Source organism: Macrosteles quadrilineatus, unplaced genomic scaffold, assembly GCF_028750875.1.
Source record: "Macrosteles quadrilineatus isolate MER2022 unplaced genomic scaffold, UCM_ALF_1.0 Scaffold_1__1_contigs__length_201487025, whole genome shotgun sequence".
NCBI lineage: Eukaryota > Metazoa > Arthropoda > Insecta > Hemiptera > Cicadellidae > Macrosteles > Macrosteles quadrilineatus.
Window position 1 is genome coordinate 93,057,385 of NW_026542594.1, and position 72,089 is coordinate 93,129,473.

Here is a 72,089-nt window from a genome sequence, read left to right on the forward strand (position 1 = left end):
ATACTCATGGTACTCTCGATATTCTTGATACTCTTGATACTCATGATACTCTTGATACTCATGATACTAATGATACTCATGATACTCTTGATACTCTTGATACTCATGATACACATGATACTCATAATACACTTGATACTCTTGATACTCATGATACTAATGATACTCTTGATACTCATGATACTCATGATACTCATGATACTCTTGATACTCTTGATACTCATAATACTAATGATACTCATGATACTCTTGATATTTATGATACTCATGATACTCTTGATACTCTTGATACTCTTGATACTCATGATACTTTCGATACTCTTGATACTCTTGATACTCCTGATACTCATGATACTTTTGATACTCTTGATACTCATGATACTCCTGATACTCTTGATACTCATGATACTCTTGATACTCTCGATACTCATGATACTCTCGATACTCTTGATACTCATGATACTCATGATACTCATGATACTAATGATACTCTTGATACTCTTGATACTCCTGATACTCTTGATACTCATGATACTCTTGATACTCTCGATACTCATGATACTCTCGATACTCTTGATACTCATGATACACATGATACTCATGATACACTTGATACTCATGATACTCATGTTACTAATGATACTATTGATACTCATGATACTCATGATACTCTTGATACTCATAATACTAATGATACTCATGATACTCTTGATACTCATGATACTCATGATACTCTTGATACTCATGATACTAATGATACTCATGATACTCTTGATACTCTTGATACTCTTGATACTCATGATACTCATGATACTCATGATACTCTTGATGCTCATGATACTCATGATACTCATGATACTCTTGATACTCTTGATACTCTTGATTACTCATGATACTCTTGATACTCTTGATACTAATGATACTCCTGATACTCATGATACTCATGATACTCTTGATACTCTTGATACTCTTGATTACTCATGATACTCTTGATACTCTTGATACTAATGATACTCCTGATACTCATGATACTTTTGATACTCTTGATACTCTTGATACTCATGATACTCATGATACTCTTGATACTCTCGATACTCTTGATACTCATGATACTCTCGATACTCATGATACTCTCGATACTCTTGATACTCTTGATACTCATGATACTCTTGATACTCTTGATACTCATGATACTCATGATACTCTTGATACTCATGATACTCATGATACTCTCGATACTCTTGATACTCTCGATACTCATGATACTCTCGATGATCTTGATACTCATGATACTCATGATACTCATGATACTCTTGATACTCATGATACTCTTGATACTCTTTATACTCTTGATACTCATGATACTCTTGAAACTCATGATACTCTTAATACTCATGATACTCTTGATACCCTCGACCCTCTTGATACTCATGATACTCATGATACTAATGATACTCTTGATACTCTTGATACTCCTGATACTCTTGATACTCATGATTGTCTTGATACTCTCGATACTCATGATACTCTCGATACTTTTGATACTCAATATACTAATGTTACTCTTGATACTCATGATACTCTTAATACTCTTAAATCTCTTGATACTCATGATACTTTTGATACTCATGATACTCATGATACTCATGATACTCTTGATACTCTTGATACTCATGATACTCTCGATACTCTTGATACTCTTGATACTCATGATACTCTTGATGCTCATGATACTCATGATACTCTTGATACTCATGATACTCATGATACTCTTGATACTCATGATACTCATGATACTCTCGATACTCTCGATACTCTTGATACTCTCGATACTCATGATACTCTCGATACTCTTGATACTCATGATACTCATGATACTAATGATACTCTTGATACTCTTGATACTCATGATACTCATGATACTCATGACACTAATGATACTCATGATACTCTTGATACTCTTGATACTCATGATACACATGATACTCATGATACACTTGATACTCTTGATACTCTCGATACTCATGGTACTCTCGATATTCTTGATACTCTTGATACTCATGATACTCTTGATACTCATGATACTAATGATACTCATGATACTCTTGATACTCTTGATACTCATGATACACATGATACTCATAATACACTTGATACTCTTGATACTCATGATACTAATGATACTCTTGATACTCATGATACTCTTGATATTTATGATACTCATGATACTCTTGATACTCTTGATACTCATGATACTTTCGATACTCTTGATACTCTTGATACTCCTGATACTCATGATACTTTTGATACTCTTGATACTCATGATACTCTTGATACTCTTGATACTCATGATACTCCTGATACTCTTGATACTCATGATACTCTTGATACTCTCGATACTCATGATACTCTCGATACTCTTGATACTCATGATACTCATGATACTCATGATACTAATGATACTCTTGATACTCTTGATACTCCTGATACTCTTGATACTCATGATACTCTTGATACTCTCGATACTCATGATACTCTCGATACTCTTGATACTCATGATACACATGATACTCATGATACACTTGATACTCATGATACTCATGATACTAATGATACTATTGATACTCTTGATACTCTTGATACTCTTGATACTCATGATACTCATGATACTCATGATACTCTTGATGCTCATGATACTCATGATACTCATGATACTCTTGATACTCTTGATACTCTTGATTACTCATGATACTCTTGATACTCTTGATACTAATGATACTCCTGATACTCATGATACTCATGATACTTTTGATACTCTTGATACTCTTGATACTCATGATACTCATGATACTCTTGATACTCTCGATACTCTTGATACTCTTGATACTCTAATACTCTTGATACTCATGATACTAATGATACTCATGATACTCTTGATACTCTTGATACTCATGATACTCTTGATACTCATGATACTCTTGATACTCATGATACTCTTAATACTCATGATACTCTTGATACTTTCGATACTCATGATACTCTCGATACTCTTGATACTCGTGATACTCAAGATACTTATGATACAAATGATACTCATGATACTCATGATACTCATGATACACTTGATACTCTTCATACTCTTGATACTCATGATACTTATGATACTCTTGATACTCTTGATACTCTTGATACTCTAATACTCTTGATACTCCTGATACTCTTGATACTCATGATACTTATGATACTCTTGATACTCATGATACTCATGATACTCTTGATACTCTTGATACTCTTAATACTCTTGATACTCATGATACTTTCGATACTCTTGATACTCTTGATACTCCTGATACTCATGATACTCATGATACTTTTGATACTCTTGATACTCATGATACTCTTGATACTCTAATACTCTTGATACTCATGATACTCATGATACTCATGATACTCTTGATACTCTTGATACTCATGATACTCTTGATACTCATGATACTCTTAATACTCATGATACTCTTGATACTTTCGATACTCATGATACTCTCGATACTCTTGATACTCGTGATACTCAAGATACTTATGATACAAATGATACTCATGATACTCATGATACTCATGATACACTTAATACTCTTCATACTCTTGATACTCATGATACTCATGATACTCTTGATACTCTCGATACTCTTGATACTCATGATACTCTTGATACTCATGATACTCATGATACTCCTGATACTCATGATACTCATGATACTTTTGATACTCTTGATACTCATGATACTCTTTATACTCTAATACTCTTGATACTATTGATACTCATGATACTCATGATACTCATGATACTCTTGATGCTCATGATACTCATGATACTCATGATACTCTTGATACTCTTGATACTCTTGATTACTCATGATACTCTTGATACTCTTGATACTAATGATACTCCTGATACTCATGATACTCATGATACTTTTGATACTCTCGATACTCTTGATACTCTCAATACTCATGATACTCTCGATACTCTTGATACTCATGATACTCTTGATACTCATGATACTCATGATACTCTTGATACTCTTGATACTCTTGATACTCTTAATACTCTTGATACTCATGATACTTTCGATACTCTTGATACTCTTGATACTCCTGATACTCATGATACTCATGATACTTTTGATACTCTTGATACTCATGGTACTCTTGATACTCTCGATACTCTTGATACTCTCGATACTCATGATACTCTCGATACTCTTGATACTCATGATACTCATGATACTAATGATACTCTTGATACTCTTGATACTCATGATACTCATGATACTCATGACACTAATGATACTCATGATACTCTTGATACTCTTGATACTCATGATACACATGATACTCATGATACACTTGATACTCTTGATACTCTCGATACTCATGGTACTCTCGATATTCTTGATACTCTTGATACTCATGATACTCTTGATACTCATGATACTAATGATACTCATGATACTCTTGATACTCTTGATACTCATGATACACATGATACTCATAATACACTTGATACTCTTGATACTCATGATACTAATGATACTCTTGATACTCATGATACTCTTGATATTTATGATACTCATGATACTCTTGATACTCTTGATACTCATGATACTTTCGATACTCTTGATACTCTTGATACTCCTGATACTCATGATACTTTTGATACTCTTGATACTCATGATACTCTTGATACTCTTGATACTCATGATACTCCTGATACTCTTGATACTCATGATACTCTTGATACTCTCGATACTCATGATACTCTCGATACTCTTGATACTCATGATACTCATGATACTAATGATACTCTTGATACTCTTGATACTCCTGATACTCTTGATACTCATGATACTCTTGATACTCTCGATACTCATGATACTCTCGATACTCTTGATACTCATGATACACATGATACTCATGATACACTTGATACTCATGATACTCATGATACTAATGATACTATTGATACTCTTGATACTCTTGATACTCTTGATACTCATGATACTCATGATACTCATGATACTCTTGATGCTCATGATACTCATGATACTCATGATACTCTTGATACTCTTGATACTCTTGATTACTCATGATACTCTTGATACTCTTGATACTAATGATACTCCTGATACTCATGATACTCATGATACTTTTGATACTCTTGATACTCTTGATACTCATGATACTCATGATACTCTTGATACTCTCGATACTCTTGATACTCTAATACTCTTGATACTCATGATACTAATGATACTCATGATACTCTTGATACTCTTGATACTCATGATACTCTTGATACTCATGATACTCTTGATACTCATGATACTCTTAATACTCATGATACTCTTGATACTTTCGATACTCATGATACTCTCGATACTCTTGATACTCGTGATACTCAAGATACTTATGATACAAATGATACTCATGATACTCATGATACTCATGATACACTTGATACTCTTCATACTCTTGATACTCATGATACTTATGATACTCTTGATACTCTTGATACTCTTGATACTCTAATACTCTTGATACTCCTGATACTCTTGATACTCATGATACTTATGATACTCTTGATACTCATGATACTCATGATACTCTTGATACTCTTGATACTCTTAATACTCTTGATACTCATGATACTTTCGATACTCTTGATACTCTTGATACTCCTGATACTCATGATACTCATGATACTTTTGATACTCTTGATACTCATGATACTCTTGATACTCTAATACTCTTGATACTCATGATACTCATGATACTCATGATACTCTTGATACTCTTGATACTCATGATACTCTTGATACTCATGATACTCTTAATACTCATGATACTCTTGATACTTTCGATACTCATGATACTCTCGATACTCTTGATACTCGTGATACTCAAGATACTTATGATACAAATGATACTCATGATACTCATGATACTCATGATACTCATGATACACTTAATACTCTTTATACTCTTGATACTCATGATACTCATGATACTCTTGATACTCTCGATACTCTTGATACTCATGATACTCTTGATACTCATGATACTCATGATACTCCTGATACTCATGATACTCATGATACTTTTGATACTCTTGATACTCATGATACTCTTTATACTCTAATACTCTTGATACTATTGATACTCATGATACTCATGATACTCATGATACTCTTGATGCTCATGATACTCATGATACTCATGATACTCTTGATACTCTTGATACTCTTGATTACTCATGATACTCTTGATACTCTTGATACTAATGATACTCCTGATACTCATGATACTCATGATACTTTTGATACTCTCGATACTCTTGATACTCTCAATACTCATGATACTCTCGATACTCTTGATACTCATGATACTCTTGATACTCATGATACTCATGATACTCTTGATACTCTTGATACTCTTGATACTCTTAATACTCTTGATACTCATGATACTTTCGATACTCTTGATACTCTTGATACTCCTGATACTCATGATACTCATGATACTTTTGATACTCTTGATACTCATGGTACTCTTGATACTCTAATACTCTTGATACTCATGATACTAATGATACTCATGATACTCTTGATACTCTTGATACTCATGATACTCTTGATACTCATGATACTCTTGATACTCATGATACTCTTAATACTCATGATACTCTTGATACTTTCGATACTCATGATACTCTCGATACTCTTGATACTCGTGATACTCAAGATACTTATGATACAAATGATACTCATGATACTCATGATACTCTTGATACTCTTGATACTCTTGATTACTCATGATACTCTTGATACTCTTGATACTAATGATACTCCTGATACACATGATACTCATGATACTTTTGATACTCTTGATACTCTTGATACTCATGATACTCATGATACTCTTGATACTCTCGATACTCTTGATCCTCATGATACTCTCGATACTCTTGATACTCTTGATACTCCTGATACTCTTGATACTCATGATACTCTTGATACTCTTGATACTCATGATACTCATGATACTCTTGATACTCATGATACTCATGATACTCTTGATACTCTTGATACTCATGATACTCTTGATACTCTAATACTCTTGATACTCATGATACTAATGATACTCATGATACTCTTGATACTCTTGATACTCATGATACTCTTGATACTCATGATACTCTTGATACTCATGATACTCTTAATACTCATGATACTTTCGATACTCATGATACTCTCGATACTCTTGATACTCGTGATACTCTCGATACTCTTGATACTCTTGATACTCCTGATACTCTTGATACTCATGATACTCTTGATACTCTTGATACTCATGATACTCATGATACTCTTGATACTCATGATACTCATGATACTCTTGATACTCTTGATACTCATGATACTCTTGATACTCTAATACTCTTGATACTCATGATACTAATGATACTCATGATACTCTTGATACTCTTGATACTCATGATACTCTTGATACTCATGATACTCTTGATACTCATGATACTCATAATACTCTTGATACTTTCGATACTCATGATACTCTCGATACTCTTGATACTCGTGATACTCAAGATACTTATGATACAAATGATACTCATGATACTCATGATACTCATGATACACTTAATACTCTTCATACTCTTGATACTCATGATACTCATGATACTCTTGATACTCTCGATACTCTTGATACTCATGATACTCTTGATACTCATGATACTCATGATACTCCTGATACTCATGATACTCATGATACTTTTGATACTCTTGATACTTATGATACTCTTGATACTCTAATACTCTTGATACTATTGATACTCATGATACTCATGATACTCATGATACTCTTGATGCTCATGATACTCATGATACTCATGATACTCTTGATACTCTCGATACTCTTGATTACTCTAATACTCTTGATACTATTGATACTCATGATACTCATGATACTCATGATACTCTTGATGCTCATGATACTCATGATACTCTTGATACTCATGATACTCATGATACTCTTGATACTCTTGATACTCATGATACTCTTGATACTCTAATACTCTTGATACTCATGATACTCATGATACTCATGATACTCTTGATACTCTTTATACTCTTGATACTCATGATACTCTTGAAACTCATGATACTCTTAATACTCATGATACTCTTGATACCCTCGATACTCTTGATACTCATAATACTCATGATACTCATGATACTAATGATACTCTTGATACTCTTGATACTCCTGATACTCTTGATACTCATGATTGTCTTGATACTCTCGATACTCATGATACTCTCGATACTTTTGATACTCAATATACTAATGTTACTCTTGATACTCATGATACTCTTAATACTCTTAAATCTCTTGATACTCATGATACTTTTGATACTCATGATACTCATGATACTCATGATACTCTTGATACTCTTGATACTCATGATACTCTCGATACTCTTGATACTCTTGATACTCCTGATAATCTTGATACTCATGATACTCTTGATGCTCATGATACTCATGATACTCTTGATACTCATGATACTCATGATACTCTTGATACTCATGATACTTATGATACTCATGATACTCTCGATACTCTTGATACTCTCGATACTCATGATACTCTCGATACTCTTGATACTCATGATACTCTTTATACTCATGATACTCATGATACTCATGATACTCTCGATACTCTTGATACTCTCGATACTCATGATACTCTCGATACTCTTGATACTCATGATACTCTTGATACTCATGATACTCATGATACTCTTGATACTCTTGATACTCTTGATACTCTTGATACTCTTAATACTCTTGATACTCATGATACTCATGATGCTCATGATACACTTGATACTCTTCATACTCTTGATACTCATGATACTTATGATACTCTTGATACTCTTGATACTCTTGATACTCTAATACTCTTGATACTCATGATACTCTTGATACTCATGATAGTCATGATACTCATGATACTCTTGATGCTCATGATACTCATGATACTCTTGATACTCATGATACTCATGATACTCTTGATACTCATGATACTTATGATACTCATGATACTCTCGATACTCTTGATACTCTTGATTACTCATGATACTCTTGATACTCTTAATACTAATGATACTCCTGATACTCATGATACTCATGATACTTTTGATACTCTCGATACTCTTGATACTCTCAATACTCATGATACTCTCGATACTCTTGATACTCATGATACTCTTGATACTCATGATACTCATGATACTCTTGATACTCTTGATACTCTTGATACTCTTAATACTCTTGATACTCATGATACTTTCGATACTCTTGATACTCTTGATACTCCTGATACTCATGATACTCATGATACTTTTGATACTCTTGATACTCATGGTACTCTTGATACTCTAATACTCTTGATACTCATGATACTAATGATACTCATGATACTCTTGATACTCTTGATACTCATGATACTCTTGATACTCATGATACTCTTGATACTCATGATACTCTTAATACTCATGATACTCTTGATACTTTCGATACTCATGATACTCTCGATACTCTTGATACTCGTGATACTCAAGATACTTATGATACAAATGATACTCATGATACTCATGATACTCTTGATACTCTTGATACTCTTGATTACTCATGATACTCTTGATACTCTTGATACTAATGATACTCCTGATACACATGATACTCATGATACTTTTGATACTCTTGATACTCTTGATACTCATGATACTCATGATACTCTTGATACTCTCGATACTCTTGATCCTCATGATACTCTCGATACTCTTGATACTCTTGATACTCCTGATACTCTTGATACTCATGATACTCTTGATACTCTTGATACTCATGATACTCATGATACTCTTGATACTCATGATACTCATGATACTCTTGATACTCTTGATACTCATGATACTCTTGATACTCTAATACTCTTGATACTCATGATACTAATGATACTCATGATACTCTTGATACTCTTGATACTCATGATACTCTTGATACTCATGATACTCTTGATACTCATGATACTCTTAATACTCATGATACTCTTGATACTTTCGATACTCATGATACTCTCGATACTCTTGATACTCGTGATACTCAAGATACTTATGATACAAATGATACTCATGATACTCATGATACTCATGATACACTTAATACTCTTCATACTCTTGATACTCATGATACTCATGATACTCTTGATACTCTCGATACTCTTGATACGCATGATACTCTTGATACTCATGATACTCATGATACTCCTGATACTCATGATACTCATGATACTTTTGATACTCTTGATACTTATGATACTCTTGATACTCTAATACTCTTGATACTATTGATACTCATGATACTCATGATACTCATGATACTCTTGATGCTCATGATACTCATGATACTCATGATACTCTTGATACTCTCGATACTCTTGATTACTCATGATACTCTTGATACTCTTGATACTAATGATACTCCTGATACTCATGATACTCATGATACTCATGATACTCTTGATACTCATGATACTCATGATACTCTTGATACTCTTGATACTCATGATACTCTTGATACTCTAATACTCTTGATACTCATGATACTCATGATACTCATGATACTCTTGATACTCTTTATACTCTTGATACTCATGATACTCTTGAAACTCATGATACTCTTAATACTCATGATACTCTTGATACCCTCGATACTCTTGATACTCATAATACTCATGATACTCATGATACTAATGATACTCTTGATACTCTTGATACTCCTGATACTCTTGATACTCATGATTGTCTTGATACTCTCGATACTCATGATACTCTCGATACTTTTGATACTCAATATACTAATGTTACTCTTGATACTCATGATACTCTTAATACTCTTAAATCTCTTGATACTCATGATACTTTTGATACTCATGATACTCATGATACTCATGATACTCTTGATACTCTTGATACTCATGATACTCTCGATACTCTTGATACTCTTGATACTCCTGATAATCTTGATACTCATGATACTCTTGATGCTCATGATACTCATGATACTCTTGATACTCATGATACTCATGATACTCTTGATACTCATGATACTTATGATACTCATGATACTCTCGATACTCTTGATACTCTCGATACTCATGATACTCTCGATACTCTTGATACTCATGATACTCTTTATACTCATGATACTCATGATACTCATGATACTCTCGATACTCTTGATACTCATGATACTTATGATACTCTTGATACTCTTGATACTCTTGATACTCTAATACTCTTGATACTCATGATACTCTTGATACTCATGATACTCATGATACTCATGATACTCTTGATGCTCATGATACTCATGATACTCTTGATACTCATGATACTCATGATACTCTTGATACTCATGATACTTATGATACTCATGATACTCTCGATACTCTTGATACTCTTGATTACTCATGATACTCTTGATACTCTTGATACTAATGATACTCCTGATACTCATGATACTCATAATACTTTTGATACTCTCGATACTCTTGATACTCTCAATACTCATGATACTCTCGATACTCTTGATACTCATGATACTCTTGATACTCATGATACTCATGATACTCTTGATACTCTTGATACTCTTGATACTCTTAATACTCTTGATACTCATGATACTTTCGATACTCTTGATACTCTTGATACTCCTGATACTCATGATACTCATGATACTTTTGATACTCTTGATACTCATGGTACTCTTGATACTCTAATACTCTTGATACTCATGATACTAATGATACTCATGATACTCTTGATACTCTTGATACTCATGATACTCTTGATACTCATGATACTCTTGATACTCATGATACTCTTAATACTCATGATACTCTTGATACTTTCGATACTCATGATACTCTCGATACTCTTGATACTCGTGATACTCAAGATACTTATGATACAAATGATACTCATGATACTCATGATACTCTTGATACTCTTGATACTCTTGATTACTCATGATACTCTTGATACTCTTGATACTAATGATACTCCTGATACACATGATACTCATGATACTTTTGATACTCTTGATACTCTTGATACTCATGATACTCATGATACTCTTGATACTCTCGATACTCTTGATCCTCATGATACTCTCGATACTCTTGATACTCTTGATACTCCTGATACTCTTGATACTCATGATACTCTTGATACTCTTGATACTCATGATACTCATGATACTCTTGATACTCATGATACTCATGATACTCTTGATACTCTTGATACTCATGATACTCTTGATACTCTAATACTCTTGATACTCATGATACTAATGATACTCATGATACTCTTGATACTCTTGATACTCATGATACTCTTGATACTCATGATACTCTTGATACTCATGATACTCTTAATACTCATGATACTCTTGATACTTTCGATACTCATGATACTCTCGATACTCTTGATACTCGTGATACTCAAGATACTTATGATACAAATGATACTCATGATACTCATGATACTCATGATACACTTAATACTCTTCATACTCTTGATACTCATGATACTCATGATACTCTTGATACTCTCGATACTCTTGATACTCATGATACTCTTGATACTCATGATACTCATGATACTCCTGATACTCATGATACTCATGATACTTTTGATACTCTTGATACTTATGATACTCTTGATACTCTAATACTCTTGATACTATTGATACTCATGATACTCATGATACTCATGATACTCTTGATGCTCATGATACTCATGATACTCATGATACTCTTGATACTCTCGATACTCTTGATTACTCATGATACTCTTGATACTCTTGATACTAATGATACTCTAATACTCTTGATACTCATGATACTCATGATACTCATGATACTCTTGATACTCTTTATACTCTTGATACTCATGATACTCTTGAAACTCATGATACTCTTAATACTCATGATACTCTTGATACCCTCGATACTCTTGATACTCATAATACTCATGATACTCATGATACTAATGATACTCTTGATACTCTTGATACTCCTGATACTCTTGATACTCATGATTGTCTTGATACTCTCGATACTCATGATACTCTCGATACTTTTGATACTCAATATACTAATGTTACTCTTGATACTCATGATACTCTTAATACTCTTAAATCTCTTGATACTCATGATACTTTTGATACTCATGATACTCATGATACTCATGATACTCTTGATACTCTTGATACTCATGATACTCTCGATACTCTTGATACTCTTGATACTCCTGATAATCTTGATACTCATGATACTCTTGATGCTCATGATACTCATGATACTCTTGATACTCATGATACTCATGATACTCTTGATACTCATGATACTTATGATACTCATGATACTCTCGATACTCTTGATACTCTCGATACTCATGATACTCTCGATACTCTTGATACTCATGATACTCTTTATACTCATGATACTCATGATACTCATGATACTCTCGATACTCTTGATACTCTCGATACTCATGATACTCTCGATACTCTTGATACTCATGATACTCTTGATACTCATGATACTCATAGTATCATGAGTATCATGAGTATCATGAGCATCAAGAGTATCATGAGTATCATGAGTATCATGAGTATCAATAGTATCAAGAGTATTAGAGTATAAAGAGTATCATGAGTATCAAGAGTATCAAAAGTATCATGAGTATCATGAGTATCAGGAGTATCATGAGTATCATGAGTATCAAGAGTATCATGAGTATCAAGAGTATCGAGAGTATCAAGAGTATCATGAGTATCATGAGTATCAAGAGTATGAAGAGTATTAAGTGTATCATGAGTATCATGAGTATCATGAGTATCATTTGTATCATAAGTATCTTGAGTATCACGAGTATCAAGAGTATCGAGAGTATCATGAGTATCGAAAGTATCAAGAGTATCATGAGTATTAAGAGTATCATGAGTATCAAGAGTATCATGAGTATCAAGAGTATCAAGAGTATCATGAGTATCATGAGTATCATGAGTATCAAGAGTATTAGAGTATCAAGAGTATCATGAGTATCAAGAGTATCAAAAGTATCATGAGTATCATGAGTATCAGGAGTATCAAGAGTATCAAGAGTATCGAAAGTATCATGAGTATCAAGAGTATTAAGAGTATCAAGAGTATCAAGAGTATCATGAGTATCATGAGTATCAAGAGTATCATGAGTATCAAGAGTATTAGAGTATCAAGAGTATCATGAGTATCAAGAGTATCAAGAGTATCAAGTGTATCATGAGTATCATGAGTATCATGAGTATCAAGAGTATCAAGAGTATCATTTGTATCATAAGTATCATGAGTATCACGAGTATCAAGAGTATCGAGAGTATCATGAGTATCGAAAGTATCAAGAGTATCATGAGTATCAAGAGTATCATGAGTATCATGAGTATCGAGAGTATCAAGAGTATCATGAGTATCATGAGTATCAAGAGTATCAAGAGTATCAAAAGTATCATGAGTATCATGAGTATCAGGAGTATCATTAGTATCAAGAGTATCAAGAGTATCATGAGTAATCAAGAGTATCAAGAGTATCAAGAGTATCATGAGTATCATGAGTATCATGAGCATCAAGAGTATCATGAGTATCATGAGTATCATGAGTATCAAGAGTATCAAGAGTATCAAGAGTATCATGAGTATCATTAGTATCATGAGTATCAAGAGTATCATGAGTATCATGAGTATCAAGAGTATCATGAGTATCATTAGTATTATGAGTATCAAGAGTATCATGAGTATCATGATACTCAAGATACTCATGATACTCTTGATACTCTTGATACTCTTGATACTCATGATACTCATGATACTCATGATACTCTTGATGCTCATGATACTCATGATACTCATGATACTCTTGATACTCTTGATACTAATGATACTCCTGATACTCATGATACTCATGATACTTTTGATACTCTTGATTACTCATGATACTCTTGATACTCTTGATACTAATGATACTCCTGATACTCATGATACTCATGATACTTTTGATACTCTTGATATTCTTGATACTCATGATACTCATGATACTCTTGATACTCTCGATACTCTTGATCCTCATGATACTCTCGATACTCTTGATACTCTTGATACTCCTGATACTCTTGATACTCATGATACTCTTGATACTCTTGATACTCATGATACTCATGATACTCTTGATACTCATGATACTCATGATACTCTTGATACTCTTGATACTCATGATACTCTTGATACTCTAATACTCTTGATACTCATGATACTCATGATACTCATGATACTCTTGATACTCTTTATACTCTTGATACTCATGATACTCTTGAAACTCATGATACTCTTAATACTCATGATACTCTTGATACCCTCGATACTCTTGATACTCATAATACTCATGATACTCATGATACTAATGATACTCTTGATACTCTTGATACTCCTGATACTCTTGATACTCATGATTGTCTTGATACTCTCGATACTCATGATACTCTCGATACTTTTGATACTCAATATACTAATGTAACTCTTGATACTCATGATACTCTTAATACTCTTAAATCTCTTGATACTCATGATACTTTTGATACTCATGATACTCATGATACTCATGATACTCTTGATACTCTTGATACTCATGATACTCTCGATACTCTTGATACTCTTGATACTCCTGATAATCTTGATACTCATGATACTCTTGATGCTCATGATACTCATGATACTCTTGATACTCATGATACTCATGATACTCTTGATACTCATGATACTCATGATACTCATGATACTCTCGATACTCTTGATACTCTCGATACTCATGATACTCTCGATACTCTTGATACTCATGATACTCTTGATACTCATGATACTCATGATACTCTTGATACTCTTGATACTCTTGATACTCTTGATACTCTTAATACTCTTGATACTCATGATACTCATGATGCTCATGATACACTTGATACTCTTCATACTCTTGATACTCATGATACTTATGATACTCTTGATACTCTTGATACTCTTGATACTCTAATACTCTTGATACTCTAATACTCTTGATACTCATGATACTCTTGATACTCATGATACTCATGATACTCATGATACTCATGATACTCTTGATACTCTTGATACTCTTGATACTCATGATACTCATGATACTCATGATACTCTTGATGCTCATGATACTCATGATACTCATGATACTCTTGATACTCTTGATACTCTTGATTACTCATGATACTCTTGATACTCTTGATACTAATGATACTCCTGATACTCATGATACTCATGATACTTTTGATACTCTTGATACTCTTGATACTCTTGATACTCATGATACTCATGATACTCTTGATACTCTCGATACTCTTGATCCTCATGATACTCTCGATACTCTTGATACTCTTGATACTCCTGATACTCTTGATACTCATGATACTCTCGATACTCTTGATACTCATGATACTCATGATACTCTTGATACTCATGATACTCTTGATACTTTCGATACTCATGATACTCTCGATACTCTTGATACTCGTGATACTCAAGATACTTATGATACAAATGATACTCATGATACTCACGATACTCTTGATACTCGTGATACTCAAGATACTTATGATACAAATGATACTCATGATACTCATGATACTCATGATACACTTAATACTCTTCATACTCTTGATACTCATGATACTCATGATACTCTTGATACTCTCGATACTCTTGATACTCATGATACTCTTGATACTCATGATACTCATGATACTCCTGATACTCATGATACTCATGATACTTTTGATACTCTTGATACTTATGATACTCTTGATACTCTAATACTCTTGATACTATTGATACTCATGATACTCATGATACTCATGATACTCTTGATGCTCATGATACTCATGATACTCATGATACTCTTGATACTCTCGATACTCTTGATTACTCATGATACTCTTGATACTCTTGATACTAATGATACTCCTGATACTCATGATACTCATGATACTCATGATACTCTTGATACTCATGATACTCATGATACTCTTGATACTCTTGATACTCATGATACTCTTGATACTCTAATACTCTTGATACTCATGATACTCATGATACTCATGATACTCTTGATACTCTTTATACTCTTGATACTCATGATACTCTTGAAACTCATGATACTCTTAATACTCATGATACTCTTGATACCCTCGATACTCTTGATACTCATAATACTCATGATACTCATGATACTAATGATACTCTTGATACTCTTGATACTCCTGATACTCTTGATACTCATGATTGTCTTGATACTCTCGATACTCATGATACTCTCGATACTTTTGATACTCAATATACTAATGTTACTCTTGATACTCATGATACTCTTAATACTCTTAAATCTCTTGATACATATGATACTTTTGATACTCATGATACTCATGATACTCATGATACTCTTGATACTCTTGATACTCATGATACTCTCGATACTCTTGATACTCTTGATACTCCTGATAATCTTGATACTCATGATACTCTTGATGCTCATGATACTCATGATACTCTTGATACTCATGATACTCATGATACTCTTGATACTCATGATACTTATGATACTCATGATACTCTCGATACTCTTGATACTCTCGATACTCATGATACTCTCGATACTCTTGATACTCATGATACTCTTTATACTCATGATACTCATGATACTCATGATACTCTCGATACTCTTGATACTCTCGATACTCATGATACTCTCGATACTCTTGATACTCATGATACTCTTGATACTCATGATACTCATGATACTCTTGATACTCTTGATACTCTTGATACTCTTGATACTCTTAATACTCTTGATACTCATGATACTCATGATGCTCATGATACACTTGATACTCTTCATACTCTTGATACTCATGATACTTATGATACTCTTGATACTCTTGATACTCTTGATACTCTAATACTCTTGATACTCATGATACTCTTGATACTCATGATACTCATGATACTCATGATACTCATGATACTCTTGATACTCTTGATACTCTTGATACTCATGATACTCATGATACTCATGATACTCTTGATGCTCATGATACTCATGATACTCATGATACTCTTGATACTCTTGATACTCTTGATTACTCATGATACTCTTGATACTCTTGATACTAATGATACTCCTGATACTCATGATACTCATGATACTTTTGATACTCTTGATACTCTTGATACTCATGATACTCATGATACTCTTGATACTCTCGATACTCTTGATACTCTTGATACTCTAATACTCTTGATACTCATGATACTAATGATACTCATGATACTCTTGATACTCTTGATACTCATGATACTCTTGATACTCATGATACTCTTGATACTCATGATACTCTTAATACTCATGATACTCTTGATACTTTCGATACTCATGATACTCTCGATACTCTTGATACTCGTGATACTCAAGATACTTATGATACAAATGATACTCATGATACTCATGATACTCATGATACACTTGATACTCTTCATACTCTTGATACTCATGATACTTATGATACTCTTGATACTCTTGATACTCTTGATACTCTAATACTCTTGATACTCCTGATACTCTTGATACTCATGATACTTATGATACTCAAGATACTCATGATACTCTTGATACTCTTGATACTCTTGATACTCATGATACTCATGATACTCATGATACTCTTGATGCTCATGATACTCATGATACTCATGATACTCTTGATACTCTTGATACTCTTGATTACTCATGATACTCTTGATACTCTTGATACTAATGATACTCCTGATACTCATGATACTCATGATACTTTTGATACTCTTGATATTCTTGATACTCATGATACTCATGATACTCTTGATACTCTCGATACTCTTGATCCTCATGATACTCTCGATACTCTTGATACTCTTGATACTCCTGATACTCTTGATACTCATGATACTCTTGATACTCTTGATACTCATGATACTCATGATACTCTTGATACTCATGATACTCATGATACTCTTGATACTCTTGATACTCATGATACTCTTGATACTCTAATACTCTTGATACTCATGATACTCATGATACTCATGATACTCTTGATACTCTTTATACTCTTGATACTCATGATACTCTTGAAACTCATGATACTCTTAATACTCATGATACTCTTGATACCCTCGATACTCTTGATACTCATAATACTCATGATACTCATGATACTAATGATACTCTTGATACTCTTGATACTCCTGATACTCTTGATACTCATGATTGTCTTGATACTCTCGATACTCATGATACTCTCGATACTTTTGATACTCAATATACTAATGTAACTCTTGATACTCATGATACTCTTAATACTCTTAAATCTCTTGATACTCATGATACTTTTGATACTCATGATACTCATGATACTCATGATACTCTTGATACTCTTGATACTCATGATACTCTCGATACTCTTGATACTCTTGATACTCCTGATAATCTTGATACTCATGATACTCTTGATGCTCATGATACTCATGATACTCTTGATACTCATGATACTCATGATACTCTTGATACTCATGATACTCATGATACTCATGATACTCTCGATACTCTTGATACTCTCGATACTCATGATACTCTCGATACTCTTGATACTCATGATACTCTTGATACTCATGATACTCATGATACTCTTGATACTCTTGATACTCTTGATACTCTTGATACTCTTAATACTCTTGATACTCATGATACTCATGATGCTCATGATACACTTGATACTCTTCATACTCTTGATACTCATGATACTTATGATACTCTTGATACTCTTGATACTCTTGATACTCTAATACTCTTGATACTCATGATACTCTTGATACTCATGATACTCATGATACTCATGATACTCATGATACTCTTGATACTCTTGATACTCATGATACTCATGATACTCATGATACTCTTGATGCTCATGATACTCATGATACTCATGATACTCTTGATACTCTTGATACTCTTGATTACTCATGATACTCTTGATACTCTTGATACTAATGATACTCCTGATACTCATGATACTCATGATACTTTTGATACTCTTGATACTCTTGATACTCTTGATACTCTCGATACTCTTGATCCTCATGATACTCTCGATACTCTTGATACTCTTGATACTCCTGATACTCTTGATACTCATGATACTCTCGATACTCTTGATACTCATGATACTCATGATACTCTTGATACTCATGATACTCATGATACTCTTGATACTCTTGATACTCATGATACTCTTGATACTCTAATACTCTTGATACTCATGATACTCATGATACTCATGATACTCTTGATACTCTTGATACTCATGATACTCTCGATACTCTTGATACTCCTGATAATCTTGATACTCATGATACTCTTGATGCTCATGATACTCATGATACTCTTGATACTCATGATACTCATGATACTCTTGATACTCATGATACTCATGATACTCATGATACTCTCGATACTCTTGATACTCTCGATACTCATGATACTCTCGATACTCTTGATACTCATGATACTCTTGATACTCATGATACTCATGATACTCTTGATACTCTTGATACTCTTGATACTCAATGCTTGATACTCATGATACTTATGATACTCTTGATACTCTTGATACTCTTGATACTCTAATACTCTTGATACTCATGATACTCTTGATACTCATGATACTCATGATACTCATGATACTCATGATACTCTTGATACTCTTGATACTCTTGATACTCATGATACTCATGATACTCATGATACTCTTGATGCTCATGATACTCATGATACTCATGATACTCTTGATACTCTTGATACTCTTGATTACTCATGATACTCTTGATACTCTTGATACTAATGATACTCCTGATACTCATGATACTCATGATACTTTTGATACTCTTGATACTCTTGATACTCATGATACTCATGATACTCTTGATACTCTCGATACTCTTGATACTCTTGATACTCTAATACTCTTGATACTCATGATACTAATGATACTCATGATACTCTTGATACTCTTGATACTCATGATACTCTTGATACTCATGATACTCTTGATACTCATGATACTCTTAATACTCATGATACTCTTGATACTTTCGATACTCATGATACTCTCGATACTCTTGATACTCGTGATACTCAAGATACTTATGATACAAATGATACTCATGATACTCATGATACTCATGATACACTTGATACTCTTCATACTCTTGATACTCATGATACTTATGATACTCTTGATACTCTTGATACTCTTGATACTCTAATACTCTTGATACTCCTGATACTCTTGATACTCATGATACTTATGATACTCAAGATACTCATGATACTCTTGATACTCTTGATACTCTTGATACTCATGATACTCATGATACTCATGATACTCATGATACTCTTGATGCTCATGATACTCATGATACTCATGATACTCTTGATACTCTTGATACTCTTGATTACTCATGATACTCTTGATACTCTTGATACTAATGATACTCCTGATACTCATGATACTCATGATACTTTTGATACTCTTGATATTCTTGATACTCATGATACTCATGATACTCTTGATACTCTCGATACTCTTGATCCTCATGATACTCTCGATACTCTTGATACTCTTGATACTCCTGATACTCTTGATACTCATGATACTCTTGATACTCTTGATACTCATGATACTCATGATACTCTTGATACTCATGATACTCATGATACTCTTGATACTCTTGATACTCATGATACTCTTGATACTCTAATACTCTTGATACTCATGATACTCATGATACTCATGATACTCTTGATACTCTTTATACTCTTGATACTCATGATACTCTTGAAACTCATGATACTCTTAATACTCATGATACTCTTGATACCCTCGATACTCTTGATACTCATAATACTCATGATACTCATGATTGTCTTGATACTCTCGATACTCATGATACTCTCGATACTTTTGATACTCAATATACTAATGTAACTCTTGATACTCATGATACTCTTAATACTCTTAAATCTCTTGATACTCATGATACTTTTGATACTCATGATACTCATGATACTCATGATACTCTTGATACTCTTGATACTCATGATACTCTCGATACTCTTGATACTCTTGATACTCCTGATAATCTTGATACTCATGATACTCTTGATGCTCATGATACTCATGATACTCTTGATACTCATGATACTCATGATACTCTTGATACTCATGATACTCATGATACTCATGATACTCTCGATACTCTTGATACTCTCGATACTCATGATACTCTCGATACTCTTGATACTCATGATACTCTTGATACTCATGATACTCATGATACTCTTGATACTCTTGATACTCTTGATACTCTTGATACTCTTAATACTCTTGATACTCATGATACTCATGATGCTCATGATACACTTGATACTCTTCATACTCTTGATACTCATGATACTTATGATACTCTTGATACTCTTGATACTCTTGATACTCTAATACTCTTGATACTCATGATACTCTTGATACTCATGATACTCATGATACTCATGATACTCATGATACTCTTGATACTCTTGATACTCTTGATACTCATGATACTCATGATACTCATGATACTCTTGATGCTCATGATACTCATGATACTCATGATACTCTTGATACTCTTGATACTCTTGATTACTCATGATACTCTTGATACTCTTGATACTAATGATACTCCTGATACTCATGATACTCATGATACTTTTGATACTCTTGATACTCTTGATACTCTTGATACTCATGATACTCATGATACTCTTGATACTCTCGATACTCTTGATCCTCATGATACTCTCGATACTCTTGATACTCTTGATACTCCTGATACTCTTGATACTCATGATACTCTCGATACTCTTGATACTCATGATACTCATGATACTCTTGATACTCATGATACTCATGATACTCTTGATACTCTTGATACTCATGATACTCTTGATACTCTAATACTCTTGATACTCATGATACTCATGATACTCATGATACTCTTGATACTCTTGATACTCATGATACTCTCGATACTCTTGATACTCTTGATACTCCTGATAATCTTGATACTCATGATACTCTTGATGCTCATGATACTCATGATACTCTTGATACTCATGATACTCATGATACTCTTGATACTCATGATACTCATGATACTCATGATACTCTCGATACTCTTGATACTCTCGATACTCATGATACTCTCGATACTCTTGATACTCATGATACTCTTGATACTCATGATACTCATGATACTCTTGATACTCTTGATACTCTTGATACTCTTGATACTCTTAATACTCTTGATACTCATGATACTTTCGATACTCTTGATACTCTTGATACTCCTGATACTCATGATACTCATGATACTTTTGATACTCTTGATACTCATGATACTCTTGATACTCTAATACTCTTGATACTCATGATACTAATGATACTCATGATACTCTTGATACTCATGATACTCTTGATACTCATGATACTCTTGATACTCATGATACTCTTAATACTCATGATACTCTTGATACTTTCGATACTCATGATACTCTCGATACTCTTGATACTCGTGATACTCAAGATACTTATGATACAAATGATACTCATGATACTCATGATGCTCATGATACACTTGATACTCTTCATACTCTTGATACTCATGATACTTATGATACTCTTGATACTCTTGATACTATTGATACTCTAATACTCTTGATACTCATGATACTCTTGATACTCATGATACTCATGATACTCATGATACGCTTGATACTCTTGATACTCTTGATACTCATGATACTCATGATACTCATGATACTCTTGATGCTCATGATACTCATGATACTCATGATACTCTTGATACTCTTGATACTCTTGATTACTCATGATACTCTTGATACTCTTGATACTAATGATACTCCTGATACTCATGATACTCATGATACTTTTGATACTCTTGATACTCTTGATACTCATGATACTCATGATACTCTTGATACTCTCGATACTCTTGATCCTCATGATACTCTCGATACTCTTGATACTCTTGATACTCCTGATACTCTTGATACTCATGATACACTTGATACTCTTGATACTCATGATACTCATAATACTCTTGATACTCATGATACTCATGATACTCTTGATACTCTTGATACTCATGATACTCATGATACTCATGATACTCTTGATACTCTTTATACTCTTGATATTCATGATACTCTTGAAACTCATGATACTCTTAATACTCATGATACTCTTGATACCCTCGATACTCTTGATACTCATGATACTCATGATACTCATGATACTAATGATACTCTTGATACTCTTGATACTCCTGATACTCTTGATACTCATGATTGTCTTGATACTCTCGATACTCATGATACTCTCGATACTTTTGATACTCAATATACTAATGTTACTCTTGATACTCATGATACTCTTAATACTCTTAAATCTCTTGATACTCATGATACTTTTGATACTCATGATACTCATGATACTCATGATACTCTTGATACTCTTGATACTCATGATACTCTCGATACTCTTGATACTCTTGATACTCCTGATAATCTTAATACTCATGATACTCTTGATGCTCATGATACTCATGATACTCTTGATACTCATGATACTCATGATACTCTTGATACTCATGATACTCATGATACTCATGATACTCTCGATACTCTTGATACTCTCGATACTCATGATACTCTCGATACTCTTGATACTCATGATACTCATGATACTAATGATACTCTTGATACTCTTGATACTCATGATACTCTTGATACTCATGACACTAATGATACTCATGATACTCTTGATACTCTTGATACTCATGATACACATGATACTCATGATACACTTGATACTCTTGATACTCATGATACTAATGATACTCTTGATACTCTTGATACTCTCGATACTCATGATACTCTTGATACTCTAATACTCTTGATACTCATGATACTAATGATACTCATGATACTCTTGATACTCATGATACTCTTGATACTCATGATACTCTTGATACTCATGATACTCTTAATACTCATGATACTCTTGATACTTTCGATACTCATGATACTCTCGATACTCTTGATACTCGTGATACTCAAGATACTTATGATACAAATGATACTCATGATACTCATGATGCTCATGATACACTTGATACTCTTCATACTCTTGATACTCATGATACTTATGATACTCTTAATACTCTTGATACTATTGATACTCTAATACTCTTGATACTCATGATACTCTTGATACTCATGATACTCATGATACTCATGATACTCATGATACGCTTGATACTCTTGATACTCTTGATACTCTTGATGCTCATGATACTCATGATACTCATGATACTCTTGATACTCTTGACACTCTTGATACTCATAATACTAATGATACTCATGATACTCTTGATACTCATGATACTCATGATACTCTTGATACTCATGATACTCTCGATACTCATGATACTCTCGATACTCTTGATACTCATGATACTCTTGATACTCATGATACTCATGATACTCATGATACTCTCGATACTCTTGATACTCTCGATACTCATGATACTCTCGATACTCTTGATACTCATGATACTCTTGATACTCATGATACTCATGATACTCTTGATACTCTTGATACTCTTGATACTCTTGATACTCTTAATACTCTTGATACTCATGATACTCATGATGCTCATGATACACTTGATACTCTTCATACTCTTGATACTCATGATACTTATGATACTCTTGATACTCTTGATACTCTTGATACTCTAATACTCTTGATACTCATGATACTCTTGATACTCATGATACTCATGATACTCATGATACTCATAATACTCTTGATACTCTTGATACTCTTGATACTCATGATACTCATGATACTCTTGATGCTCATGATACTCATGATACTCATGATACTCTTTAACTCTTGATACTCTTGATTACTCATGATACTCTTGATACTCTTGATACTAATGATACTCCTGATACTCATGATACTCATGATACTTTTGATACTCTTGATACTCTTGATACTCATGATACTCATGATACTCTTGATACTCTCGATACTCTTGATCCTCATGATACTCTCGATACTCTTGATACTCTTGATACTCCTGATACTCTTGATACTCATGATACTCTTGATACTCTTGATACTCATGATACTCATGATACTCTTGATACTCATGATACTCATGATACTCTTGATACTCTTGATACTCATGATACTCTTAATACTCTAATACTCTTGATACTCATGATACTAATGATACTCATGATACTCTTGATACTCTTGATACTCATGATACTCTTGATACTCATGATACTCTTGATACTCATGATACTCTTAATACTCATGATACTCTTGATACTTTCGATACTCATGATACTCTCGATACTCTTGATACTCGTAATACTCAAGATACTTATGATACAAATGATACTCATGATACTCATGATACTCATGATACACTTGATACTCTTCATACTCTTGATACTCATGATACTTATGATACTCTTGATACTCTTGATACTCTTGATACTCTAATACTCTTGATACTCCTGATACTCTTGATACTCATGATACTTATGATACTCAAGATACTCATGATACTCTTGATACTCTTGATACTCTTGGTACTCATGATACTCATGATACTCATGATACTCTTGATGCTCATGATACTCATGATACTCATGATACTCTTGATACTCTTGATACTCTTGATTACTCATGATACTCTTGATACTCTTGATACTAATGATACTCCTGATACTCATGATACTCATGATACTTTTGATACTCTTGATATTCTTGATACTCATGATACTCATGATACTCTTGATACTCTCGATACTCTTGATCCTCATGATACTCTCGATACTCTTGATACTCTTGATACTCCTGATACTCTTGATACTCATGATACTCTTGATACTCTTGATACTCATGATACTCATGATACTCTTGATACTCATGATACTCATGATACTCTTGATACTCTTGATACTCATGATACTCTTGATACTTTAATACTCTTGATACTCATGATACTCATGATACTCATGATACTCTTGATACTCTTTATACTCTTGATACTCATGATACTCTTGAAACTAATGATACTCTTAATACTCATGATACTCTTGATACCCTCGATACTCTTGATACTCATAATACTCATGATACTCATGATACTAATGATACTCTTGATACTCTTGATACTCCTGATACTCTTGATACTCATGATTGTCTTGATACTCTCGATACTCATGATACTCTCGATACTTTTGATACTCAATATACTAATGTTACTCTTGATACTCATGATACTCTTAATACTCTTAAATCTCTTGATACTCATGATACTTTTGATACTCATGATACTCATGATACTCATGATACTCTTGATACTCTTGATACTCATGATACTCTCGATACTCTTGATACTCTTGATACTCCTGATAATCTTGATACTCATGATACTCTTGATGCTCATGATACTCATGATACTCTTGATACTCATGATACTAATGATACTCTTGATACTCATGATACTCATGATACTCTCGATACTCTTGATACTCTCGATACTCATGATACTCTCGATACTCTTGATACTCATGATACTCTTGATACTCATGATACTCATGATACTCTTGATACTCTTGATACTCTTGATACTCTTGATACTCTTAATACTCTTGATACTCATGATACTCATGATGCTCATGATACACTTGATACTCTTCATACTCTTGATACTCATGATACTTATGATACTCTTGATACTCTTGATACTCTTGATACTCTAATACTCTTGATACTCATGATACTCTTGATACTCATGATACTCATGATACTCATGATACTCATGATACTCTTGATACTCTTGATACTCTTGATACTCATGATACTCATGATACTCATGATACTCTTGATGCTCATGATACTCATGATACTCATGATACTCTTGATACTCTTGATACTCTTGATTACTCATGATACTCTTGATACTCTTGATACTAATGATACTCCTGATACTCATGATACTCATGATACTTTTGATACTCTTGATACTCTTGATACTCCTGATACTCTTGATACTCATGATACTCTTGATATTCTTGATACTCATGATACTCATGATACTCTTGATACTCATGATACTCATGATACTCTTGATACTCTTGATACTCATGATACTCTTGATACTCTAATACTCTTGATACTCATGATACTCATGATACTCATGATACTCTTGATACTCTTGATACTCATGATACTCTCGATACTCTTGATACTCTTGATACTCCTGATAATCTTGATACTCATGATACTCTTGATGCTCATGATACTCATGATACTCTTGATACTCATGATACTCATGATACTCTTGATACTCATGATACTCATGATACTCATGATACTCTCGATACTCTTGATACTCTCGATACTCATGATACTCTCGATACTCTTGATACTCATGATACTCTTGATACTCATGATACTCATGATACTCTTGATACTCTTGATACTCTTGATACTCTTGATACTCTTAATACTCTTGATACTCATGATAATTTCGATACTCTTGATACTCTTGATACTCCTGATACTCATGATACTCATGATACTTTTGATACTCTTGATACTCATGATACTCTTGATACTCTAATACTCTTGATACTCATGATACTAATGATACTCATGATACTCTTGATACTTATGATACTCTTGATACTCATGATACTCTTGATACTCATGATACTCTTAATACTCATGATACTCTTGATACTTTCGATACTCATGATACTCTCGATACTCTTGATACTCGTGATACTCAAGATACTTATGATACAAATGATACTCATGATACACATGATACTCATGATACTTTTGATACTCTTGATACTCATGATACTCTTGATACTCTTGATACTCATGATACTCCTGATACTCTTGATACTCATGATACTCTTGATACTCTCGATACTCATGATACTCTCGATACTCTTGATACTCATGTTACTCATGATACTCATGATACTTATGATACTCTTGATACTCTTGATACTGCTGATACTCTTGATACTCATGATACTCTTGATACTCTCGATACTCATGATACTCTCGATACTCTTGATACTCATGATACACATGATACTCATGATACACTTGATACTCATGATACTCATGATACTAATGATACTATTGATACTCATGATACTCATGATACTCTTGATACTCATAATACTAATGATACTCATGATACTCTTGATACTCATGATACTCATGATACTCTTGATACTCATGATACTAATGATACTCATGATACTCTTGATACTCTTGATACTCATGATACTCATGATACTCATGAGACTCTTGATGCTCATGATACTCATGATACTCATGATATACTCGATACTCTCGATACTCATGATACTCATGATACTCTCGATACTCTTGATACTCTTGATACTCCTGATACTCTTGATACTCATGATACTCTTGATACTCTTGATACTCATGATACTCTTGATACTCTTGATACTCATGATACTCTTGATACTCTTGATACTCTTGATACTCTTGATACTCTCGATACTCATGATACTCTTGATACTCATGATACTCTTGATACTCTTGATACTCATGATACTCTTGATACTCTTGATACTCATGATACTCATGATACTCTTGATACTCATGATACTCATGATACTCTCGATACTCTTGATACTCTCGATACTCATGATACTCTTGATACTCTTGATACTCCTGATAATCTTGATACTCATGATACTCTTGATGCTCATGATACTCATGATACTCTTGATACTCATGATACTCATGATACTCTTGATACTCATGATACTCATGATACTCATGATATACTCGATACTCTCGATACTCTTGATACTCATGATACACATGATACTCATGATACACTTGATACTCTTGATACTCATGATACTAATGATACTCTTGATACTCTTGATACTCTCGATACTCATGATACTCTCGATACTCTTGATACTCTTGATACTCATGATACTCTTGATACTCATGATAATAATGATACTCATGATACTCTTGATATTCTTGATACTCATGATACACATGATACTCATAATACACTTGATACTCTTGATACTAATGATACTAATGATACTCTTGATACTCATGATACTCATGATACTCTTGATACTCATAATACTAATGATACTCATGATACTCTTGATATTTATGATACTCATGATACTCTTGATACTCTTGATACTCATGATACTTTCGATACTCTTGATACTCTTGATACTCCTGATACTCATGATACTTTTGATACTCTTGATACTCATGATACTCTTGATACTTTTGATACTCATGATACTCCTGATACTCTTGATACTCATGATACTCTTGATACTCTCGATACTCATGATACTCTCGATACTCTTGATACTCATGATACTCATGATACTCATGATACTAATGATACTCTTGATACTCTTGATACTCCTGATACTCTTGATACTCATGATACTCTTGATACTCTCGATACTCATGATACTCTCGATACTCTTGATACTCATGATACACATGATACTCATGATACACTTGATACTCATGATACTCATGATACTAATGATACTATTGATACTCATGATACTCATGATACTCTTGATACTCATAATACTAATGATACTCATGATACTCTTGATACTCATGATACTCATGATACTCTTGATACTCATGATACTAATGATACTCATGATACTCTTGATACTCTTGATACTCATGATACTCATGATACTCATGATACTCTTGATGCTCATGATACTCATGATACTCATGATACTCATGATACTCTTGATACTCATGATACTCATGATATACTCGATACTCTCGATACTCATGATACTCATGATACTCTCGATACTCTTGATACTCTTGATACTCCTGATACTCTTGATACTCATGATACTCTTGATACTCTTGATACTCTTGATACTCTCGATACTCATGATACTCTCGATACTCTTGATACTCATGATACTCTTGATACTCATGATACTCATGATACTCTTGATACTCTTGATACTCATGATACTCTCGATACTCTTGATACTCTTGATACTCCTGATAATCTTGATACTCATGATACTCTTGATGCTCATGATACTCATGATACTCTTGATACTCATGATACTAATGATACTCTTGATACTCATGATACACATGATACTCATGATACACTTGATACTCTTGATACTCATGATACTAATGATACTCTTGATACTCTTGATACTCTCGGTACTCATTATACTCTCGATACTCTTGATACTCTTGATACTCATGATACTCTTGATACTCATGATACTAATGATACTCATGATACTCTTGATATTCTTGATACTCATGATACACATGATACTCATAATACACTTGATACTCTTGATACTAATGATACTAATGATACTCTTGATACTCATGATACTCATGATACTCTTGATACTCATAATACTAATGATACTCATGATACTCTTGATATTTATGATACTCATGATACTCTTGATACTCTTGATACTCATGATACTTTCGATACTCTTGATACTCTTGATACTCCTGATACTCATGATACTTTTGATACTCTTGATACTCATGATACTCTTGATACTCTTGATACTCATGATACTCCTGATACTCTTGATACTCATGATACTCTTGATACTCTCGATACTCATGATACTCTCGATACTCTTGATACTCATGATACTCATGATACTCATGATACTAATGATACTCTTGATACTCTTGATACTCCTGATACTCTTGATACTCATGATACTCTTGATACTCTCGATACTCATGATACTCTCGATACTCTTGATACTCATGATACACATGATACTCATGATACACTTGATACTCATGATACTCATGATACTAATGATACTATTGATACTCATGATACTCATGATACTCTTGATACTCATAATACTAATGATACTCATGATACTCTTGATACTCATGATACTCATGATACTCTTGATACTCATGATACTAATGATACTCATGATACTCTTGATACTCTTGATACTCATGATACTCATGATACTCATGATACTCTTGATGCTCATGATACTCATGATACTCATGATACTCATGATACTCTTGATACTCATGATACTCATGATATACTCGATACTCTCGATACTCATGATACTCATGATACTCTCGATACTCTTGATACTCTTGATACTCCTGATACTCTTGATACTCATGATACTCTTGATACTCTTGATACTCTTGATACTCTCGATACTCATGATACTCTCGATACTCTTGATACTCATGATACTCTTGATACTCATGATATTAATGATACTCTTGATACTCTTGATACTCATGATACTCTTGATGCTCATGATACTCATGATACTCTTGATACTCATGATACTAATGATACTCTTGATACTCATGATACTCATGATACTCATGATACTCTCGATACTCTTGATACTCTTGATACTCATGATACTCTCGATACTCTTGATACTCATGATACTCTTGATACTCATGATACTCATGATACTCTTGATACTCTTGATACTCTTGATACTCTTGATACTCTTAATACTCTTGATACTCATGATACTCATGATGCTCATGATACACTTGATACTCTTCATACTCTTGATACTCATGATACTTATGATACTCTTGATACTCTTGATACTCTTGATACTCTAATACTCTTGATACTCATGATACTCTTGATACTCATGATACTCATGATACTCATGATACTCATGATACTCTTGATACTCTTGATACTCTTGATACTCATGATACTCATGATACTCATGATACTCTTGATGCTCATGATACTCATGATACTCATGATACTCTTGATACTCTTGATACTCTTGATTACTCATGATACTCTTGATACTCTTGATACTAATGATACTCCTGATACTCATGATACTCATGATACTTTTGATACTCTTGATACTCTTGATACTCATGATACTCATGATACTCTTGATACTCTCGATACTCTTGATCCTCATGATACTCTCGATACTCTTGATACTCCTGATACTCTTGATACTCATGATACTCTTGATACTCTTGATACTCATGATACTCATGATACTCTTGATACTCATGATACTCATGATACTCTTGATACTCTTGATACTCCTTGATACTCTAATACTCTTGATACTCATGATACTCATGATACTCATGATACTCTTGATACTCTTGATACTCATGATACTCTCGATACTCTTGATACTCTTGATACTCCTGATAATCTTGATACTCATGATACTCTTGATGCTCATGATACTCATGATACTCTTGATACTCATGATACTCATGATACTCTTGATACTCATGATACTCATGATACTCATGATACTCTCGATACTCTTGATACTCTCGATACTCATGATACTCTCGATACTCTTGATACTCATGATACTCTTGATACTCATGATACTCATGATACTCTTGATACTCTTGATACTCTTGATACTCTTGATACTCTTAATACTCTTGATACTCATGATAATTTCGATACTCTTGATACTCTTGATACTCCTGATACTCATGATACTCATGATACTTTTGATACTCTTGATACTCATGATACTCTTGATACTCTAATACTCTTGATACTCATGATACTAATGATACTCATGATACTCTTGATACTCATGATACTCTTGATACTCATGATACTCTTGATACTCATGATACTCTTAATACTCATGATACTCTTGATACTTTCGATACTCATGATACTCTCGATACTCTTGATACTCGTGATACTCAAGATACTTATGATACAAATGATACTCATGATACACATGATACTCATGATACTTTTGATACTCTTGATACTCATGATACTCTTGATACTCTTGATACTCATGATACTCCTGATACTCTTGATACTCATGATACTCTTGATACTCTCGATACTCATGATACTCTCGATACTCTTGATACTCATGTTACTCATGATACTCATGATACTAATGATACTCTTGATACTCTTGATACTGCTGATACTCTTGATACTCATGATACTCTTGATACTCTCGATACTCATGATACTCTCGATACTCTTGATACTCATGATACACATGATACTCATGATACACTTGATACTCATGATACTCATGATACTAATGATACTATTGATACTCATGATACTCATGATACTCTTGATACTCATAATACTAATGATACTCATGATACTCTTGATACTCATGATACTCATGATACTCTTGATACTCATGATACTAATGATACTCATGATACTCTTGATACTCTTGATACTCATGATACTCATGATACTCATGAGACTCTTGATGCTCATGATACTCATGATACTCATGATATACTCGATACTCTCGATACTCATGATACTCATGATACTCTCGATACTCTTGATACTCTTGATACTCCTGATACTCTTGATACTCATGATACTCTTGATACTCTTGATACTCATGATACTCTTGATACTCTTGATACTCATGATACTCTTGATACTCTTGATACTCTTGATACTCTTGATACTCTCGATACTCATGATACTCTTGATACTCATGATACTCTTGATACTCTTGATACTCATGATACTCTTGATACTCTTGATACTCATGATACTCATGATACTCTTGATACTCATGATACTCATGATACTCTCGATACTCTTGATACTCTCGATACTCATGATACTCTTGATACTCTTGATACTCCTGATAATCTTGATACTCATGATACTCTTGATGCTCATGATACTCATGATACTCTTGATACTCATGATACTCATGATACTCTTGATACTCATGATACTCATGATACTCATGATACTCTCGATACTCTTGATACTCTCGATACTCATGATACTCTCGATACTCTTGATACTCATGATACTCATGATACTAATGATACTCTTGATACTCTTGATACTCATGATACTCTTGATACTCATGACACTCTTGATACTCTTGATACTCATGATACTCATGATACTCATGATACTCTTGATGCTCATGATACTCATGATACTCATGATATACTCGATACTCTCGATACTCTTGATACTCATGATACACATGATACTCATGATACACTTGATACTCTTGATACTCATGATACTAATGATACTCTTGATACTCTTGATACTCTCGATACTCATGATACTCTCGATACTCTTGATACTCTTGATACTCATGATACTCTTGATACTCATGATACTAATGATACTCATGATACTCTTGATATTCTTGATACTCATGATACACATGATACTCATAAAACACTTGATACTCTTGATACTAATGATACTAATGATACTCTTGATACTCATGATACTCATGATACTCTTGATACTCATAATACTTATGATACTCATGATACTCTTGATATTTATGATACTCATGATACTCTTGATACTCTTGATACTCATGATACTCATGATACTCTTGATGCTCATGATACTCATGATACTCATGATACTCTTGATACTCTTGATACTCTTGATTACTCATGATACTCTTGATACTCTTGATACTAATGATACTCCTGATACTCATGATACTCATGATACTTTTGATACTCTTGATACTCTTGATACTCATGATACTCATGATACTCTTGATACTCTCGATACTCTTGATCCTCATGATACTCTCGATACTCTTGATACTCTTGATACTCCTGATACTCTTGATACTCATGATACTCTTGATACTCTTGATACTCATGATACTCATGATACTCTTGATACTCATGATACTCATGATACTCTTGATACTCTTGATACTCATGATACTCTTGATACTCTAATACTCTTGATACTCATGATACTCATGATACTCATGATACTCTTGATACTCTTGATACTCATGATACTCTCGATACTCTTGATACTCTTGATACTCCTGATAATCTTGATACTCATGATACTCTTGATGCTCATGATACTCATGATACTCTTGATACTCATGATACTCATGATACTCTTGATACTCATGATACTCATGATACTCATGATACTCTCGATACTCTTGATACTCTCGATACTCATGATACTCTCGATACTCTTGATACTCATGATACTCTTGATACTCATGATACTCATGATACTCTTGATACTCTTGATACTCTTGATACTCTTGATACTCTTAATACTCTTGATACTCATGATAATTTCGATACTCTTGATACTCTTGATACTCCTGATACTCATGATACTCATGATACTTTTGATACTCTTGATACTCATGATACTCTTGATACTCTAATACTCTTGATACTCATGATACTAATGATACTCATGATACTCTTGATACTTATGATACTCTTGATACTCATGATACTCTTGATACTCATGATACTCTTAATACTCATGATACTCTTGATACTTTCGATACTCATGATACTCTCGATACTCTTGATACTCGTGATACTCAAGATACTTATGATACAAATGATACTCATGATACACATGATACTCATGATACTTTTGATACTCTTGATACTCATGATACTCTTGATACTCTTGATACTCATGATACTCCTGATACTCTTGATACTCATGATACTCTTGATACTCTCGATACTCATGATACTCTCGATACTCTTGATACTCATGTTACTCATGATACTCATGATACTAATGATACTCTTGATACTCTTGATACTGCTGATACTCTTGATACTCATGATACTCTTGATACTCTCGATACTCATGATACTCTCGATACTCTTGATACTCATGATACACATGATACTCATGATACACTTGATACTCATGATACTCATGATACTAATGATACTATTGATACTCATGATACTCATGATACTCTTGATACTCATAATACTAATGATACTCATGATACTCTTGATACTCATGATACTCATGATACTCTTGATACTCATGATACTAATGATACTCATGATACTCTTGATACTCTTGATACTCATGATACTCATGATACTCATGAGACTCTTGATGCTCATGATACTCATGATACTCATGATATACTCGATACTCTCGATACTCATGATACTCATGATACTCTCGATACTCTTGATACTCTTGATACTCCTGATACTCTTGATACTCATGATACTCTTGATACTCTTGATACTCATGATACTCTTGATACTCTTGATACTCATGATACTCTTGATACTCTTGATACTCTTGATACTCTTGATACTCTCGATACTCATGATACTCTTGATACTCATGATACTCTTGATACTCTTGATACTCATGATACTCTTGATACTCTTGATACTCATGATACTCATGATACTCTTGATACTCATGATACTCATGATACTCTCGATACTCTTGATACTCTCGATACTCATGATACTCTTGATACTCTTGATACTCCTGATAATCTTGATACTCATGATACTCTTGATGCTCATGATACTCATGATACTCTTGATACTCATGATACTCATGATACTCTTGATACTCATGATACTCATGATACTCATGATACTCTCGATACTCTTGATACTCTCGATACTCATGATACTCTCGATACTCTTGATACTCTCGATACTCATGATACTCTTGATACTCATGATACTAATGATACTCATGATACTCTTGATATTCTTGATACTCATGATACACATGATACTCATAATACACTTGATACTCTTGATACTAATGATACTAATGATACTCTTGATACTCATGATACTCATGATACTCTTGATACTCATAATACTAATGATACTCATTAAACTCTTGATATTTATGATACTCATGATACTCTTGATACTCTTGATACTCATGATACTTTCGATACTCTTGATACTCTTGATACTCCTGATACTCATGATACTTTTGATACTCTTGATACTCATGATACTCTTGATACTCTTGATACTCATGATACTCCTGATACTCTTGATACTCATGATACTCTTGATACTCTCGATACTCATGATACTCTCGATACTCTTGATACTCATGATACTCATGATACTCATGATACTAATGATACTCTTGATACTCTTGATACTCCTGATACTCTTGATACTCATGATACTCTTGATACTCTCGATACTCATGATACTCTCGATACTCTTGATACTCATGATACACATGATACTCATGATACACTTGATACTCATGATACTCATGATACTAATGATACTATTGATACTCATGATACTCATGATACTCTTGATACTCATAATACTAATGATACTCATGATACTCTTGATACTCATGATACTCATGATACTCTTGATACTCATGATACTAATGATACTCATGATACTCTTGATACTCTTGATACTCGTGATACTCATGATACTCATGATACTCTTGATGCTCATGATACTCATGATACTCATGATACTCATGATACTCTTGATACTCATGATACTCATGATATACTCGATACTCTCGATACTCATGATACTCATGATACTCTCGATACTCTTGATACTCTTGATACTCCTGATACTCTTGATACTCATGATACTCTTGATACTCTTGATACTCTTGATACTCTCGATACTCATGATACTCTCGATACTCTTGATACTCATGATACTCTTAATACTCATGATACTCATGATACTCTTGATACTCTTGATACTCATGATACTCTCGATACTCTTGATACTCTTGATACTCCTGATAATCTTGATACTCATGATACTCTTGATGCTCATGATACTCATGATACTCTTGATACTCATGATACTAATGATACTCTTGATACTCATGATACTCATGATACTCATGATACTCTCGATACTCTTGATACTCTTGATACTCATGATACTCTCGATACTCTTGATACTCATGATACTCTTGATACTCATGATACTCATGATACTCTTGATACTCTTGATACTCTTGATACTCTTGATACTCTTAATACTCTTGATACTCATGATACTCATGATGCTCATGATACACTTGATACTCTTCATACTCTTGATACTCATGATACTTATGATACTCTTGATACTCTTGATACTCTTGATACTCTAATACTCTTGATACCCATGATACTCTTGATACTCATGATACTCATGATACTCATGATACTCATGATACTCTTGATACTCTTGATACTCTTGATACTCATGATACTCATGATACTCATGATACTCTTGATGCTCATGATACTCATGATACTCATGATACTCTTGATACTCTTGATACTCTTGATTACTCATGATACTCTTGATACTCTTGATACTAATGATACTCCTGATACTCATGATACTCATGATACTTTTGATACTCCTGATACTCATGATACTCATGATACTTTTGATACTCTTGATACTCATGATACTCTTGATACTCTAATACTCTTGATACTCATGATACTAATGATACTCATGATACTCTTGATACTTATGATACTCTTGATACTCATGATACTCTTGATACTCATGATACTCTTAATACTCATGATACTCTTGATACTTTCGATACTCATGATACTCTCGATACTCTTGATACTCGTGATACTCAAGATACTTATGATACAAATGATACTCATGATACACATGATACTCATGATACTTTTGATACTCTTGATACTCATGATACTCTTGATACTCTTGATACTCATGATACTCCTGATACTCTTGATACTCATGATACTCTTGATACTCTCGATACTCATGATACTCTCGATACTCTTGATACTCATGTTACTCATGATACTCATGATACTAATGATACTCTTGATACTCTTGATACTGCTGATACTCTTGATACTCATGATACTCTTGATACTCTCGATACTCATGATACTCTCGATACTCTTGATACTCATGATACACATGATACTCATGATACACTTGATACTCATGATACTCATGATACTAATGATACTATTGATACTCATGATACTCATGATACTCTTGATACTCATAATACTAATGATACTCATGATACTCTTGATACTCATGATACTCATGATACTCTTGATACTCATGATACTAATGATACTCATGATACTCTTGATACTCTTGATACTCATGATACTCATGATACTCATGAGACTCTTGATGCTCATGATACTCATGATACTCATGATATACTCGATACTCTCGATACTCATGATACTCATGATACTCTCGATACTCTTGATACTCTTGATACTCCTGATACTCTTGATACTCATGATACTCTTGATACTCTTGATACTCATGATACTCTTGATACTCTTGATACTCATGATACTCTTGATACTCTTGATACTCTTGATACTCTTGATACTCTCGATACTCATGATACTCTTGATACTCATGATACTCTTGATACTCTTGATACTCATGATACTCTTGATACTCTTGATACTCATGATACTCATGATACTCTTGATACTCATGATACTCATGATACTCTCGATACTCTTGATACTCTCGATACTCATGATACTCTTGATACTCTTGATACTCCTGATAATCTTGATACTCATGATACTCTTGATGCTCATGATACTCATGATACTCTTGATACTCATGATACTCATGATACTCTTGATACTCATGATACTCATGATACTCATGATACTCTCGATACTCTTGATACTCTCGATACTCATGATACTCTCGATACTCTTGATACTCTCGATACTCATGATACTCTTGATACTCATGATACTAATGATACTCATGATACTCTTGATATTCTTGATACTCATGATACACATGATACTCATAATACACTTGATACTCTTGATACTAATGATACTAATGATACTCTTGATACTCATGATACTCATGATACTCTTGATACTCATAATACTAATGATACTCATTAAACTCTTGATATTTATGATACTCATGATACTCTTGATACTCTTGATACTCATGATACTTTCGATACTCTTGATACTCTTGATACTCCTGATACTCATGATACTTTTGATACTCTTGATACTCATGATACTCTTGATACTCTTGATACTCATGATACTCCTGATACTCTTGATACTCATGATACTCTTGATACTCTCGATACTCATGATACTCTCGATACTCTTGATACTCATGATACTCATGATACTCATGATACTAATGATACTCTTGATACTCTTGATACTCCTGATACTCTTGATACTCATGATACTCTTGATACTCTCGATACTCATGATACTCTCGATACTCTTGATACTCATGATACACATGATACTCATGATACACTTGATACTCATGATACTCATGATACTAATGATACTATTGATACTCATGATACTCATGATACTCTTGATACTCATAATACTAATGATACTCATGATACTCTTGATACTCATGATACTCATGATACTCTTGATACTCATGATACTAATGATACTCATGATACTCTTGATACTCTTGATACTCATGATACTCATGATACTCATGATACTCTTGATGCTCATGATACTCATGATACTCATGATACTCATGATACTCTTGATACTCATGATACTCATGATATACTCGATACTCTCGATACTCATGATACTCATGATACTCTCGATACTCTTGATACTCTTGATACTCCTGATACTCTTGATACTCATGATACTCTTGATACTCTTGATACTCTTGATACTCTCGATACTCATGATACTCTCGATACTCTTGATACTCATGATACTCTTAATACTCATGATACTCATGATACTCTTGATACTCTTGATACTCATGATACTCTCGATACTCTTGATACTCTTGATACTCCTGATAATCTTGATACTCATGATACTCTTGATGCTCATGATACTCATGATACTCTTGATACTCATGATACTAATGATACTCTTGATACTCATGATACTCATGATACTCATGATACTCTCGATACTCTTGATACTCTTGATACTCATGATACTCTCGATACTCTTGATACTCATGATACTCTTGATACTCATGATACTCATGATACTCTTGATACTCTTGATACTCTTGATACTCTTGATACTCTTAATACTCTTGATACTCATGATACTCATGATGCTTATGATACACTTGATACTCTTCATACTCTTGATACTCATGATACTTATGATACTCTTGATACTCTTGATACTCTTGATACTCTAATACTCTTGATACCCATGATACTCTTGATACTCATGATACTCATGATACTCATGATACTCATGATACTCTTGATACTCTTGATACTCTTGATACTCATGATACTCATGATACTCATGATACTCTTGATGCTCATGATACTCATGATACTCATGATACTCTTGATACTCTTGATACTCTTGATTACTCATGATACTCTTGATACTCTTGATACTAATGATACTCCTGATACTCATGATACTCATGATACTTTTGATACTCTTGATACTCTTGATACTCATGATACTCATGATACTCTTGATACTCTCGATACTCTTGATCCTCATGATACTCTCGATACTCTTGATACTCTTGATACTCCTGATACTCTTGATACTCATGATACTCTTGATACTCTTGATACTCATGATACTCATGATACTCTTGATACTCATGATACTCATGATACTCTTGATACTCTTGATACTCCTTGATACTCTAATACTCTTGATACTCATGATACTCATGATACTCATGATACTCTTGATACTCTTGATACTCATGATACTCTCGATACTCTTGATACTCTTGATACTCCTGATAATCTTGATACTCATGATACTCTTGATGCTCATGATACTCATGATACTCTTGATACTCATGATACTCATGATACTCTTGATACTCATGATACTCATGATACTCATGATACTCTCGATACTCTTGATACTCTCGATACTCATGATACTCTCGATACTCTTGATACTCATGATACTCTTGATACTCATGATACTCATGATACTCTTGATACTCTTGATACTCTTGATACTCTTGATACTCTTAATACTCTTGATACTCATGATAATTTCGATACTCTTGATACTCTTGATACTCCTGATACTCATGATACTCATGATACTTTTGATACTCTTGATACTCATGATACTCTTGATACTCTAATACTCTTGATACTCATGATACTAATGATACTCATGATACTCTTGATACTCATGATACTCTTGATACTCATGATACTCTTGATACTCATGATACTCTTAATACTCATGATACTCTTGATACTTTCGATACTCATGATACTCTCGATACTCTTGATACTCGTGATACTCAAGATACTTATGATACAAATGATACTCATGATACACATGATACTCATGATACTTTTGATACTCTTGATACTCATGATACTCTTGATACTCTTGATACTCATGATACTCCTGATACTCTTGATACTCATGATACTCTTGATACTCTCGATACTCATGATACTCTCGATACTCTTGATACTCATGTTACTCATGATACTCATGATACTAATGATACTCTTGATACTCTTGATACTGCTGATACTCTTGATACTCATGATACTCTTGATACTCTCGATACTCATGATACTCTCGATACTCTTGATACTCATGATACACATGATACTCATGATACACTTGATACTCATGATACTCATGATACTAATGATACTATTGATACTCATGATACTCATGATACTCTTGATACTCATAATACTAATGATACTCATGATACTCTTGATACTCATGATACTCATGATACTCTTGATACTCATGATACTAATGATACTCATGATACTCTTGATACTCTTGATACTCATGATACTCATGATACTCATGAGACTCTTGATGCTCATGATACTCATGATACTCATGATATACTCGATACTCTCGATACTCATGATACTCATGATACTCTCGATACTCTTGATACTCTTGATACTCCTGATACTCTTGATACTCATGATACTCTTGATACTCTTGATACTCATGATACTCTTGATACTCTTGATATTCATGATACTCTTGATACTCTTGATACTCTTGATACTCTTGATACTCTCGATACTCATGATACTCTTGATACTCATGATACTCTTGATACTCTTGATACTCATGATACTCTTGATACTCTTGATACTCATGATACTCATGATACTCTTGATACTCATGATACTCATGATACTCTCGATACTCTTGATACTCTCGATACTCATGATACTCTTGATACTCTTGATACTCCTGATAATCTTGATACTCATGATACTCTTGATGCTCATGATACTCATGATACTCTTGATACTCATGATACTCTTGATACTCTTGATACTCATGATACTCATGATACTCATGATACTCTCGATACTCTTGATACTCTCGATACTCATGATACTCTCGATACTCTTGATACTCATGATACTCATGATACTAATGATACTCTTGATACTCTTGATACTCATGATACTCTTGATACTCATGACACTCTTGATACTCTTGATACTCATGATACTCATGATACTCATGATACTCTTGATGCTCATGATACTCATGATACTCATGATATACTCGATACTCTCGATACTCTTGATACTCATGATACACATGATACTCATGATACACTTGATACTCTTGATACTCATGATACTAATGATACTCTTGATACTCTTGATACTCTCGATACTCATGATACTCTCGATACTCTTGATACTCTTGATACTCATGATACTCTTGATACTCATGATACTAATGATACTCATGATACTCTTGATATTCTTGATACTCATGATACACATGATACTCATAATACACTTGATACTCTTGATACTAATGATACTAATGATACTCTTGATACTCATGATACTCATGATACTCTTGATACTCATAATACTTATGATACTCATGATACTCTTGATATTTATGATACTCATGATACTCTTGATACTCTTGATACTCATGATACTTTCGATACTCTTGATACTCTTGATACTCCTGATACTCATGATACTTTTGATACTCTTGATACTCATGATACTCTTGATACTCTTGATACTCATGATACTCCTGATACTCTTGATACTCATGATACTCTTGATACTCTCGATACTCATGATACTCTCGATACTCTTGATACTCATGATACTCATGATACTCATGATTCTAATGATACTCTTGATACTCTTGATACTCCTGATACTCTTGATACTCATGATACTCTTGATACTCTCGATACTCATGATACTCTCGATACTCTTGATACTCATGATACACATGATACTCATGATACACTTGATACTCATGATACTCATGATACTAATAATACTATTGATACTCATGATACTCATGATACTCTTGATACTCATAATACTAATGATACTCATGATACTCTTGATACTCATGATACTCATGATACTCTTGATACTCATGATACTAATGATACTCATGATACTCTTGATACTCTTGATACTCATGATACTCATGATACTCATGATACTCTTGATGCTCATGATACTCATGATACTCATGATACTCATGATACTCTTGATACTCATGATACTCTTGATACTCATGATACTCATGATATACTCGATACTCTCGATACTCATGATACTCATGATACTCTCGATACTCTTGATACTCTTGATACTCCTGATACTCTTGATACTCATGATACTCTTGATACTCTTGATACTCATGATACTCTTGATACTCTTGATACTCATGATACTCTCGATACTCATGATACTCTTGATACTCATGATACTCATGATACACATGATACTCATGATACACTTGATACTCATGATACTCATGATACTAATGATACTATTGATACTCATGATACTCATGATACTCTTGATACTCATAATACTAATGATACTCATGATACTCTTGATACTCATGATACTCATGATACTCTTGATACTCATGATACTAATGATACTCATGATACTCTTGATACTCTCGATTATCATGATACTCTCGATACTTTTGATACTCAATATACTAATGTTACTCTTGATACTCATGATACTCTTAATACTCTTAAATCTCTTGATACTCATGATACTCTTGATGCTCATGATACTCATGATACTCTTGATACTCATGATACTCATGATACTCTTGATACTCATGATACTCATGATACTCATGATACTCTCGATACTCTTGATACTCTCGATACTCATGATACTCTCGATACTCTTGATACTCATGATACTCATGATACTAATGATACTCTTGATACTCTTGATACTCATGATACTCTTGATACTCATGACACTAATGATACTCATGATACTCTTGATACTCATGATACTAATGATACTCTTGATACTCTTGATACTCTTGATACTCATGATACTCATGATACTCATGATACTCTCGATACTCTTGATACTCTTGATACTCATGATACTCTTGATACTCATGATACTAATGATACTCATGATACTCTTGATACTCTTGATACTCATGATACACATGATACTCATAATACACTTGATACTCTTGATACTCATGATACTAATGATACTGTTGATACTCATGATACTCATGATACTCTTGATACTCATAATACTAATGATACTCATGATACTCTTGATATTTATGATACTCATGATACTCTTGATACTCTTGATACTCTTGATACTCATGATACTTTCGATACTCTTGATACTCTTGATACTCCTGATACTCATGATACTTTTGATACTCTTGATACTCATGATACTCTTGATACTCTTGATACTCATGATACTCCTGATACTCTTGATACTCATGATACTCTTGATACTCTCGATACTCATGATACTCTCGATACTCTTGATACTCATGTTACTCATGATACTCATGATACTAATGATACTCTTGATACTCTTGATACTGCTGATACTCTTGATACTCATGATACTCTTGATACTCTCGATACTCATGATACTCTCGATACTCTTGATACTCATGATACACATGATACTCATGATACACTTGATACTCATGATACTCATGATACTAATGATACTATTGATACTCATGATACTCATGATACTCTTGATACTCATAATACTAATGATACTCATGATACTCTTGATACTCATGATACTCATGATACTCTTGATACTCATGATACTAATGATACTCATGATACTCTTGATACTCTTGATACTCATGATACTCATGATACTCATGATACTCTTGATGCTCATGATACTCATGATACTCATGATATACTCGATACTCTCGATACTCATGATACTCATGATACTCTCGATACTCTTGATACTCTTGATACTCCTGATACTCTTGATACTCATGATACTCTTGATACTCTTGATACTCATGATACTCTTGATACTCTTGATACTCATGATACTCTTGATACTCTTGATACTCATGATACTCTTGATACTCTTGATACTCTTGATACTCTTGATACTCTCGATACTCATGATACTCTTGATACTCATGATACTCTTGATACTCTTGATACTCATGATACTCTTGATACTCTTGATACTCATGATACTCATGATACTCTTGATACTCATGATACTCATGATACTCTCGATACTCTTGATACTCTCGATACTCATGATACTCTTGATACTCTTGATACTCATGATACTCTTGATACTCATGATACTCTTAATACTCATGATACTCTTGATACTTTCGATACTCATGATACTCTCGATACTCTTGATACTCATGATACACTTGATACTCTTGATACTCTTGATACTAATGATACTCATGATACTCTTGATACTCTTGATACTCATGATACTCTTGATACTCTAATACTCTTGATACTCATGATACTCTTGATACTCTTGATACTCTTGATACTCTTGATACTCATGATACTTTCGATACTCTTGATACTCTTGATACTCCTGATACTCATGATACTCATGATACTTTTGATACTCTTGATACTCATGATACTCTTGATACTCTAATACTCTTGATACTCATGATACTCATGATACTCATGATACTCTTGATACTCTTGATACTCATGATACTCTTGATACTCATGATACTCTTAATACTCTTGATACTCATGATACTTTTGATACTCTTGATACTCATGATACTTTTGATACTCTTGTTACTCTCGATACTCATGATACTCTCGATACTCATGATACTCTCGATACTCTTGATACTCATGATACTCTTGATACTCTCGATACTCATGATACTCTCGATACTCTTGATACTCTTGATACTCCTGATACTCTTGATACTCATGATACTCTTGATACTCTTGATACTCATGATACTCTTGATACTCTTGATACTCATGATACTCATGATACTCTTGATACTCATGATACTCATGATACTCATGATACTCTCGATACTCTTGATACTCTCGATACTCATGATACTCTCGATACTCCTGATACTCATGATACTCATGATACTCTTGATACTCTTGATACTCTCGATACTTATGATATTCCCGATACTCTTGATACTCTCGATACTCATGATACTCTCGATACTCTTGATACTCATGATACTCTTGATACTCATGATACTCATGATACTCTTGATACTCTTGATACTCTTAATACTCTTGATACTCATGATACTTTCGATACTCTTGATACTCCTGATACTCATGATACTCATGATACTTTTGATACTCTTGATACTCATGATACTCTTGATACTCTAATACTCTTGATACTCATGATACTCATGATACTCATGATACTCTTGATACTCTTGATACTCATGATACTCTTGATACTCATGATACTCTTAATACTCATGATACTCTTGATACTTTCGATACTCATGATACTCTCGATACTCTTGATACTCGTGATACTCAAGATACTTATGATACAAATGATACTCATGATACTCATGATACACTTAATACTCTTCATACTCTTGATACTCATGATACTCATGATACTCTTGATACTCTCGATACTCTTGATACTCATGATACTCTTGATACTCATGATACTCATGATACTCCTGATACTCATGATACTCATGATACTTTTGATACTCTTGATACTCATGATACTCATGATACTCCTGATACTCATGATACTCATGATAATTTTGATACTATTGATACTCATGATACTCATGATACTCATGATACTCTTGATGCTCATGATACTCATGATACTCATGATACTCTTGATACTCTTGATACTCTTGATTACTCATGATACTCTTGATACTCTTGATACTAATGATACTCCTGATACTCATGATACTCATGATACTTTTGATACTCTCGATACTCTTGATACTCTCGATACTCATGATACTCTCGATACTCTTGATACTCATGATACTCTGGATACTCATGATACTCATGATACTCTAGATACTCTTGATACTCTTGATACTCTTAATACTCTTGATACTCATGATACTTTCGATACTCTTGATACTCTTGATACTCATGATACTCATGATACTTTTGATACTCTTGATACTCATGATACTCTTGATACTCTAATACTCTTGATACTCATGATACTAATGATACTCATGATACTCTTGATACTCTTGATACTCATGATACTCTTGATACTCATGATACTCTTGATACTCATGATACTCTTAATACTCATGATACTCTTGATACTTTCGATACTCATGATACTCTCGATACTCTTGATACTCGTGATACTCAAGATACTTATGATACAAATGATACTCATGATACTCATGATGCTCATGATACACTTGATACTGTTCATACTCTTGATACTCATGATACTTATGATACTCTTGATACTCTTGATACTCTTGATACTCATGATACTCTTGATACTCCTGATACTCATGATACTCATGATACTTTTGATACTCTTGATACTCTTGATACTCATGATACTCATGATACTCTTGATACTCTCGATACTCTTGATCCTCATGATACTCTCGATACTCTTGATACTCTTGATACTCCTGATACTCTTGATACTCTTGATACTCATGATACTCATGATACTCTTGATACTCTTGATACTCATGATACTCTTGATACTCTAATACTCTTGATACTCATGATACTCATGATACTCTTGATACTCTTTATACTCTTGATACTCATGATACTCTTGAAACTCATGATACTCTTAATACTCATGATACTCTTGATACCCTCGATACTCTTGATACTCATGATACTCATGATACTCATGATACTAATGATACTCTTGATACTCTTGATACTCCTGATACTCTTGATACTCATGATTGTCTTGATACTCTCGATACTCATGATACTCTCGATACTTTTGATACTCAATATACAAATGTTACTCTTGATACTCATGATACTCTTAATACTCTTAAATCTCTTGATACTCATGATACTTTTGATACTCATGATACTCATGATACTCATGATACTCTTGATACTCTTGATACTCATGATACTCTCGATACTCTTGATACTCTTGATACTCCTGATAATCTTGATACTCATGATACTCTTGATGCTCATGATACTCATGATACTCTTGATACTCATGATACTCATGATACTCTTGATACTCATGATACTCATGATACTCATGATACTCTCAATACTCTTGATACTCTCGATACTCATGATACTCTCGATACTATTGATACTCATGATACTCTTGATACTCATGATACTCATGATACTCTTGATACTCTTGATACTCTTGATACTCTTAATACTCTTGATACTCATGATACTTTCGATACTCTTGATACTCTTGATACTCCTGATACTCATGATACTCATGATACTTTTGATACTCTTGATACTCATGATACTCTTGATACTCTAATACTCTTGATACTCATGATACTAATGATACTCATGATACTCTTGATACTCTTGATACTCATGATACTCTTGATACTCATGATACTCTTGATACTCATGATACTCTTAATACATCATGATACTCTTGATACTTTCGATACTCATGATACTCTCGATACTCTTGATACTCGTGATACTCAAGATACTTATGATACAAATGATACTCATGATACTCATGATGCTCATGATACACTTGATACTCTTCATACTCTTGATACTCATGATACTTATGATACTCTTGATACTCTTGATACTCTTGATACTCTAATACTCTTGATACTCATGATACTCTTGATACTCATGATACTCATGATACTCATGATACTCATGATACTCTTGATACTCTTGATACTCTTGATACTCTTGATACTCATGATACTCATGATACTCATGATACTCTTGATGCTCATGATACTCATGATACTCATGATACTCTTGATACTCTTGATACTCTTGATTACTCATGATACTCTTGATACTCTTGATACTAATGATACTCCTGATACTCATGATACTCATGATACTTTTGATACTCTTGATACTCTTGATACTCATGATACTCATGATACTCTTGATACTCTCGATACTCTTGATCCTCATGATATTCTCGATACTCTTGATACTCTTGGTACTCCTGATACTCTTGATACTCATGATACTCTTGATACTCTTGATACTCATGATACTCATGATACTCTTGATACTCATGATACTCATGATACTCTTGATACTCTTGATACTCATGATACTCTTGATACTCTAATACTCTTGATACTCATGATACTCATGATACTCTTGATACTCTTTATACTCTTGATACTCATGATACTCTTGATACTCTAATACTCTTGATACTCATGATACTCATGATACTCTTGATACTCTTTATACTCTTGATACTCATGATACTCTTGAAACTCATGATACTCTTAATACTCTTGATGCTCATGATACTCATGATACTCTTGATACTCATGATACTCATGATACTCTTGATACTCATGATACTCATGATACTCATGATACTCATGATACTCTCGATACTCTTGATACTCTCGATACTCATGATACTCTCGATACTCTTAAAACTCATGATACTCATGATACTAATGATACTCTTGATACTTTTGATACTCATGATACTCTTGATACTCATGACACTAATGATACTCATGATACTCTTGATACTCTTGATACTCATGATACACATGATACTCATGATACACTTGATACTCTTGATACTCATGATACTAATGATACTCTTGATACTCTTGATACTCTCGATACTCATGATACTCTCGATACTCTTGATACTCTTGATACTCATGATACTCTTGATACTCATGATACTAATGATACTCATGATACTCTTGATACTCTTGATACTCATGATACACATGATACTCATAATACACTTGATACTCTTGATACTCATGATACTAATGATACTCTTGATACTCATGATACTCATGATACTCTTGATACTCATAATACTAATGATACTCATGATACTCTTGATATTTATGATACTCATGATACTCTTGATACTCTTGATACTCATGATACTTTCGATACTCTTGATACTCTTGATACTCCTGATACTCATGATACTTTTGATACTCTTGATACTCATGATACTCTTGATACTCTTGATACTCATGATACTCCTGATACTCTTGATACTCATGATACTCTTGATACTCTCGATACTCATGATACTCTCGATACTCTTGATACTCATGATACTCATGATACTCATGATACTAATGATACTCTTGATACTCTTGATACTCCTGATACTCTTGATACTCCTGATACTCTTGATACTCTCGATACTCATGATACTCTCGATACTCTTGATACTCATGATACACATGATACTCATGATACACTTGATACTCATGATACTCATGATACTAATGATACTATTGATACTCATGATACTCATGATACTCTTGATACTCATAATACTAATGATACTCATGATACTCTTGATACTCATGATACTCATGATACTCTTGATACTCATGATACTAATGATACTCATGATACTCTTGATACTCTTGATACTCATGATACTCATGATACTCATGATACTCTTGATGCTCATGATACTCATGATACTCATGATACTCATGATACTCTTGATACTCATGATACTCATGATATACTCGATACTCTCGATACTCATGATACTCATGATACTCTCGATTCTCTTGATACTCTTGATACTCCTGATACTCTTGATACACATGATACTCTTGATACTCTTGATACTCATGATACTCTTGATACTCTTGATACTCATGATACTCTTGATACTCATGATACTCTTGATACTCTTGATACTCTTGATACTCTTGATACTCTCGATACTCATGATACTCTTGATACTCATGATACTCATGATACTCTTGATACTCATGATACTCATGATACTCATGATACTCTCAATACTCTTGATACTCTCGATACTCATGATACTCTCGATACTATTGATACTCATGATACTCTTGATACTCATGATACTCATGATACTCTTGATACTCTTGATACTCTTGATACTCTTAATACTCTTGATACTCATGATACTTTCGATACTCTTGATACTCTTGATACTCCTGATACTCATGATACTCATGATACTTTTGATACTCTTGATACTCATGATACTCTTGATACTCTAATACTCTTGATACTCATGATACTAATGATACTCATGATACTCTTGATACTCTTGATACTCATGATACTCTTGATACTCATGATACTCTTGATACTCATGATTCTCTTGATACTCATGATACTCTTGATACTCATGATTCTCTTAATACTCATGATACTCTTGATACTTTCGATACTCATGATACTCTCGATACTCTTGATACTCGTGATACTCAAGATACTTATGATACAAATGATACTCATGATACTCATGATGCTCATGATACACTTGATACTCTTCATACTCTTGATACTCATGATACTTATGATACTCTTGATACTCTTGATACTCTTGATACTCTAATACTCTTGATACTCATGATACTCTTGATACTCATGATACTCATGATACTCATGATACTCATGATACTCTTGATACTCTTGATACTCTTGATACTCTTGATACTCATGATACTCATGATACTCATGATACTCTTGATGCTCATGATACTCATGATACTCATGATACTCTTGATACTCTTGATACTCTTGATTACTCATGATACTCTTGATACTCTTGATACTAATGATACTCCTGATACTCATGATACTCATGATACTTTTGATACTCTTGATACTCTTGATACTCATGATACTCATGATACTCTTGATACTCTCGATACTCTTGATCCTCATGATACTCTCGATACTCTTGATACTCTTGATACTCCTGATACTCTTGATACTCATGATACTCTTGATACTCTTGATACTCATGATACTCATGATACTCTTGATACTCATGATACTCATGATACTCTTGATACTCTTGATACTCATGATACTCTTGATACTCTAATACTCTTGATACTCATGATACTCATGATACTCTTGATACTCTTTATACTCTTGATACTCATGATACTCTTGAAACTCATGATACTCTTAATACTCATGATACTCTTGATACCCTCGATACTCTTGATACTCATGATACTCATGATACTCATGATACTAATGATACTCTTGATACTCTTGATACTCCTGATACTCTTGATACTCATGATTGTCTTGATACTCTCGATACTCATGATACTCTCGATACTTTTGATACTCAATATACTAATGTTACTCTTGATACTCATGATACTCTTAATACTCTTGATGCTCATGATACTCATGATACTCTTGATACTCATGATACTCATGATACTCTTGATACTCATGATACTCATGATACTCATGATACTCTCGATACTCTTGATACTCTCGATACTCATGATACTCTCGATACTCTTGATACTCATGATACTCATGATACTAATGATACTCTTGATACTTTTGATACTCATGATACTCTTGATACTCATGACACTAATGATACTCATGATACTCTTGATACTCTTGATACTCATGATACACATGATACTCATGATACACTTGATACTCTTGATACTCATGATACTAATGATACTCTTGATACTCTTCATACTCTCGATACTCATGATACTCTCGATACTCTTGATACTCTTGATACTCATGATACTCTTGATACTCATGATACTAATGATACTCATGATACTCTTGATACTCTTGATACTCATGATACACATGATACTCATAATACACTTGATACTCTTGATACTCATGATACTAATGATACTCTTGATACTCATGATACTCATGATACTCTTGATACTCATAATACTAATGATACTCATGATACTCTTGATATTTATGATACTCATGATACTCTTGATACTCTTGATACTCATGATACTTTCGATACTCTTGATACTCTTGATACTCCTGATACTCATGATACTTTTGATACTCTTGATACTCATGATACTCTTGATACTCTTGATACTCATGATACTCCTGATACTCTTGATACTCATGATACTCTTGATACTCTCGATACTCATGATACTCTCGATACTCTTGATACTCATGATACTCATGATACTCATGATACTAATGATACTCTTGATACTCTTGATACTCCTGATACTCTTGATACTCCTGATACTCTTGATACTCTCGATACTCATGATACTCTCGATACTCTTGATACTCATGATACACATGATACTCATGATACACTTGATACTCATGATACTCATGATACTAATGATACTATTGATACTCATGATACTCATGATACTCTTGATACTCATAATACTAATGATACTCATGATACTCTTGATACTCATGATACTCATGATACTCTTGATACTCATGATACTAATGATACTCATGATACTCTTGATACTCTTGATACTCATGATACTCATGATACTCATGATACTCTTGATACTCATGATACTCTTGATACTCATGATACTCATGATATACTCGATACTCTCGATACTCATGATACTCATGATACTCTCGATACTCTTGATACTCTTGATACTCCTGATACTCTTGATACACATGATACTCTTGATACTCTTGATACTCATGATACTCTTGATACTCTTGATACTCATGATACTCTTGATACTCTTGATACTCTTGATACTCTTGATACTCTCGATACTCATGATACTCTTGATTCTCATGATACTCATGATACACATGATACTCATGATAAACTTGATACTCATGATACTCATGATACTAATGATACTATTGATACTCATGATACTCATGATACTCTTGATACTCATAATACTAATGATACTCATGACACTCTTGATACTCATGATACTCATGATACTCTTGATACTCATGATACTAATGATACTCTTGATACTCATGATACTCTTGATACTCTTGATACTCTTGATACTCTTGATACTCTCGATACTCATGATACTCTTGATACTCATGATACTCATGATACACATGATACTCATGATACACTTGATACTCATGATACTCATGATACTAATGTTACTCTTGATACTCATGATACTCTTAATACTCTTAAATCTCTTGATACTCATGATACTCTTGATGCTCATGATACTCATGATACTCTTGATACTCATGATACTCATGTTACTCTTGATACTCATGATACTCATGATACTCATGATACTCTCGATACTCTTGATACTCTCGATACTCATGATACTCTCGATACTCTTGATACTCATGATACTCATGATACTAATGATACTCTTGATACTCTTGATACTCATGATACTCTTGATACTCATGACACTAATGATACTCATGATACTCTTGATACTCATGATACTAATGATACTCTTGATACTCTTGATACTCTTGATACTCATGATACTCATGATACTCATGATACTCTTGATACTCTTGATACTCTTGATACTCATGATACTCTTGATACTCATGATACTAATGATACTCATGATACTCTTGATACTCTTGATACTCATGATACACATGATACTCATAATACACTTGATACTCTTGATACTCATGATACTAATGATACTCTTGATACTCATGATACTCATGATACTCTTGATACTCATAATACTAATGATACTCATGATACTCTTGATATTTATGATACTCATGATACTCTTGATACTCTTGATACTCTTGATACTCATGATATTTTCGATACTCTTGATACTCTTGATACTCCTGATACTCATGATACTTTTGATACTCTTGATACTCTTGATACTCATGATACTCCTGATACTCTTGATACTCATGATACTCTTGATACTCTCGATACTCATGATACTCTCGATACTCTTGATACTCATGATACTCATGATACTCATGATACTAATGATACTCTTGATACTCTTGATACTCCTGATACTCTTGATACTCATGATACTCTTGATACTCTCGATACTCATGATACTCTCGATACTCTTGATACTCATGATACACATGATACTCATGATACACTTGATACTCATGATACTCATGATACTAATGATACTATTGATACTCATGATACTCATGATACTCTTGATACTCATAATACTAATGATACTCATGATACTCATGATACTCTTGATACTCATGATACTAATGATACTCATGATACTCTTGATACTCTTGATACTCATGATACTCATGATACTCATGATACTCTTGATGCTCATGATACTCATGATACTCATGATACTCATGATACTCATGATACTCATGATATACTCGATACTCTCGATACTCATGATACTCATGATACTCTCGATACTCTTGATACTCTTGATACTCCTGATACTCTTGATACTCATGATACTCTTGATACTCTTGATACTCATGATACTCTTGATACTCTTGATACACATGATACTCTTGATACTCTTGATACTCTTGATACTCTTGATACTCTCGATACTCATGATACTCTTGATACTCATGATACTCTTGATACTCTTGATACTCATGATACTCTTGATACTCTTGATACTCATGATACTCATGATACTCTTGATACTCATGATACTCATGATACTCTCGATACTCTTGATACTCTCGATACTCATGATACTCTTGATACTCTTGATACTCATGATACTCTTGATACTCATGATACTCTTAATACTCATGATACTCTTGATACTTTCGATACTCATGATACTCTCGATATTCTTGATACTCATGATACACTTGATACTCTTGATACTAATGATACTCATGATACTCTTGATACTCTTGATACTCATGATACTCTTGATACTCTAATACTCTTGATACTCATGATACTCATGATACTCATGATACTCTTGATACTCTTGATACTCTTGATACTCTTGACACTCATGATACTTTCGATACTCTTGATACTCTTGATACTCCTGATACTCATGATACTCATGATACTTTTGATGCTCTTGATACTCATGATACTCTTGATACTCTAATACTCTTGATACTCATGATACTCATGATACTCATGATACTCTTGATACTCTTGATACTCATGATACTCTTGATACTCATGATACTCTTAATACTCATGATACTCTTGATACTTTCGATACTCATGATACTCTCGATACTCTTGATACTCATGATACTCTTAATACTCATGATACTCTTGATACTCATGATACTCTTGATACTCTCGATACTCATGATACTCTCGATACTTTTGATACTCAATATACTAATGATACTCTTGATACTCATGATACTCTTGATACTCTTAAATCTCTTGATACTCATGATACTCTTGATACTCATGATACTCATGATACTCTTGATACTCTTGATACTCATGATACTCTCGATACTCTCGATACTCTTGATACTCTCGATACTCATGATACTCTCGATACTCTTGATACTCATGATACTCTTGATACTCATGATACTCATGATACTCTTGATACTCTTGATACTCTTGATACTCTTGATACTCTTGATACTCTTGATACTCATGATACTTTCGATACTCTTGATACTCTTGATACTCCTGATACTCATGATACTCATGATACTTTTGATACTCTTGATACTCATGATACTCTTGATACTCATGATACTCATGATACTCATGATACTCTTGATACTCTTGATACTCATGATACTCTTGATACTCATGATACTCTTAATACTCATGATACTCTTGATACTTTCGATACTCATGATACTCTCGATACTCTTGATACTCTTGATACTCCTGATACTCTTGATACTCATGATACTCATGATACTCTCGATACTCTTGATACTCTCGATACTCATGATACTCTCGATACTCATGATACTCTTGATACTCATGATACTCATGATACTCATGATACTTATGATACTCATGATACTCATGATACTCATGATACTCTTGATACTCTTGATACTCATAATACTCTTGATACTCTTGATACTAATGATACTCCTGATACTCATGATACTCATGATACTTTTGATACTCTTGATACTCTTGATACTCATGATACTCATGATACTCTTGATACTCTCGATACTCTTGATACTCATGATACTCTCGATACTCTTGATACTCTTGATACTCCTGATACTCTTGATACTCATGATACTCTTGATACTCTTGATACTCATGATACTCTTGATACTCTTGATACTCATGATACTCATGATACTCTTGATACTCATGATACTCATGATACTCTCGATACTCTTGATACTCTCGATACTCATGATACTCTCGATACTCTTGATACTCGTGATACTCATGATACTCATGATACTAATGATACTCTTGATACCCTTGATACTCATGATACTCATGATACTCATGATACTCTTGATACTCATGATACTCATGATACTCTCGATACTCTTGATACTCTCGATACTCATGATACTCTCGATACTCTTGATACTCATGATACTCATGATACTAATGATACTCTTTATACTCATAATACTAATTATACTCATGATACTCATGATACTCATGATACTCATGATACTCATGATACTAATGATACTCTTTATACTCATAATACTAATTATACTCATGATACTCTTGATACTCTTGATTCTCATGATACTCTTGATACTCTCGATTTTTGTGATACTCTCGATACTCTTGATACTCATGATACTCATGATACTCATGATACTTATGATACTCTTGATACTCTTGATACTCCTGATACTCTTGATACTCATGATACTCTTGATACTCTCGATACTCATGATACTCTCGATACTTTTGATACTCAATATACTAATGATACTCTTGATACTCATGATACTCTTGATACTCTTAAATCTCTTGATACTCATGATACTCTTGATACTCTTGATACTCATGATACTCTCGATACTCTCGATACTCATGATACTCTCGATACTCATGATACTCTTGATACTCATGATACTCATGATACTCATGATACTCTTGATACTCTTGATACTCTTGATACTCTTGATACTCTTGATACTCATGATACTTTCGATACTCTTGATACTCTTGATACTCTTGATACTCTTGATACTCCTGATACTCATGATACTCATGATACTTTTGATACTCTTGATACTCATGATACTCTTAATACTCATGATACTCATGATACTCATGATACTCTTGATACTCTTGATACTCATGATACTCTTAAAACTCATGATACTCATAATACTCATGATACTCTTGATACTTTCGATACTCATGATACTCTCGATACTCTTGATACTCTTGATACTCCTGATACTCTTGGTACTCATGATACTCTTGATACTCTTGATACTCATGATACTCTTGATACTCTTGATACTCATGATACTCATGATACTCTTGATACTCTTAATACTCATGATACTCTTGATACTTTCGATACTCATGATACTCTCGATACTCTTGATACTCGTGATACTCAAGATACTTATGATACAAATGATACTCATGATACTCATGATACACTTAATACTCTTCATACTCTTGATACTCATGATACTCATGATACTCTTGATACTCTCGATACTCTTGATACTCATGATACTCTTGATACTCATGATACTCATGATACTCCTAATACTCATGATACTCATGATACTTTTGATACTCTTGATACTCATGATACTCTTTATACTCTAATACTCTTGATACTCTTGATACTCATGATACTCATGATACTCATGATACTCTTGATGCTCATGATACTCATGATACTCATGATACTCTTGATACTCTTGATACTCTTGATACTCTTGATTACTCATGATACTCTTGATACTCTTGATACTAATGATACTCCTGATACTCATGATACTCATGATACTTTTGATACTCTCGATACTCTTGATACTCTCGATACTCATGATACTCTCGATACTCTTGATACTCATGATACTCTTGATACTCATGATACTCATGATACTCTTGATACTCTTGATACTCTTGATACTCTTGATACTCTTAATACTCTTGATACTCATGATACTTTCGATACTTTTGATACTCTTGATACTCCTGATACTCATGATACTCATGATACTTTTGATACTCTTGATACTCTTGATACTCATGATACTCTTGATACTCATGATACTAATGATACTCATGATACTCTTGATACTCTTGATACTCATGATACACATGATACTCATAATACACTTGATACTCTTGATACTCATGATACGAATGATACTCTTGATACTCATGATACTCATGATACTCTTGATACTCATAATACTAATGATACTCATGATACTCTTGATATTTATGATACTCATGATACTCTTGATACTCTTGATACTCTTGATACTCATGATATTTTCGATACTCTTGATACTCTTGATACTCCTGATACTCATGATACTTTTGATACTCTTGATACTCATGATACTCTTGATACTCTTGATACTCATGATACTCCTGATACTCTTGATACTCATGATACTCTTGATACTCTCGATACTCATGATACTCTCGATACTCTTGATATTCATGATACTCATGATACTCATGATACTAATGATACTCTTGATACTCTTGATACTCCTGATACTCTTGATACTCATGATACTCTTGATACTCTCGATACTCATGATACTCTCGATACTCTTGATACTCATGATACACATGATACTCATGATACACTTGATACTCATGATACTCATGATACTAATGATACTATTGATACTCATGATACTCATGATACTCTTGATACTCATAATACTAATGATACTCATGATACTCTTGATACTCATGATACTCATGATACTCTTGATACTCATGATACTAATGATACTCATGATACTCTTGATACTCTTGATACTCATGATACTCATGATACTCATGATACTCTTGATACTCATGATACTCTTGATACTCATGATACTCATGATATACTCGATACTCTCGATACTCATGATACTCATGATACTCTCGATACTCTTGATACTCTTGATACTCCTGATACTCTTGATACACATGATACTCTTGATACTCTTGATACTCATGATACTCTTGATACTCTTGATACTCATGATACTCTTGATACTCTTGATACTCTTGATACTCTTGATACTCTCGATACTCATGATACTCTTGATTCTCATGATACTCATGATACACATGATACTCATGATAAACTTGATACTCATGATACTCATGATACTAATGATACTATTGATACTCATGATACTCATGATACTCTTGATACTCATAATACTAATGATACTCATGACACTCTTGATACTCATGATACTCATGATACTCTTGATACTCATGATACTAATGATACTCTTGATACTCATGATACTCTTGATACTCTTGATACTCTTGATACTCTTGATACTCTCGATACTCATGATACTCTTGATACTCATGATACTCATGATACACATGATACTCATGATACACTTGATACTCATGATACTCATGATACTAATGTTACTCTTGATACTCATGATACTCTTAATACTCTTAAATCTCTTGATACTCATGATACTCTTGATGCTCATGATACTCATGATACTCTTGATACTCATGATACTCATGTTACTCTTGATACTCATGATACTCATGATACTCATGATACTCTCGATACTCTTGATACTCTCGATACTCATGATACTCTCGATACTCTTGATACTCATGATACTCATGATACTAATGATACTCTTGATACTCTTGATACTCATGATACTCTTGATACTCATGACACTAATGATACTCATGATACTCTTGATACTCATGATACTAATGATACTCTTGATACTCTTGATACTCTTGATACTCATGATACTCATGATACTCATGATACTCTTGATACTCTTGATACTCTTGATACTCATGATACTCTTGATACTCATGATACTAATGATACTCATGATACTCTTGATACTCTTGATACTCATGATACACATGATACTCATAATACACTTGATACTCTTGATACTCATGATACTAATGATACTCTTGATACTCATGATACTCATGATACTCTTGATACTCATAATACTAATGATACTCATGATACTCTTGATATTTATGATACTCATGATACTCTTGATACTCTTGATACTCTTGATACTCATGATATTTTCGATACTCTTGATACTCTTGATACTCCTGATACTCATGATACTTTTGATACTCTTGATACTCTTGATACTCATGATACTCCTGATACTCTTGATACTCATGATACTCTTGATACTCTCGATACTCATGATACTCTCGATACTCTTGATACTCATGATACTCATGATACTCATGATACTAATGATACTCTTGATACTCTTGATACTCCTGATACTCTTGATACTCATGATACTCTTGATACTCTCGATACTCATGATACTCTCGATACTCTTGATACTCATGATACACATGATACTCATGATACACTTGATACTCATGATACTCATGATACTAATGATACTATTGATACTCATGATACTCATGATACTCTTGATACTCATAATACTAATGATACTCATGATACTCATGATACTCTTGATACTCATGATACTAATGATACTCATGATACTCTTGATACTCTTGATACTCATGATACTCATGATACTCATGATACTCTTGATGCTCATGATACTCATGATACTCATGATACTCATGATACTCATGATACTCATGATATACTCGATACTCTCGATACTCATGATACTCATGATACTCTCGATACTCTTGATACTCTTGATACTCCTGATACTCTTGATACTCATGATACTCTTGATACTCTTGATACTCATGATACTCTTGATACTCTTGATACACATGATACTCTTGATACTCTTGATACTCTTGATACTCTTGATACTCTCGATACTCATGATACTCTTGATACTCATGATACTCTTGATACTCTTGATACTCATGATACTCTTGATACTCTTGATACTCATGATACTCATGATACTCTTGATACTCATGATACTCATGATACTCTCGATACTCTTGATACTCTCGATACTCATGATACTCTTGATACTCTTGATACTCATGATACTCTTGATACTCATGATACTCTTAATACTCATGATACTCTTGATACTTTCGATACTCATGATACTCTCGATATTCTTGATACTCATGATACACTTGATACTCTTGATACTAATGATACTCATGATACTCTTGATACTCTTGATACTCATGATACTCTTGATACTCTAATACTCTTGATACTCATGATACTCATGATACTCATGATACTCTTGATACTCTTGATACTCTTGATACTCTTGACACTCATGATACTTTCGATACTCTTGATACTCTTGATACTCCTGATACTCATGATACTCATGATACTTTTGATGCTCTTGATACTCATGATACTCTTGATACTCTAATACTCTTGATACTCATGATACTCATGATACTCATGATACTCTTGATACTCTTGATACTCATGATACTCTTGATACTCATGATACTCTTAATACTCATGATACTCTTGATACTTTCGATACTCATGATACTCTCGATACTCTTGATACTCATGATACTCTTAATACTCATGATACTCTTGATACTCATGATACTCTTGATACTCTCGATACTCATGATACTCTCGATACTTTTGATACTCAATATACTAATGATACTCTTGATACTCATGATACTCTTGATACTCTTAAATCTCTTGATACTCATGATACTCTTGATACTCATGATACTCATGATACTCTTGATACTCTTGATACTCATGATACTCTCGATACTCTCGATACTCTTGATACTCTCGATACTCATGATACTCTCGATACTCTTGATACTCATGATACTCTTGATACTCATGATACTCATGATACTCTTGATACTCTTGATACTCTTGATACTCTTGATACTCTTGATACTCTTGATACTCATGATACTTTCGATACTCTTGATACTCTTGATACTCCTGATACTCATGATACTCATGATACTTTTGATACTCTTGATACTCATGATACTCTTGATACTCATGATACTCATGATACTCATGATACTCTTGATACTCTTGATACTCATGATACTCTTGATACTCATGATACTCTTAATACTCATGATACTCTTGATACTTTCGATACTCATGATACTCTCGATACTCTTGATACTCTTGATACTCCTGATACTCTTGATACTCATGATACTCATGATACTCTCGATACTCTTGATACTCTCGATACTCATGATACTCTCGATACTCATGATACTCTTGATACTCATGATACTCATGATACTCATGATACTTATGATACTCATGATACTCATGATACTCATGATACTCTTGATACTCTTGATACTCATAATACTCTTGATACTCTTGATACTAATGATACTCCTGATACTCATGATACTCATGATACTTTTGATACTCTTGATACTCTTGATACTCATGATACTCATGATACTCTTGATACTCTCGATACTCTTGATACTCATGATACTCTCGATACTCTTGATACTCTTGATACTCCTGATACTCTTGATACTCATGATACTCTTGATACTCTTGATACTCATGATACTCTTGATACTCTTGATACTCATGATACTCATGATACTCTTGATACTCATGATACTCATGATACTCTCGATACTCTTGATACTCTCGATACTCATGATACTCTCGATACTCTTGATACTCGTGATACTCATGATACTCATGATACTAATGATACTCTTGATACCCTTGATACTCATGATACTCATGATACTCATGATACTCTTGATACTCATGATACTCATGATACTCTCGATACTCTTGATACTCTCGATACTCATGATACTCTCGATACTCTTGATACTCATGATACTCATGATACTAATGATACTCTTTATACTCATAATACTAATTATACTCATGATACTCATGATACTCATGATACTCATGATACTCATGATACTAATGATACTCTTTATACTCATAATACTAATTATACTCATGATACTCTTGATACTCTTGATTCTCATGATACTCTTGATACTCTCGATTTTTGTGATACTCTCGATACTCTTGATACTCATGATACTCATGATACTCATGATACTTATGATACTCTTGATACTCTTGATACTCCTGATACTCTTGATACTCATGATACTCTTGATACTCTCGATACTCATGATACTCTCGATACTTTTGATACTCAATATACTAATGATACTCTTGATACTCATGATACTCTTGATACTCTTAAATCTCTTGATACTCATGATACTCTTGATACTCTTGATACTCATGATACTCTCGATACTCTCGATACTCATGATACTCTCGATACTCATGATACTCTTGATACTCATGATACTCATGATACTCATGATACTCTTGATACTCTTGATACTCTTGATACTCTTGATACTCTTGATACTCATGATACTTTCGATACTCTTGATACTCTTGATACTCTTGATACTCTTGATACTCCTGATACTCATGATACTCATGATACTTTTGATACTCTTGATACTCATGATACTCTTAATACTCATGATACTCATGATACTCATGATACTCTTGATACTCTTGATACTCATGATACTCTTAAAACTCATGATACTCATAATACTCATGATACTCTTGATACTTTCGATACTCATGATACTCTCGATACTCTTGATACTCTTGATACTCCTGATACTCTTGGTACTCATGATACTCTTGATACTCTTGATACTCATGATACTCTTGATACTCTTGATACTCATGATACTCATGATACTCTTGATACTCTTAATACTCATGATACTCTTGATACTTTCGATACTCATGATACTCTCGATACTCTTGATACTCGTGATACTCAAGATACTTATGATACAAATGATACTCATGATACTCATGATACACTTAATACTCTTCATACTCTTGATACTCATGATACTCATGATACTCTTGATACTCTCGATACTCTTGATACTCATGATACTCTTGATACTCATGATACTCATGATACTCCTAATACTCATGATACTCATGATACTTTTGATACTCTTGATACTCATGATACTCTTTATACTCTAATACTCTTGATACTCTTGATACTCATGATACTCATGATACTCATGATACTCTTGATGCTCATGATACTCATGATACTCATGATACTCTTGATACTCTTGATACTCTTGATACTCTTGATTACTCATGATACTCTTGATACTCTTGATACTAATGATACTCCTGATACTCATGATACTCATGATACTTTTGATACTCTCGATACTCTTGATACTCTCGATACTCATGATACTCTCGATACTCTTGATACTCATGATACTCTTGATACTCATGATACTCATGATACTCTTGATACTCTTGATACTCTTGATACTCTTGATACTCTTAATACTCTTGATACTCATGATACTTTCGATACTTTTGATACTCTTGATACTCCTGATACTCATGATACTCATGATACTTTTGATACTCTTGATACTCTTGATACTCATGATACTCTTGATACTCATGATACTAATGATACTCATGATACTCTTGATACTCTTGATACTCATGATACACATGATACTCATAATACACTTGATACTCTTGATACTCATGATACGAATGATACTCTTGATACTCATGATACTCATGATACTCTTGATACTCATAATACTAATGATACTCATGATACTCTTGATATTTATGATACTCATGATACTCTTGATACTCTTGATACTCTTGATACTCATGATATTTTCGATACTCTTGATACTCTTGATACTCCTGATACTCATGATACTTTTGATACTCTTGATACTCATGATACTCTTGATACTCTTGATACTCATGATACTCCTGATACTCTTGATACTCATGATACTCTTGATACTCTCGATACTCATGATACTCTCGATACTCTTGATATTCATGATACTCATGATACTCATGATACTAATGATACTCTTGATACTCTTGATACTCCTGATACTCTTGATACTCATGATACTCTTGATACTCTCGATACTCATGATACTCTCGATACTCTTGATACTCATGATACACATGATACTCATGATACACTTGATACTCATGATACTCATGATACTAATGATACTATTGATACTCATGATACTCATGATACTCTTGATACTCATAATACTAATGTTACTCATGATACTCTTGATACTCATGATACTCATGATACTCTTGATACTCATGATACTAATGATACTCATGATACTCTTGATACTCTTGATACTCATGATACTCATGATACTCATGATACTCTTGATGCTCATGATACTCATGATACTCATGATACTCATGATACTCATGATACTCATGATATACTCGATACTCTCGATACTCATGATACTCATGATACTCTCGATACTCTTGATACTCTTGATACTCCTGATACTCTTGATACTCATGATACTCTTGATACTCTTGATACTCATGATACTCTTGATACTCTTGATACACATGATACTCTTGATACTCTTGATACTCTTGATACTCTCGATACTCATGATACTCTTGATACTCATGATACTCTTGATACTCTTGATACTCATGATACTCTTGATACTCTTGATACTCATGATACTCATGATACTCTTGATACTCATGATACTCATGATACTCTCGATACTCTTGATACTCTCGATACTCATGATACTCTTGATACTCTTGATACTCATGATACTCTTGATACTCATGATACTCTTAATACTCATGATACTCTTGATACTTTCGATACTCATGATACTCTCGATATTCTTGATACTCATGATACACTTGATACTCTTGATACTCTTGATACTAATGATACTCATGATACTCTTGATACTCTTGATACTCATGATACTCTTGATACTCTAATACTCTTGATACTCATGTTACTCATGATACTCATGATACTCTTGATACTCTTGATACTCTTGATACTCATGATACTTTCGATACTCTTGATACTCTTGATACTCCTGATACTCCTGATACTCATGATACTTTTGATACTCTTGATACTCATGATACTCTTGATACTCTAATACTCTTGATACTCATGATACTCATGATACTCATGATACTCTTGATACTCTTGATACTCATGATACTCTTGATACTCATGATACTCTTAATACTCATGATACTCTTGATACTTTCGATACTCATGATACTCTCGATACTCTTGATACTCATGATACTCTTAATACTCATGATACTCTTGATACTCATGATACTCTTGATACTCTCGATACTCATGATACTCTCGATACTTTTGATACTCAATATACTAATGATACTCTTGATACTCATGATACTCTTGATACTCTTAAATCTCTTGATACTCATGATACTCTTGATACTCATGATACTCATGATACTCTTGATACTCTTGATACTCATGATACTCTCAAAACTCTCGATACTCTTGATACTCTCGATACTCATGATACTCTCGATACTCTTGATACTCATGATACTCTTGATACTCATGATACTCATGATACTTATGATACTCTTGATACTCATGATACTCTTGATACTAATGATACTCCTGATACTCATGATACCATGATACTTTTAATACTCTTGATACTCATGATACTTTTGATACTCTTGATACTCATGATACTCATGATACTCTTGATACTCATGATACTCATGATACTCATGATACTCTTGATACTCTTGATACTCTCGATACTCATGATACTCTCGATACTCTTGATACTCATGATACTCATGATACTCATGATACTAATGATACTCTTTATACTCATAATACTAATTATACTCATGATACTCATGATACTCATGATACTCATGATACTCATGATACTAATGATACTCTTTATACTCATAATACTAATTATACTCATGATACTCTTGATACCCTTGATTCTCATGATACTCTTGATACTCTCGATTTTTGTGATACTCTCGATACTCTTGATACTCATGATACTCATGATACTCATGATACTAATGATACTCTTGATACTCTTGATACTCCTGATACTCTTGATACTCATGATACTCTTGATACCCTCGATACTCATGATACTCTCGATACTTTTGATACTCAATATACTAATGATACTCTTGATACTCATGATACTCTTGATACTCTTAAATCTCTTGATACTCATGATACTCTTGATACTCATGATACTCTTGATACTCTTGATACTCATGATACTCTCGATACTCTCGATACTCATGATACTCTCGATACTCATGATACTCTTGATACTCATGATACTCATGATACTCATGATACTCTTGATACTCTTGATACTCTTGATACTCTTGATACTCTTGATACTCATGATACTTTCGATACTCTTGATACTCTTGATACTCTTGATACTCTTGATACTCCTGATACTCATGATACTCATGATACTTTTGATACTCTTGATACTCATGATACTCTTGATACTCATGATACTCATGATACTCATGATACTCTTGATACTCTTGATACTCATGATACTCTTGATACTCATGATACTCATAATACTCATGATACTCTTGATACTTTCGATACTCATGATACTCTCGATACTCTTGATACTCTTGATACTCCTGATACTCTTGATACTCATGATACTCTTGATACTCTTGATACTCATGATACTCTTGATACTCTTGATACTCATGATACTCATGATACTTTTGATACTCTTAATACTCATGATACTCTTGATACTTTCGATACTCATGATACTCTCGATACTCTTGATACTCGTGATACTCAAGATACTTATGATACAAATGATACTCATGATACTCATGATACACTTAATACTCTTCATACTCTTGATACTCATGATACTCATGATACTCTTGATACTCTCGATACTCTTGATACTCATGATACTCTTGATACTCATGATACTCATGATACTCCTAATACTCATGATACTCATGATACTTTTGATACTCTTGATACTCATGATACTCTTTATACTCTAATACTCTTGATACTCTTGATACTCATGATACTCATGATACTCATGATTCTCTTGATGCTCATGATACTCATGATACTCATGATACTCTTGATACTCTTGATACTCTTGATACTCTTGATTACTCATGATACTCTTGATACTCTTGATACTAATGATACTCCTGATACTCATGATACTCATGATACTTTTGATACTCTCGATACTCTTGATACTCTCGATACTTTTGATACTCTTGATACTCTTGATACTCATGATACTCTTGATACTCATGATACTAATGATACTCATGATACTCTTGATACTCTTGATACTCATGATACACATGATACTCATAATACACTTGATACTCTTGATACTCATGATACTAATGATACTCTTGATACTCATGATACTCATGATACTCTTGATACTCATAATACTA